The sequence below is a fragment of the Oryza sativa genome, chromosome 8 (assembly GCF_034140825.1).
Source record: "Oryza sativa Japonica Group chromosome 8, ASM3414082v1".
NCBI classification, from domain to species: Eukaryota; Viridiplantae; Streptophyta; class Magnoliopsida; order Poales; family Poaceae; genus Oryza; species Oryza sativa.
The window spans coordinates 2819024-2887199 of record NC_089042.1 but is presented as its reverse complement, the minus strand read 5'-3'; the positions used below and the strand labels follow the sequence as shown (position 1 = coordinate 2887199).

Sequence of the window (68176 nt, the reverse complement as noted above, 5' to 3'; positions counted from 1 at the left end):
ATTTTCTAGAATATTTGGAAATTGACTTATTAACGGAAAGGAATATTCCGTTGGAATATTCCGCTAACTTGGACGGCAAGGGTGGGGCCCACCTGTCAGCGACTTGATGGAGGGAGAGAGGCGCGGGCCCGGGCTGTCAGTGTTGAGATGGAGGAAAAAGGACGTGGGGCCGGCTTGTCAGTGGCTGGAGGGGGAAGTCTTCTTCCTCCTCTCGCTGCTTGCTCGGCTCGGCCTGGGACGGCGACGCTCCGCGGGACCGCGGTGGCTCAGCGTCTGGCGGCCGAGGGGAGCGGCGGCGGCACTTGAAGGCGAGGCGCGGTAACTCCAGGCGGCGGCACAGAGAGAAGAACGAGAGGGAGTGAGAGAGGAGAGAGATGGTGATGGTGTGGAGGACAACGGGAGAGTTCGAGCTCCTTTTATAGGCGGGCGACGCGGTGTCGAGCTGGCGGTCTAGACGCGGAGCTTTGGGGTAGCTGGCTAGCGACTAGGGCGGGATTCCGGGGTGGAGAGGATGGCGACGCGACGGAGTTGCGTCACGCACCGGTGGCCACTCGATGGCGAAACGACGGCGACGCGACACGAAGTGACGCGTGGAGAGCGGGATTGGCGGCGAGACGTGGGTGACGCGCAGCCGACGGCGGCTACGGCCGGGATTTGGGGCGGTAGGGCTGGAGAGGGATGATGCGAGCGACGCTGGCGACGCGACGCGAGAGAGAGGGAGGGATGCTGCTCGGCGGTTTCATGGAAGGAGGCGAGCGACAAGATGAAGCGAGAGAGAGGTGAGGCTTAGCGGCTAAGCTCCTTCCTCTCGAAGCAAGCGAACGGATAAGCAAAGGCGATCGGATAAGGGGATGACTCGGCCTAGGGTTAGGGGTGACGAAGGGTGAGGTGGCGGCCGTTATCCGTTGGTGTCGATGCGACGGGCGATGGGATGGTGACGGGACAATGGATGACGCGAGGCCGTGTCTCCCGGAGAGAAACCGGAGCGTGGGAGTGGGTTTTGCGGCTTGGCGCGACCCGGGCTTGACGCGGCACAGCCTCGGCTTGGTGCGGGGTGGCGCGACGTGGCCCTGGCACGATGCGGGGCGCACGGGAGGGTGGCTTGGTGCAATGCGGCTCAGACACGAGGCGAAAGTGGTGCGACGCTGGGTGAGACATTTCGTCGTAACATCTTGCGTGCGTGAGCTGGCTGGCCTGAGGAGGAACATGATGAATAGTGGCTGGGCTGGGTTGGGCTGGCCTGGTCGGGGAGGTGAAGAGAGGAGGGAGTGGAGGGGAGTTGGGCTGGGGAGAGAGAAGGGAAGGAGGCCCAAAATGAACAGTGAACTTTCACCTTTTTCCAGAGATTTGTAGAGTTGAATTTTGAAGATATTTTTGGAGGGATTTGAATTTGAATTTTGACCTAGGGTTTCATGGAATTTGAAATGAATTCTAGGAGAGGATTTGAGATCTCTATTGGCACAAAAACAAATAAGAACCAAATTAACTCCAATTTTTAAATGACAAACTTTTAAATAAATCCAAACAAAATTAAGTGTGCTACAAACTCCGTTACCAAATATCGTGTCTCGGTGTCGACATCATGTTTGGATCTCCTATGGCGTTTCTTCCCCGTTTACACTGGTGGAGAAACCCTTTGTAGTCCCGGTTCGTAACCCCCCTTTAGTCCCGGTTTCCAAACCGGGAGTACCAATCCGGGACTAAAGATCGCTATCTTTAGTCCCGGGTGAAATAACCGGGAGTAAAGATCGATCTTTAGTCCCGGTTGGTAACACCAACCGGGACTAAAGATGGCTCAGCCACGTGGCCGGCTGAGCCATCTTTAGTCCCGGTTGGTGTTACCAACCAGGACTAAAGATCGATCTGACCTTTTTTTTTTGCATGGCCCTGTTGCTGCATGGTTTATATATATATATATATAAACCATGCATATATATGTTTCAATACATATATATGCATACATATATATATATATATATGTATATATATATATATATATTATATTATATTATATGTATATACATGCATAATATATATGTATTTATACATATATGTTATGCAAATGCATATGTATATAGATATATATATGACCAAAATATATTTACATTATAGAAAATGTGTACACATGCATATAGAAACATATGTAGTCATGTATTAATTACAATCCATTATATGTCCTAGCTAGCTACGATTTCGACGTAGTAGTACTCGCTGCTAGCTCAGAAGCTAAGGACCGGTGAATTGTGTTTCCGTCGTAGTAGAATTCACCCTTGGGATCAAGGATTTCTTCGTTGATGAATCCCATGAGTTGTTCTTGAACCGCCGCGATAAATTCCTTGTGTGTGGTCAGGTTATCCCTCATGCGAATAAACTATATGAATGTATGAAATTGATTAGTAATTAAACAAGAAATCGCTACGTAATGAAATTTTGAATTTATTTGTACGTACATCGAGCTCTCTTGTGGTGATGATTTGGTCTGCAAGGCAGTGGCAATACTCGCACACGTAATAGCCGCACAAGTTAGTTCCCTGCTTTTGCTTTGCGCACTACAAATAAATGACAAACAACGAGAGATCTAATTAATATACACTTGTATGTATTTGAATCGGAGAAATATAAATGCAGAGGATGTGTACTCACAGGAAATTTGAACTTCCGCCTAAGTCTTTCTCTCCATTTGCCGCAGACCAAATGACGGAACCGATACCAAGCCCTACATGGAGTTTAAAGCTATGATTCGTAGTAGCAATTAACATAACAAGATTTTCTTAATTAACAAAGGAACTTATGACGGTACCTGTCTATAAGTTCGAAAACCTTGTCAAACATAGACTCTTTTTTATCCATTGAGTCATATACGTTGACGGTGCAGGCCTCCAGGTCGAAGAGTAAAAGCACCCAGTGGAATCTGCAATGTGCGTGGGATGCATTACATATGAAACACTTAGCAAGTTCGTACGGGAATGAAATTTGGTATGTAGGAAGACAGTAAAATTAAACTAACTCTGTGTTGTATGGCAACAGTATGAACGTCTTGTAATGCTGCGCCTTCAGGAGATGGACGAGATTGTCCTCTGTTTCTTGTGGATATTGGTCGAGCATTGCGACGTTTACTTTCCGAGGGTCGATGAATCCAGTATCGAAAACCCTCCGCCGTCGGGCCCTTTGAATCTCCATTCTACAACGATAAAAGGGAGTATATTATTTTCTATAGTCTACTTATATACAAGGACCTAATTAATTAAAGGAGACGTATAGTAAGAAATCTAACTGAACGATATACTTACAAAATCCAGCAACTCATAATAGAGACGTCGAGGGCGTCCAGCTGGTATAGTTCGTAGATTCCCCTGAAATTGATCCAGAGAATGTCATCTCCTTGCAAGAAGTCCGTGTCCCTGATCCTCGCTCCGATCATCTCTCTACCGGTGGCGCTCATCTCCATGTACAGCTGATGGAACTTGTACATTTGTGTGGGTAGGGACTGCAGCAGCTCAGGCTTGACAAGCGGTTTACCGAGTTCGTACATGTATTTCACTTCCACCTTTTCGATTGGTGCGACTCCTAGCAATTGATCCGTAGTTAGACCGGTGTCAGTAATAAATTGTTCTATCGTCATTTCTTTACCGGTCACCAACGGCTCGATCTCCTGGTTTGGTTGCTCTCCAAGCTGAGGGACTGGTTTGGACTTTCCAGAAGGCTTTCTTCAGCGTTCGCTCATAGTCCGATAGCTTGATGGCCTCCTTGACAGATGCAGACATACCCCTGAAGAAGTTCCTGACACTGGGGTCTATAGGAATCTTCTTTTCTGGACTTCGAGGCTTGAATTGTCTCTTGACTTCTGATGCAACGTAAGCGTCAAGCTCCTCTTGTGTGCAATCGTACCCCGGGTCCTTGTTCTTGGCGGCGTCAACTTTCGCCTTCTTCGTTGCCCTTGTGTGGGCAGGCGGTGGAGCTGGGGGGCCCTTGACTTTGAAGGTGCTGGAAGAGGAGCTTGCGGGGGAGTAGGTGTAGGAGCACGAGGAGGAGTCGGTGCAGGATCCTGAGGAGGAGTCGATGCTGGAGCCTGAGGTGGAGATGGTGCTGGCGGAGCATGAGGAGGAGACGGTGCAGGATCCTGAGGAGGAGATGGCGGAGCCGGAGGAGATGGTGCACGAGACGCCGCTTGTCGCCCAGGGAGGATGATGTACCGCCTGCGCCATAGAATAATGGCATGGCATGTGTCTCGTAGATGCGTCTCACCGTCTCCTCTAGGGTAATCCAGCTCGAGGTCCTCGTACGCGCCTTCGACCAACTCAACTTCGACCTTCGAGTATCCTGCTGGAATCGGCCTGCAGTGGTAAGTACCTGAAGGGTCCGTTGGGATGGCCATGCCCGACGCCACCTTCATGTTGTGAGAGATTATTTATTAGTAATCAACATATATAAGCAGGAACTAGCGGAATGGCTAAATCTTACCTTTATTGATAAGTTCTTGAAAGGAATATGCAGCTCACATGGTGTCCGCTGAGTGATGTCATCAACGGGACAGGTCGATTCGTCCTGTGTTTGCATGGCGTCCATGCTCTGTGATCCTACCTGCCCCGTTGAGGCGCAGCTGCTACGGTTTCCTGACGGGCTCACCATTGCAGGAGGAATGGTCGGCTGGGGATCATGGGACCGATGTGCGGCCATGCGTTCATCAACCTTCCTTGCCACCTCCTCTTGCATGTTGAGTTCGTAGCTCGATACCCGGAACTCTAGGTCTGCAATCTTCGCCTCGGTATCTCTCTTGCTCCTCATCCGACTCCTGTACGTGTGGATGTCCTCCTTGAAACCAATCTTCCAAGGAATCACCCCTTTCCCTCGTGTTCGTCCTGGATGCTCTGGAGTTTGCAGGGCGAGTGTCAGCTCGTCCCTATCTCTGTCTGGTCGGAACGTGCCCTGAGAGGAGGCTTCCACTGCATCTGTTAGTCGTCGCGCAGCCTCTCGTATCTGATCGCCGAAGACCAGTGAGCCATCAGCTGGGTTGAGCGTTCCACTGTGAGCATAGTACCAGAACTTCTATCGTTCCGGCCAATTGGCTGTTGCCGGTTCGATACCCCTCTCAATCAAGCTAGCCTCCATCTGCTCCCACTTCGGCATCGCGACGCTATAGCCTCCTGACCCCAAGTGGTGATGGTACTTCTTCTTGGCGGCATTTTCTTTGTTTCTTTCCATCATCGCCTGCCCTTGTTCACCTGTCTTATATGCAACGAACTCATCCCAGTGATCCCTTAGCTTTGGGAATGTGTCGAAGTTCGGTGTCTGCCCCTTCAGTATATACTTCTGGTACAGATCTCCCTTGAAGCTCTGAAACTGTTCTGCCATTTTCTTCAGAGTCCACCTTTTCACTTTGTCCTCTGTACCCGCAGGAAGGGTGAATGTCTCGAGCATTGTGGTCCACAGCATCTCTTTCTCCGAATCTGGGACAAAGCTCTCATGATCTCCGCGTGCCCTTGTTCTTCGCCAGTACACCGTACTGACAGGCACGTTATCCCGCACAACCCAACCGCTGTGACGTACATAGTTCTTGGCGGCTTCGGCCGGGGCACTAGGACGTCCATCTTCTTCCACTTCCGTTATGATGTGCCGACCCTCAAGCTTCTTCGCTGCACCTCGTTGCCCGCGTGCCCTCTTCTGTCCAACGGAGGGTTGACTACCACTAGCCTCCTCCTCCTGGTTCCCCTCCACATCCCTTTCCACGTGCCCCTGCTGGTTCCCCTCCGCATCCCTCTCCACGTTCCCTTCCTCGTTCAAGTACTGGTTTGGATCCTCGTTCCCCTCTTCTTCATTCCAGTACTGGCTGCTTCCCTCCGCGATTGTATCGTACAATATCTGTTCCTCATCGCGGTCAGCCATCTGTTGATACAAGAAACATCTGCTAAGTCACGAGACATTTATGTTTTAACAATCTAAGTCATGTATGCTAAGTGTAAATGTCATACATTAGAACCCTACACAACCTTACGTGCTAAGTCTAATTACAAATCGTGATATAAGCTAAGTCTAGGTGACGTATATTATACAACCCTAGCTAGTAAATAATTATATACTAAGTCTAATTACAAATAAAATAATCTTATATTAAAACTCAAATAATATTACATGCTAAGACTAAAATAGTCATGTATATGCTAAGTGTTTCGTGCGTATATGCTAAGTCTAATTAAGACTACAATAGTCAATTGCTACTTGTCGCACCAATTCCGTAGTCAATAATTACATACTAAGTCTAATTACAAATAAAGTAATCTTATATTAAAACTCAAATAATATTACATGCTAAGACTAAAATAGTCATGTATGCTAAGTGTTTCGTGCGTATATGCTAAGTCTAATTAAGACTACAATAGTCAATTGCTAGGAGTCGCACCAATTCCGTAGTCAATAATATCATACTAAGTCTAATTTGCAATAAAATAATCTTATATTAAAACTCAAATAATATTAGAACACTACACATTCTTATATGATAAGTCTAATTACAGGTCTAATAATCTTAATTAATTGCATTACAAATATAACAATCATTTATATTATTACGTCACTTGCCTGCTCCAATTCCTTCTAGGGCTAGCTCTTCCACTCAGGCTTGACGGACGACTCCGACAACATGTCTTTTCTGCAAGATACAAAAAGATGTATTAGGATAAATACGAAGTAACATATATATATATATATATATATATATATATATATATATATATATATATATATATATATATATATATATATATATATATATATATATATATATATATATATATATATATATATATATATATTGCATTTCACGTTCACGTTCGTTCGCTCGTTCTCATTCATGTTCGTTCGCTTGTTCTCATTCACGTTCGTTCCCTCGTTCTCGCTTGTCTTCGTTCGATCGTTCTCGTTCTCGCTCTCGTTCGTTCGATCGTTCTCGTTCTCGTTCACGTTCTCGCGGCAACGTACGTTGACGTGTTCGTTCTCGCTCTCGTTCGTTCGATCGTTCTCGTTCTCGTTCACGTTCTCGCGGCAACGTACGTTGACGTGTTCGTTCTCGCTCTCGTTCGTTCGATCGTTCTCGTTCTCGTTCGTTAACGGCGGTGTGGCGGCATCGGGGCGGCGGTTGGCGCGGCGGCGTGGCGGCGGCGGCGGCGGCGGCGGCGTGGCGACGGCGGCGGCGGCGTGGCGTTGCGGGGCCGTGGCGGTGGCGGCGTGGCGTGGCGGCGGCGGCATTGCGCGCGTGGCGGCGAAGGCGGCGGCGGCGTGGCGTTGGCATGCGGCGGCGGCGTTGCGCGGCGGTGAAGGCGGCGGCGTGGCGCGTCGTCGTCGTGGCGCGGCGTCTCGTGGCGGGCGGCGCAACGGAGAGAGATCGAGATCGGAGAGATTGAGATGCATGAAGGGAGATCTGGCGGCGGCGGCTCTCACCCCAGAGATGCGGCGGCAGCGGAGGAGGCGGAGGCGGCGGCGAGGACGACGAGCTCGAGACGACGGCGAGATACGGCGGCGTCGGCGCGGGGATTTGCCCTAGGCAGTGGCGGCGAAGGAGAGAGGCCGAGAGAGATCGATCGGCCGAAAATGTCTAAGTGTTGGTGAAGAAGACGAGGGCGCACCGGGAATATATATACCCCCGGATCTTTACTCCCGGTTGTTGAGAACAACCGGGGAGTAAAGAAAAGATCTTTACTCCCGGTTGTTGAGAACAACCGGGACTAAAGATATCTTTAGTCCCGGTTGTTCTCAACAACCGGGAGTAAATATCTTTTCCCGCTATTTCGAAATTCTTTTTAAACCCGGTTAGGGTTAAGAACCGGGACTAAAGATTATAGCACTGCATATGATTTTCGCTTACATATGTGTTTATAAAATAGAAGTTAATGCATTAACATTATTTAAAGTACAAAGATTAATGACAATTACTTCGAAAAATTATTTTTGTCTGTGATAAATTAAGTGGATAAATCGTAATAAGCAAATATAATTAATAAAAATTCCAATAATCATATATACTTAGCATATATATGAATGATATTATTATATTGGTAAAAACTCTAATTAAGATATGTATGTACATACTGCATGATTTAAAATTAATAAAAATTGTAATCATCATATGTACTTAGCGTAGGAATTATATTAAATTAAATGCTAAAAACTCTAATTAACATATGTAAATGCCACATGCATGATTTAAACCTTTTAAAAATTCGAATAGTCATATATAAGTAGCATATGAAAGATAGTAAATTAAATTGTGAAAAACTCTAATATATGAATGATAGTTTTAAAAATATATTAAATTTAATACTTTTAAAAATTCTCCAGTCAATTATAATTAGCATATGAATGATAGTAAATTAAATGTTAAAAACTCTAATTAACATATGAAATTGCCACTTGCGTGATTTAAAACTTTTAAAAATCCTCTAGTCAATTATAATTAGCATATGAATGCTAGTAAATTAAATGTTAAAAACTCTAATTAACATACATATGAAATTGCCACCTGTGTGATTTAAAACTTTTAAAAATTGTAAGTATCACATATAACTAGCATATACATGATTTAAACTTGTTGAAACCTCTAATAATCGTGCGTAATTAACATATGCCATACATCAATTGATTTATATGGATAATCAATACATCCAAAATAGTTTACATCGTGTACACAATAATTACGGCACGTACTTTCTCCTCACTATTGTTCCCTCCTTGTGATCGCTGCGTGAGTAAGGGGTGTCTTCATTTGATAGGAGGATGCTAGGGTCAATCGTCACCGTGAAAGGGGGTTGCCCATCCAACTGATCGTAATCCTCGTCAGTCTTGTCCTCAACTCCGACGATTTTTCTTTTGCCTGGGAGAACCACTTGACGCTTAGGCTCATCAGGCCCTCTGCCCTTCTTTCCTTTGCTAGACATGTCCTTCACGAAAAAGACTTGCGTTACATCATTGGCAAGGACAAAAAGTTCGTCCGAGTATCCAACCTTGTTAAGGTCAACAGTTGTCATCCCAATGTCATCAATCATTACCCCTTCACCAGTCAACCTAACCCATTGGCACCGGAACAGAGGAACCTTGAGAGGACCATAGTCAAGTTCCCATATGTCCTCGATGGCACCGTAATACGTGGCAGTTGTTCCATCGTGTCCCATGGCATCGACACGAACAACGCTGTTTTGGTTCGTGCTCTTCATGTCTTGGGCTCTCGTGTAGAATGTGTACCCATTGATCTCATATCCCTGGAATGTCGCGATCGACCCAGACGGTCCCCTCGCCAGGAAGGCAAGTTGTTGGTTGATCGACTCGTTACCCATGAGATGTTGTCGTAGCCACGCGGGGAAAGTATCAATGTGATGCCGTGTAATCCATGCATCGGACTTACCGATGTTCCTGGCGCGAACTAGAGCCAAGTGCTCCTCGATGTAAGGAGCTACCAATGAAGAGTGTTGCAGAACAGGGAAATGGGCTTTACGGAATAAATTGTTGTCTACCGTCGTTATTGCTTTCCTTCCGAGAGTTCCCTTTCCCCGTAGTCTCCCTTCATGGCGTGATTCAGGTACCCCGATTGGGCGAAGGTCTTCGATAAATTCTACGCAAAATTCGATGACCTCCTCTGTTCCATAACCCTTGGCGATGCTAGCCTCTGGACGAGCACGGTTACGAACATACTTCTTCAGAACGCCCATGTACCTCTCGAAAGGAAACATGTTGTGTAGGTACATAGGCCCGAGAATACGGATCTCTTTCACAAGGTGACAAAGCAGATGCGTCATTATATTGAAAAATGAAGGTGGAAATATCAACTCAAAACTAACGAGACATTGCACCACTTCATTCTGAAGGGCTTCTAATCTATCCGGATCGATGACCTTCTGCGAAATTGCGTTCATGAATGCACATAGCTTTGTTATTGTTGCCCGGACATTGTCTGGAAGGATACCCCTTATTACAACTGGTAGCAGTTGTGTCATCAACACGTGACAGTCATGAGACTTTAGGTTTGTGAACTTCTTCTCCTTTGTGCTTATTATTCGCTTGATATTCGTGGAGTATCCAGACGGTACCTTTATGCTCTCCAAGCATTCAAACATACTTTCCTTCTCTGCCTTGCTAAGAGTGTAGCTGGCTGGACTCAAGTAATAGCTTCCTTTCTCCTTTGGTTCCGGGTGAAGGTTGCCGCGTTGTTCCATATGCTTCAGATCATTACGTGCTTCCAGTGTATCTTTCGACTTTCCGTATACACCTAGGAAGCCAAGAAGGTTTACGCAAAGGTTCTTAGTGAGGTGCATCACGTCGATTGCGTGGCGTACGTCCAAGAATTCCCAATATGGTAACTCCCAAAATATAGAGTTCTTTTTCCACATCGCCGCGTGACCATCTTCGCTCTCTATATGCTGGCTTCCAGGCCCCTTTCCGAACACTACTTTAAGATCTTTAACCATAGCAAACACTGTTTTCCCGCTGCGATGTTTAGGCTTCGTACGGTGGTCGGCCTTATGTTCGAAGTGCTTGCCTTTCTTCCGTACCGGGTGGTTTGCTGCAAGGAATCGACGATGACCCATGTATACAACCTTCCTACAGTGCTTAAGATACGTACTTTCTGTTTCATCCATACAGTGAGTGCAAGCCTTGTACCCCTTGTTGGACTGTCCGGATAGGTTGCTAAGTGCAGGCCAATCGTTGATGGTTACGAACAGCAGCGCTCGTAGGTTAAACTCCTCCTGTTGGTCCTCGTCCCACACGGGGACACCTTCCTTCTTCCACAACTGTTTAAGATCTTCGACCAGTGGTCTTAGGTACACGTCAATGTCGTTACCAGGTTGCTTGGGGCCTTGAATAATAATCGGCATCATTATGTACTTCCTCTTCATGCATAGCCAGGGGGGAGGTTGTAGATACACATCGTAACGGGCCAAGTGCTATGGCCGCTGCTCATCTCTCCAAAAGGATTCATGCCATCCGTACTCAAACCAAACCGTATGTTTCGTGCGTCCTTTCCAAATTCTTTAAATTTTCTGTCGATGTTTCGCCACTGCGAACCATCGGCGGGGTGTCTCAGCATCCCGTCCTGTTGATGCTCTTCAGCGTGCCATCGCAACATTCTAGCATTCCCCTTGTTCCTGAACAAACGCCTTAGCCGTGGTATTATAGGGAAATACCATATCACCTTAGCAGGAATTCTCTTCTTTGTTAGCTGCCCGTCAACTTCTCCTGGATCGTCCCGTCTAATCTTGTATCGTAGTGCTTTGCAAACAGGGCATGCTTCTAGGTTCTCATACTCCTCACCGCGATATAGGATACAATCGTTCGGACATGCGTGAATCTTATGAACTTCCAGTCCTAACGGGCAGACTATCTTCTTAGCCTCGTACGTTGTCTCGGGCAATTTGTTTCCCCCCGGAAGAATGTTCTTGACGAGTTTCAATAAATCGCCAAATGCCTTGTCACTAACCCTATTTTTTGCCTTCCATTGCAACAACTCCAGAGTGGTATCCAACTTTTTATGCCCCTGCTCGCAACCTGGGTACAACGAAGTTCTGTGGTCCTCCAACATCTTGTCCAATTTATGGACCTCCTTTTCACTTTCGCAGTCCTCCCTGGCGTCCTGCAACATCTGACCAAGATCATCCGCAACGTCGTTACCATCAGCAGCTATTTCCTCCTCGCCCGTTTGATTTCCTTCAAATCCAACATACTGAGCAAAGTCCGGAATATTGTCGTCTTCCACTTCATCTTCTTCCATTTCAACACCTTGCTCTCTGTGGGATGTCCAACAATTATAGCTTGGCATGAACCCCGACTCAAACAAGTGGAAATGAATAGTCCTGGATGCAGAATACTCCTTCTGATTCTTACACTTATTGCATGGACAACAAATAAAACCCCTTTGCCTGTTAGCTTCGGCCACTCTCAAAAAATAGTGCACGCCGTCAATAAACTCTTTGGACCGCCGGTCAGCGTACATCCATTGCCGATCCATCTACATGAGTCAAAAAAACCGTACACAAATAATTATTCTTACAATAATGACAGTCATACAATAATTATAAGATATCTTTATTCATACAAAAATCATAAAATATTACACCAAATAATTCTTAAAAACTATTTGTAAAGTTTTAAACTAATTTTAATGTGTTTTACTTCTTTTAATTTTCATTTTAGTTTGTTTTCTATTATTTAAGATTAACTTTCACTAGAGTTTTCCTTCTCAACTATTTTATAAAACCTTGTTTAGCAAATGAACTAAATTTCTATATATTCTTTCTTCCCCACACACATTTTCTCTCTCATCAACTTACAACTAAATTTTGGAGACAAAAAAAGTGTGCAAAACATAGGTGCAAATGTAGTATGACAAAAAAAACATTGGAGGATGAAGTTGCAAACCTTTTAGGCACCTCCGATTTGTATGTAATCACCAAAATAAATTCAATAGAAATTTTGGCATGACCTCCCCTCTTTTTTGAAAAAATTTTGAAGCTTGCTCGGGCAGCTGGAGGAGGAAAAAGACATATATATATAGGGGTGGGACTTTAGTCCCGGTTGGTAGCACCAACCGGGGCTAAAGATCACCGGGATCTTTAGTCCCGGGACTAAAGATCCCGGTGATCTTTAGCCCCGGTTGGTGCTACCAACCGGGACTAAAGATCCCGGGGGGGCCTGACAGGCCCTGACAGCATTCGAACCGGGACTAAAGATGATCTTTAGTCCCGGTTGGTAACACAAACCGGGACTAAAGATCATCTTTAGCCCCGGTTTTTATTGCATCCGGGACTATTGTGGAAATCGGCCGACCGACGAAAGATGGTTTCTCCACCAGTGTTAGCTATCGATGTCTATTTCGGGGCTGGTTTTATAACAGATGTTGCTCACTTGCTTGTATGAAGCATCTGGTACTGTTGACATGTTTCTTGGATTGAGGCTATTAGTTACATGGTGTACGAATCCATGCACCTCCTGAATCCCAGCATGTTCTTGTTTTTGTCTCTTTTTTGTGTTTGCTCGGTCGAATTCATGAGCTAATCTATACACAATTTATCGAAACTTGGCAATATACCGAGTGAAAGGGTAACCAGTACACATTAGTGGTCGTTCTTGCATTCATACAAGCTGAAGGTTTTCACGATCCATTTTACATTCAGAAAGCTGAAGTGAAAGCAATGCTTTCTCTGAATCTTTCAGAGAGGCACTTTGTTTAGTTGGGCCCGAACTTGAATGCACAGTACTTGATGAATCCCATATGTAGCTCGGATGCAATAATGCATTATATTGCCATCTCAATGTTTATTTAGTATTTTTATAAAGTAGGTATATAACATCGTAAAATACTAAGATAATTAATTAATGGTAGTATGTATAGAACCCGATAATTTTTAATTCGGACCCTCCACAGTACTGTACATGTAGACATGTGAGCCTGAAGGTATGTGGGCCCATATACAGTAATGTAGAGGACCTCACTCGATAATTTTTGTTCGGGTTCGTGTGGATGCCGCGGCATCTATCCCCGTGGGAACCGGTAGAGGCGGTACAACCGTAGGTCGTCGTCGGGGCGAGTGGTCGCCGTCGTGCCGCCGGCGATGCGGAGCTCCTCCATAGCCCAGCCTTCGACGTCGCACCCGACGGACCAATCGTTGACGAAGGCCCATCTCCTACTCCGGCCGATCTTGGCGCCGTCCGCCGTGGCGATGATCGATTCCGGTTGATTGATCATCACTTTCCAGTAGCCTCCGGTGATGTTTCTCGGCCGTGGGATCTTGCGTCCCGGGCTGAACACGTACACGCTGCCGTCTTCCGCCGCATTGCTCTTCAAATTATCTAAAGAAAAAAAATCATACAAGCGATTCATCAGAGATCGATCGATCATGGATGCGTACGTCGTCGTCAGTGAAGAAGAAGAAGAGTTGGGGTTTCAAAAAAAAAAGAAGAAGAAGAAGAAGAAGAAGAGTTAGAATTAGAATGAATTAAGGTGCATGAGTGAGAGTATACAGTAGAGGTGGGAGGGGTGGTCGCCGGCGGTGAAGACGTTGGCGTCGTGGATGGTGAACGGCAGCGGCGGCAGTGGCTGCCCCTGCCGCTTCTGGTCGAGGGCCGCCACGAGCAGCTGCCGTATCGCGGCGTAGGCCATGGATTTGGGATGATGATGATGATGATGATGCAGGCAGAGGCGGAGATGAATCTGGGTCGGGCGCCCGATCAGGAGGAGGCAAAATCGGACGCTGATGTCAGCATGACGTAAACGTTCGATTTACGTGCAAAATTACTTTAAACTGATTTATCTCTTAAATTACTTATCCAAATCATGATCCGATTGCACCATTAAATTCATTGCAATTAAATCTTCAAAACAAGACCACACATGGATATATTCCGATGAAATTTATTTTTTAGCTTATTATTGAATTATTTTTAAATGTTGCACGATGTTCCACCAGATATATCGGAATTGTTTCGCTAAGTAGATCGAAAATGTTTCACTCGTTTAAATCGGGTGTTGTTTCATCTTATATAAAAACAATGTTTCAGCAAATAGTGAATGAATGTTTCAGTTCAGTGCAATATTATATCTATACATAGTGAAACATTGTGAGTACATTAAGTGAAACATTTTTGGTGGAACAAAAAATAAACCAAATTCCCTTAATAGAGAGTTTCCCAAATATGTGGGTTTTTTTTTGCAAAAGAGTATTTTTAATTCACTGAGATCTATAAATAGTGAAACATTATAAATACATTAGATGAAACATCTTTTGTGAAAAAAAGGGAGGAAGAAATAGGTGGGTCCAAATAGACACGTGGGGGGAGAGGGCGCGGGGGGAGCGCCCGATCTGCCTCCCCCCGCGCCGGGCGACCAGCCAACAGCATTATCGGGCAGAGGCAGACAGATTAATCGCCGATATATTGGTTCTTTGATTTTTGGTACGAGTGTTTGTAATATAATCATGTTTGAGATCGTGTTCTTGTACGCGTTCGTGCCGGTTCACTCTTGTACGTGTTCGTGTCAGAGTGAACCGAGAATTCTGTTCGGTTAAACTATCAGCGTCTCGGTTTTGGATCGGCACCCAAAATCAGCCTTATACACTTCGTTGCCAAAATCAACCTTATTAAATTATACCAAAATTTGACATGTTTTGATGTTTTCGAATTTTAGTGGTTTTGGTTACATTTGGTTTAAAGCCTTATCAATTTAGTTGAGTTTTTATGGGAGGAAATTTCCGAAATTACCAATCTTTAGTAGTCTAGTAACGGTAGGATTATGCTCAATTTGTTACCCTAACCAAATTTACTAATTCCAGATACTTGATAATAAGGTTGAAAGTGAGAAATAAAGTGGTCATGTCCTAGGGATTGTGAAGTTTCGTCCGAAAGAGCATGCATAGCCCATATTATTTGTCCTGGAACGGGAATATGGCATCCATGATGCCCATACAAGTTGGGCTGGAACTCCCGTGGGCTGTCTAAGTGACACGCGGGGAGCCACTGGCTGTACTTTTGACTTGTGCCACCTGCAACAACTCGGATGATTCCCTTGGTCGTTCTGAGATCCATCCATCTGTAATAGTATGTGATATATGCGGAAGAAAGAAGAGTGCAGCGCACACCTTGCTGTTACGTTCATCCATATCAACGTAAGTAATATCACAAATATTACTTTACTCGCTAATACAAATATTTGACAAGTGAAATGACATCAATAGATTTGTGTGAAAAATATTTTGATGTAGTTATACTTTCTACTTGTTTTTTATGAATACTTGATAGAAAATGAATGATAAAATATGCAGGACAGCAGATTGTGTCAATGACTCTAAATGGCAACTAAACAGAATGGTTGCATTTTTTTTCCAAAATGTTTTTCTCGAGAGCAGAAGTGCAAATTGAAAGGGGATTTTAGCTACACTGGTCACAAATAGAACTTATCAGAGCTAAATGAAATATCTCTGGTATTGTGAAACCTGAAAAATTGAGTGGGAGAAACTTTTGACTTTTGAAACATCACACGTTTACTAATACACGGACAATATGCATGATGAAATGGCACAACAACCTAAACGAATTCGATTCACTGACATTGTACTACAACAAAGGGAAAGGACATAATTAACATTAGCTAACTTTGCACCGGCATATTCAGACACTTACACACTTGTGCAATTAAACAATAGTGGAGCTACAACTAAAGTTGCTATTCGGTGGCCGGTGGGACAACTATATCACCTTGTGGAGCCGATGGAGCTACATGCTGGTCTTGTTTCTCCTTGCGAGACTCTGCCCCTTGGGAGGTGTCAGTTGGAGCAACACCATGTCCTCCTTCCTCCTTGAGATTGTGAGGATTTTTCGAGCCTTGCGAATCGGATGGACCGATGACACCATCTTCCCTTTCATCCTCAGGTTCCTCTGTTGGCAAGTGAAACAGTTGCCTCCTCTGGAGCATCTCTGGGAACGTCTCCATGCCGGCATGTGCCAGCAGGAGCCACACATGGGAGAGGTACTCAACACCTGATCCAAGGCTCTTGGCATGCAAGTATCCTCGGCATCTACCAGCGGAGAAGCATAGCATCTCTACCCACACATCTATTATGACATCCCACATCTTCTTGTAACCCCGAGCCAATAACAAATCTCGGGCAAGCCGGAAAGCATCATGAATGAAACAATTCCTTTTATGCTCCACCTTCTCAATTACTTTTAGCGTAAGTTTTTCTTCATCATCCACAGGTAGATTTTTCTCCTTGTGTAGAATGGAGTCAAGTTCGCGGTACGCAGTTGTGAAGAGATTACTTCTGCTGCCAGCCATCAGCATCTCAGGATTAGCGAACAACAGATGCATTATGTAGTTGGAGATTGCTCTTGACATCACTCTGAAAGAAGGGCCATTGGGTGGACCAAAAGATTCATGATACTTGTGAAAGCAGAAGTCCGTAGCCACATGCCATATAAGGACAATCTCATCGAATGGTTTCTCTAAGCTCCAGCCTAGAAGCCAGGTGCATTTTGCTCACTCAAGTGCCCACTGTCCCATGTTGTCATTGAAACTCCTGTAGCTCTCGGCGTTTCTATGTATTTTGTCCATCCATCTTTCACATAATTGTGAACCAAATTTGTAATATCGGTGGACATATCGCATAGATTCATGCACCAGTATTGGTCTAGCAAACCCTTGCATTGTAAGCATCCTGCGATGCTTATCAACCATGCGTGCCTTTTGTTTCGGGTGAAGAATCCTACGAGGCTTTGTTGTGCCATAGTGTTAGGCAAGACATCGAGATATTTCCATACTACAGCCATGGAAATGATCTCTAGTAAAAGGGTGCCATACGCCATTAGAAATGTCACAATGACATCATTATGGCTATAGGCTTGTTTATGGCTGCTGTGGAGGAGACCAACGGCTGGGATCACCAGTAGTATAGCTAGCATCCATGTTGATAACCAACAATAGCGGTTTGCGTCAGGTTGTTCGCTATCAATCTTATTTCTGGTGTATAGAATATCAAAGATGCTGGAGAGCCCACTATTTATTGTTTTACAAACTTGTGTGAGATCAAGGGTAAAGAAGTATTTTAGGTTATCAAGGCGATCGGAATATGGGTAGGCAAAATCCACAAACAACATGGTGGGCACATCGAACTCTGGGGATGAAATTTCTTCTCTAGTACCTTGCTGTGATGCTGGAGGAGAATGATCGCTGCGCTGAAGTAAAGCCTTTGCTTCATTGACGAAAGATTCCAGCATTTCTTCTCTGTTAACGACTATATCCAATTCAGCATCATAATTAGAGCTGACTAATTCATTAAAGCTTGCGGCCTTGAGAGACATGGGCTTCTCAAAGCATTTGACAATACCAACGATGAAAAGCAAAATTGCAGCTGCCAATAGCCTTCTGTCAGCCGACGACGACCACGACTGGCAAAAGACGTAGATGGCTACTGTGACCTGATCACGAATTCACGATTATGTGAAATTAACGAATAAATAGATGTCAAAAATATAAATATATAATTCGAAATTCCGAAATATGTCAAAAATTTCCCTTGTAATTTTGAAATCACATTTTATAATTACAGTCTGGCCTGATATTGAAATTTAATATTCAAAATTTAGATGCTCCTGCGCTTTATTATACATAATTCGAATTTCAACAGTAAACGTAAGGAAGCATAATTCTATTCCCAACTTGAACACAACAAATTGACATATAAAGAATTTCAGAATAAACATATCTGACAACTTAGGGTTTGCTCGCTTAATCTCTATGAAGAAAGGACTGTAGGGGATTGAAAGGGATTATTTCCACACCTCAATATATATGTGTAAAATTATTCCCCTTCAATTCCTCTCGATCTTTTTGTTGGTGGGATTAACCGAGAACAATCAATATTAACCCTTAGTCCTTGTTCAGTCCACAATAATTTGGCGAAACTTAAAATACAAATACAATTAATATATCCGAGCAAGAATTGCACGTTCTAGCTACTCCTTCCATGCTAAAATATAAGTAATTTTTAGCATATATAGTAACAAATCAAACATTTTTAACTTTGACTATTAATAACAAAATAGTAAAAAAAATCAATCATGTAAAACTGATGTTACTAAATTTATCATTAAACAAACTATCATAATATACAACTCTTTTTACTTAAAACATTTTTACTTTTATAGATATTATTGGTCAAAAAATAGTACCTCGTAGACCATGTCAGAGTCTAAAAATACTTATATGTTGGGACGGAGGAAAGTAGCTAGGGTTGAGCACCTGAGATAATGCGGTTAGGATGTGGCGCCTCCACAGCTCATTGTCTTCTATGTTGTAGGCGGTGATGAACATCTGGCCGCCGAGATGCATCAGCAGGATAGGAGCCCACACGACCTCTAGATCATGGCTACCATTGTTGTCGTGCTGCAGTTTCTTCTTGCGATTGAAGAGAGTGGCAAGTGCGTATACCGCCAACGCATCACTAGCAAGGTACGAGAGCCAGATGAAAAACCTGTACTAGGGTGGGAAACGGGGTGACTTGCGCCTGCCGCCAAAAATTGCAAGAAAGTACTGTACGCCGAGGCTGCCCAACACAAGCACGCGCAGCTGCCACTCCTCCCACCATTGCACGGCGCTTGACAAACCCATCTACTACCTGTTGAATCGATCGTGTGTTAGCTTTTGTATAACTATAGCTTTACTTCGCCTAATGACGATGCCTTTTAGGGCTTTATGCAGCTAGCTAGCACATCGTCAGTCACAGTAAATTTATGGAGTTTCTTTTCAAGACTTTCAACTGCTTCGGTGCTTACTTGGTCCTAGAGAAATATTGACGCACTTATCAATAACCTCGATCTCCATTAACAGTGGGATTGATCACCGAAACTTTAATTTTAAGTGTAGTACGAGTACTATTTATACGAGTCACCCATTTTACTTGTTATTAAATATGTTACGTGGATCTCGAGGTCAACTACGAATTGACTAATTTTATAAAATTGCAAGCCTTAATGCTACTATATGACTTGGGGCATTTCCATTAGATGGTTATTAATGAAGTTTGTACCAGTTCCTAATAAATAGGTAGATTCCATTTGTAGATTCTATTAGCTTGTTACTCATCTTCATTATATTTTTTTTGACCAAGCGAGCAAGAGCTACCATTTCACATATTAAGAGAAGGTTCGATAGGATTTGATGTGAATGATCGGTCTGGCATCATACATGCATGAGACTGTCATCTAGCTGGGCTGCGACTCCACTTATGGTTGGGCCGAAAAGAGGCAAGCCGAGCAAAAGGTAGGATGCAGCGAATTGGGTTAGGGTGAAAAGGAAATAAGAAATGAACTTAAGACCCAAAAACAAGGAAGATTTTTATTCAACTTTTTCAATTATAGTGTATAACGATCCAAAAGTTTCAATTTATAGTTGTATCAGTGAAAAAATATCTTTACCCGTTGCAACACAAATATATTTTTTTCTGGTATATAAGAGATGGCACATGATGCTGAGTTATCCGATGTATATGTGAATAACATCGTTTAAGTGTTATAGTGGTTTAACAAAGTCAATAGCTAATTCTTGAAAAAATGGTAAGAATATGTTTTCTTTGGTCTGAAATTGTACTATTTCAGCACATGGTACGTATTGAAAAAGTTACAGAACTTTTACAAACTATTGCAGTACAATATATTGGCAGTATATAAATGGGTAATTTAGAATTTTATAGAAAATTGGAATAAGTTTTCTAGTAATTTCGTGGTCGAGAGTTAATCCGGTCCAGTTGGGACTTCTTCACGTGTTAGGCCACCGACATCACTGCTGGATCATGTTTGTACGCCTGCGAGAGACGATGACGCGCATTGCGATGGCATGATTCTTGGTCAATTATGATCATCATTAAAAATTTGCATACTTGGTTACATGTGACCAATTACCAGTTAAATAATGCAAGTTATAACATAGCAGATGTGCGTGGAAGGCCTTACACGTTCTGAATCTTGCTAGCTAGGTTAACACATTCATACAATCCTAACAATGATACTAGTTTTTTTATCTAAATTAATTACTCCCTCAGTTTCATATTACGAGTCATTTGACTTTTTTTCTAGTCAAATTTCTTTAAGTTTGACTAAATTTATAAAAAATAGTAATACTTTCAACACAAAACAAACATATTATCAAAATATATTCAATGTTTGATTTAATGAAACTAATTTGATAATTTAGATATTGCTAAATTTTATATAAAGTTGGTCAGATTAACAAAATTTGACTCTTAAAAGGGTCAAACAACTTATAATTTGAAACGAAGGGAGTACTTTCTTTTTTAACAAAAATGACCCTCACAGAATAACAAAGAAATATGCATTTACCCTTGTAAATTTTACACTACCATCTATTTAAGCGAAAAATCAAATCAATCTACACCATTAAATCATTTATATCAGTATATTATACAGTAAAAGTTCTCAAAAGTTAACATTCTCATGAAGCCTACTACCATCTTTCTTCTATACCTACACAGGGTATATAACTGTCTCTTGCTTTATGAATAGGAGTAAATGTTGAAGAAAGGATGTGCCTGGCTAGGGGTGGCAATTTCCCCCGTGAGGGCAGGGACGGGTGCTGGTTTCAATCCGCGGGGAGTCGGGGTCGGGGCCCCGATAATGGGCGGGGGCGGGGGAGGACAGTCACCCGCTGGTGACCTGCGGAGCCCAAAGGATGTATATTCGACTATTAATCCTAGTATGTCATAAGCCCAAAAGGCCAATTAGCCTATCATATATAAATCCAAACCCTAATTTCCCCACCCCACCCTATCCCCAATTTCTCACCCACCTAGCGACATCTCCATCGGCGGGCGACGGCGCAAGCGACCAACTACTGGTTAAATAATGCAAGTTATAACATAGTAGATGTGCGTGGAAGGCCCTACACATTCTGAATCTTGCTAGTTAGGCTAACACATTCATACAACCCTAACAATAATACCAATTTTTATCTAAATTAATTACTCCCTTAGTTTCATATTACGAGTCATTTGACTTTTTTCCTACTCAAATTTCTTTAAGTTTGACTAAATTTATAAAAAAAATAGTAATACTTTCAACGCAAAACAAACATATTATCAAAATATATTCAATGTTTGATTTAATGAAACTAATTTGATAAATTAGATATTGCTAAATTTTCTATAAAATTGGTCAGACTTAACAAAATTTGACTCTTAAAAGAGTCTGTCGGAGGGTGCACGTCTCAAGCGAGGGACTGTGAGGCCCCCCCGTTTTAGTTCGGCCAGAGGCAGCAGGTGAGAATCGAGGATTCGGTGGAACGGTGTGATGTAGAGGGGGTCGGGCCCCTTGGAAACGATGAGACCAAAGGGGTTTATACAGGTTCGGACCGCTGAAAAGCGTAATACCCTACTCCTGTGCTTGGTTGATCGACTATGGAATACATGCACTTGAATTGGTGAGACCCAAGCATGAGTTAGCCAAAGAACCCATCTCTCCCTCTCACCAAGCCTGGACCTCCTTTTATATTTCAAGGGGCTGCCACATAAGCCTAGATTAAATGCATGTCTTGGTGCTTGACTTGGAAGCCACAAGCATAGGCACCACAACATGGGGCCCATCAAATCGAACCGGCTGACATGGGGGACACCCATACGTGTCATTCACCATTTAATGGGTGAAGACTTCTGGGTTCCCATCTGCACCGGGAAACAAGAAACCTGCTTTGACCAGAGCGGATGAACCGTCTCCGGCCGGGTTAGCCTCTCATCATCATGACGTGACAGGGCATGGCAGGCGGCATGCCGCCTGACGTATGACCAATGCGCAGGCGCACTACCTCGGTCCCATCAATCATTCGACCGGTCACAGACCGATCAGGCGCACAGCACGTCGCATTAAATGCGGCGTGGCGCGCCCGCTCAGGGGGCCTTAAATGCGGTTAGGTGGGTGTTGGGACCGTTCACCTAACTCCGCACACGTGGCGTCCTGCAAAGGGGGTCGGGGCAGCCCGACCCGCCGCGCTACCGTGGGCCCGACCCCCTTGGGGGAGTGCCATGTGGTACTGGGGACAGCCTCCTTCCTCTAGTCTCGATACCCTCAGGCCCATATCACCGATAGAGTCAAACGACTTATAATATGAAACAAAGGCAGTACTTTCTTTTTCAACAAAAATGACCCACGCAGAATAACAAAGAAAGATGCATTTACCCTTGAAATTTTACACTACCATCTATTTAAGCGAAAATAAAATCAATCTACATTAGATAGTTTATATCAATATATTATACAGTAAAAGTTCTCAAAAGTTAACATTCTCGTGAGAGCAATTTTACGGTCCTTGAGGAGGTACCATGAGGTACCAAAAATTTAGTGTAAAATTTGGTATCTTATAGTATCTAGGTACCAAATTTATAATAGAAAAAATGGTACCTCCTCACACTACTACAAAAATACCCATTAGTGCCGGTTCTTAAGGCCTAATAGGTGTCGGTTCCGGACCCGACACCTTTTAAAATTATAGGTGCCGGTTATACACCAAGAACCGACACCTATATTTATTATAGGTGCCGGTTGTAGACTAGAACCGACACCTATATTGATTATAGGTGCCGGTTGTACTCCTATAATAGGTGTCGGTTTTTTATAAGAACCAGCACCTATAATTCTAAAAGCCAAAAAAAATATATTGTGAAATACAGCATCCTGAAACACAGAAATCACAAAAATGACACAATATTATATTCGTAGATTCACATATGCATTCACACAAATATGGACATTCACATATATGCATTCGCAGATTCACATATGCATCCACACAAATCACAAAATATTACATTCACATATGCACATCCACATCCTCGACATCCACATCATCCACAAAAATACACTATGGAACAAAAATGACACAATAATATTCACATCGTCCACGAAAATCACGGAATATTACATTCACATCTTGCACATCCACATCATTCACATTTCCAAGAAGACTCATTTTAAAATCCCACAACAATTCATATCAGTAGGTATGTTATTGCTAAAAATTGAAAAGAGAAGGATAAACACGTGGCAAAAGTGAAGGATAAACACGTGACAATAGCAAAGTAAATGCAGAGTTAGAAACTGTAGCATTCAGTACCTAGTGTTGTACTAACTAGATAATACCCCGCGCGTTGCTGCGGGGAATAATAAATAAATTTCAAAGATGCACCAAGAGCATAGTAGCACATGAGGAGGAAAGAAAAAAAAATTAATCCTAAGTGATTGACTTCGTAAAGCCTTCATATTATGGAATGGAGGGAGTAAAAATTATGTGATGAGCTATCTCCACTTTGGTAGCCGTGGTTAAAAATGCAACAGAATTGCAGGTGAAATACATAGTTGCTGACCGGATAGATCTAGTATTGGAACAATAAAATTAAAGTCTATTACCTCGTTGCTGAAGAATGAAAAATATACACCATCAATAGAATTATGCAGAACTATATGTTTAATGTCCATATGAACCTTTCTAAAGAAAATCTATACGAACTGAGACTGGAAGGAAAATATATAGGTGGTGTACTGGAACTGATATCCTCATTGACTTGGTAGCCTTGTATTCTGCATAAAGTATTTCGTAGTACAGCTCTCCCTCACTGATCCATTTAGCTCGGTTTTAGTACCTCAGTAGTTAATCTTGCAATAGAATGCTAATAAGTTCTTGAATAAGTTGCTGAAATATCATATTTTTATTGCGGTAAGAAATGTACATTTAGCCACAAGTAAAAATTATTATTTATATGTTGTCATATGATACGCCACCAGGAATGTGCAGTTGAGGCATGTAGCAAATCTGGTCGATCCATGACTACCATACAATTACAAAATTGATAACCATCACTAAAAAGACTCTCATTTTATATTTAAACATCTACATACATAGTCCAATTATCACGGTTAGCTGGGGAATCATAACTAAACTGTTAAACGATCATAGAGAATAGTAGAACAAATTCCTGCTTAGCTATCGGAGTTGGGAAAAGGATTACCTCTAAAATATATAATTAAGTTCTCATCCTTCGTTAACTCCTTTCTGTGTTCGTAGCTTTCAGAAAACTTCCGAAATACCAATATTACTAAGCTGATTCAGAGTCACAAAAAGAGTCTATATCCAGATCAGTTGCATCAGCACCTTATATATACCGAGATATAGCTTCACCAGCTAAAGATCATAATTGAATACCAATTAAAAAAAACTTCATCGGCTTAGCATGCCCATACATTCTTAGATCTGATTGGGTGACAAATCAACCAATGGATGTATATGATATTGTTTTCCATACCCTTCAACCGCTTAAGAGACAAATCAAGAGTAAAAATCAACTAAGTCAGTAATCATGGGCCTAAAACCTGGGAAACAAAAGAGGATGGGAAACTACAGCAACAAAAAAAATGTGTTAGACAGTCAAACTGGGTAAATAATGCTACTATATCCTAAATATGAACCATAGTACAAAATTGAATTAAATATTGATAGGAGCAATCGAAATGGTGTGCATGTAAAAGTGAGGTTCTATTTTGATGAACAAAATCCGATTGAGCAAACAAAAGGAAAGGGGAAATTGGTGTGTGATCACCTGTGTTAGATCATTGGAGTGATTGGAGAGATAATAGTGTGAGATGCATATGAATCAAGCCAGCAAAAATCCAGGAACAGGAGCAGACTGCCAGCTCCAATTGCTTGGTAGATCGATGGATACGCAAGAGGGATAAATTTGATATAGTGGCAGAACTAAAAGAGGGATAGGAGGAGAAGAAAAGGCAAGCCATTAATTGATGGATGTACTTGATGGCAGTCGTCGGCAGTTTCAGTTCCTCGCGGCACCACGACTAGGGGTGAAATCGGGTCGGGTTCGGTCGGATCTCACTCTTCCCATATCCTAACCCACATTTTATAATCGGAATCGGCTTGGATACGGATAGTATCGAATACGGATACAAGCACGGATAATATCAGGCACAAATATGAGACGAATACGTACCTAGACGGATACGACCACTATCGGTTATGAATATCTTTTCGGATATCACGTCAAAGCAACGATCATCTATACTATATAGACAATAGCTATATATTCAACCATCCCCGTATATCCATAATGTGACTATATTATTAGGGTTTAAGATATACGAGCAATACGTCAAGGAACAATCGATTTTTAACTGGAAAAATTGAAAGTTTGGTTGAAATTAAAACGATGCGATGGAAAAGTTAGAAGTTTGTGTATGTAGTAAAGTTTTATACGATAGAAAAATTGGAAGTTTAAAGAAAAAGTTTGGAACTAAACTCGGCCTGACTTGTGATGAGCTGCTGACTTCCTGTTCCTGACACTACGCCAGATCCTCACACCTCTGACGGGATACCTGTGACGGGCAAACGAATTGGTCAGTAGTGACCATTACCTTTGACGGGTTATACGGGATGCCGTCACCGGTGAGGCATCTGGCCGCGGCCCGTCACAGGTATCCCCTCACCTGTGACGGGCCGAAAGGAAAACCCGTCAGAGGTATACCAGTGACGAGTTTTTCTTCCAACCCGTCACTGGTATCCCCTCACCTGTGACGGGCCGATACATTAGAAGCCGTCAGAGGTGATGGGCCGCCACCTGTGACGGCTTTCATTTCTGGCCCGTCACAGGTGAGAGGATACCAGTGACGGGCCGTTGAATAGAAGCCCGTCAAAGGTATGAGCAATACCTTTGACGGGCTTTTTTTATCTAACCCGTTTGAGGTGTGTTGGGTCTATAAATACCCCCAAACTGCCAACTGCTTTCCATCCCGACCATTGTACTGTTCACAAATCGGTTGGGAGGGCAAGGGGGCGATTTTTTGCTAAAATTCAAGGTAAAAAACACATTATTCTCCATTCATTCTCAACATATCGATCATCATTTATTTTTCTTCGTATGTTGTTGATTTCAGATGGATCGTAGATGGATGTACTATGCGCATCGTTCGTCTACCGAGTATAGAGAGGGGGTCACTGAATTTGTCACATTTGCGGATAATGACAGAAAAAGTAGGATGAGCATGCACATGTTGTGCCCATGTAGGGACTGTAAGAATGAACAGATGATCGAAGACAAGGATGAAGTGCATGCTCATTTGATAATGAATGGATTCATGAAGAAATATACCTGCTGGACCAAGCATGGAGAGCAAGAGGCGCCTGATGTCGCAGCTGAAGAAGTGTTGGATCAGGATGTAGAGAACACCGCCGCAGCTCGAGAAGGCATGTTCGTACCTTCTCCTTTAGGTGGAGAGACCATAGATTTGGACACTCAATGTCTATCTACAATGTTGCATGACATTGAAGACGCAGAGGACAACGACAGAGATTATGAGAAGTTTAGTAAGTTGGTGGAAGATTGCCAGATGCCGTTGTATGATGGATGCAAGTCGAAGCACAGCAAGTTGTCATGCGTGTTGGAACTCATGAAGCTTAAGGCTAGTAATGGCTGGTCGGACAAGAGTTTTACAGAACTCCTTGAGCTGTTAAAGGATCTGTTGCCAGAGGGGAACAATTTACCTCAGACGACATATGAAGCGAAGCAAGTATTATGTCCGTTGGGCCTGGAGGTCAGAAGAATTCATGCATGTCCGAACGACTGCATTTTGTATTACAAGGAATACGCTGACTTGGATGTCTGCCCTATCTGTGGGGCATCAAGATACAAACGAGCAAAGAGTGAAGGTGAAGGAAGTAAGTCAAAGAGGGGAGGCCCAGCAAAGGTGGTGTGGTATCTCCCAATTGCGGAGCGCATGAAGAGAATGTTTGCGAACAAGGAACAAGCTAAGCTTGTGCGCTGGCATGCCGAAGAACGGAAAGTCGATACTATGCTGAGGCACCCAGCAGATTCAGTACAGTGGAGGACAATCGATAGGATTTACCAGGAATTCTCAAATGACCCAAGAAACATGCGTTTCGCAATGTGTACGGACGGCATTAATCCTTTTGGTGATTTGAGCAGTCGTCACAGTACATGGCCAGTTCTGCTTGTTAACTATAACCTTCCTCCCTGGTTGTGTTTCAAAAGAAAGTACATTATGCTTGCCATGCTCATTCAAGGACCGAGACAACCTGGCAACGATATCGATGTGTTCCTTGAACCGATAATCGATGACTTCGAAAGGCTATGGAATGAGGGCACACGAACATGGGACGCATATGCACAAGAGTATTTCAACCTCCATGCGATGCTGTTTTGTACCATCAACGATTATCCGGCCCTTGGCAACCTTTCTGGCCAAACTGTGAAAGGGAAATGGGCGTGTTCGAAGTGTATGGAGGAAACAAGAAGCAAATGGTTGAAGCATTCACACAAGACGGTCTACATGGGTCACAGGAGATTTCTCCCAAGGTATCACCCGTATAGGAATATGAGAAAGAATCTGTAGGGCCGTCACAGGTGACCTCACCTGTGACGGCCCAGAGTGCTGGGCCCGTCACAGGTGGTCTTACCTGTGACGGCTCCACGGTTGGCGCCCGTCACAGGTGACCTCACCTGTGACGGCCACATAGTTGGAGCCCGTCACAGGTGAGTTTGACTAGGGTTGACCTAGGGTTGGACATCTTCTAGATCGATCCAGATCCGGCGCCCACTCTCACTCACTCACTCTCTCGACCGCCGCCTCGCCTCTCTCGACCTCTCTGCCGCCCTCTACGCCCTCCTCTCCACCGCCGCCTCGACCTCTCCACCGACGCCGGCCTGCACCACCGCCGCCGCACTCACTCTCTCGACCGCCGCCATCCATCTCCACCGCCATCTCCACCGTCGCCGTCTCGACCTCTCCGCCGCCATCTCCGCCGCCATCCAGACCCTCCTCGCCGCCGCCCTCTCTGCCGACATCTCCACCGTCGCCGCCTCAACCTCTCCTCTGCCCTCTCCGCCGCCATCTCCGCTGCCCTCTCTGCCGCCATCTCTGCCGTCCTCTCCACCGCCCTCTCCGCCGCCGCCTCCACCGCCGCCCTCGCCGCCGGTCGTCCTCTCCGCCGTCCGTCCATCGACTTCCCCGACCTCCCCGACCCTGACCTCCCCGACGCCGGGATCCCCGACCACCGCCGACCGCCTCGACCTCTTCGCCACTGCCTCTCCGCCGCCGCCACCAGGATCCAGGACGACTACGGCCTGCGCCGCCGTCTCCAAGTACGCCGCTTCTCCAAGTATGCCGCCACCCTCCCCCATTCCTCCTTTTTTCCGATGGATGAATTGCATTGTTTAGATGAATGAAATGTGATTTGTTGTTTCGATTATTGGTGCTGCTGTATAGATGAATTAAATGTGATTTGTTGTCTGTGGATGTTTTGGATGAATGTAGGGGCTAGATTTTATATACATGATTTTGGTGCAGTGAATCTTAGCATCAATAGAGGATCTTAGCATGAATTTTTAATGCATTTTGTTTTCTATAATTCTTTGATAATTAAGGACCTTTATTAGGTGTAGGGTTTGAAATCTAGTTACAAGGGAAGAATTGATAGATTGGCCGCAGATTTAATGTAGTTCCGAGGTTATCAAACCATCACAGAATACAAAGTGCATGGGGAATTTTGGTGGATAGGCCAGTGTAGTCCATGGACGGAACCGACCTAGACACCAAAATTCTCCATGCATTTTGTTTTCTGTCATAATTTGATGATTAAGGAGGCTTTGCAGATTATCTAAACTTGTTGATTTATATACCCTTTTTGTCTATGAATAGGTCAATTGTATGAATTGTTGTTTATATACATGATTTATATACCCTTGCTGCTGCTGCCACAATATTGTGGGCTGTTTTATTATGTAGACTTGCTTGAATTGAATGGATGAATTGCTGTTTACATGAAGTTAGTAGTACTGTCTCCTTTTTTATCTACACCCCTGCTACTGCCCCTACACTTGTTCACTTGTTCCTTATTAAATGGCCAGTGTAGAGTAGTTATATACCTCTACACTTGTTCTTTTTTTATGCATAAGAACAGATTTTGTGCACTTGCTCTTTTTTTATGCATAAGAACAGATTTTCTGCACTTGCTCTTTTCTTCTGGATTGATAAATGGCCAGTGATGAATTGCTCAATAAGAACAGATTATCTACACTTGATCATTTTTTTATCTATTCTTCTTTTTGCCCCTGTTGTGGCTCAATAAGTAATGAATTGCTCAATAAGAATAGTTTATCTGTACCCTTATTGTGGGCTGTTTTTTAAATTTGCATGATTGACTCAGTGGTTATATACCTCTACACTTGTTCTTTATGGATAAGAACAGAGTATCTACACTTGTTCTTTTTTTATGCATAAGAACAGATTTGCTCTTTTGATGTTATGATTTCCTCTTTTTATCCCTTCATGGAAATGAATATAATTGATGCATATTTCTGAGCAAAACTGAGGCCATATCTTTCATAGTATACCCCGTATTACATGATTTTGGTGCAGTGAATCTCTCTTTTTTTATGCATAAGAACAGATTTTCTGCACTTGTTCATTTTTTTATCTACAATAATATATGCATGATTTATATACCACTGCTGTTGTTGCCCCTGTACTTCTTGTTAAATGGCCAAGGATGAATTGCTTAATAACATTCTATCTATACCTGTTCTTTTCTTTATGGATAAGAACAGATTATCTACACTTGTTGATTTATATACCCTTGCTGTCTATGTGAATTTCCCTCTGCTGTTGCTGTTTATGTGAATTTCCACCCTGCTGTTGCTGTTTATGTGAATTTCCACCCTGCTGTTGCTGTTTCCTACTCTAATTTCCTGCACTTGCTCTTTTCCTTATGGATAAGAAAAGATGAACTACACTTGTTCTATTTTATTGATAAGAACAGATGAACTACACTTGTTCTATTTTATTTTCTATTTCCTCTTTTTTCTGCACTTGCTCTTTTCTTCTGGATTGATAAGAGGAGTATATCTAGACATGTTGTTTTAGTTAATTTGCCCCTGCTGTTGCTACCCCTGTGGCATATATACTCCTCCTGCTGCTGTTTTATGTCAATCATGCAAATTATGTACCCTTGCTGCTGCTGTTTTTTAAATTTGCATGATTGATTCAGTGGTTATATACCTCTACACTTGTTCTTTTTTTATGCATAAGAACAGATTTCCTGCACTTGCTCTTTTCCTTATGATTTTCTCTTTTTATCCCTTCATGCAAATGATTGTAATTGATGCATATTTCTCAGCAAAACTGAGGCCATATCTTTCATAGTATACCCCGTATTACATTGGATCTAATGCTATTTAGTCTAATGGTAGGAAATTTATAATCTTTTTCGCGAAAGTTAAACCATGTCAACGCCCGGCGCAAACCCGCCCTCCCCAACACCTGCGAGGATCCAGGAAGAAGCAAACCCAGCCACAGAGGCAGTTGCCGAAGGTCATCCCGCGACAACGGCGGTCCAACAACCCGAAATTCATGGTAATTTATAGGATAAATTTTCACCACATGACCACATAAATTTTAGCTAGCACCCCTTAGCAAATATTGCCTTCTGTTTGTGCTGCAGAATTGCCGCAGGAACAACATACGTCGATGTCGGGCGAGACAAGTGCAAGTAGGTCTAGTAGAAATCCGCGGTCACAAAATATATGGCCGACCACAGTGCAAGTTATAAGAGAGGTTGACGCTAGTGGTAGGCCCACGGCGCCCAGGACTGTCATTGGAAGATGGTCTAACTGCTGCGGGATAGCGGCACGTGAGAACTTCGGGATCCTCCATAAAGATATCGGGAAGGTCACAGAAGCCGAGAAAGAGCGAGCTTGGACGGCAATGGAGAAATGGTTCACATTTCCAGCCGAAGCAAAGGATAGGCTCAAGCGGAAGGCATTACAAAAGATGGGCAAAGCTTGGAAGAATTGGAAGTCGAAGCTCTTCACCGAGTATGTCAACCCGCCCGGCAATCATACGCCGTTCGATGAATACCCTCAAATAACCGAAGCGGTGTGGGAGGAATTCTGCTCTCTCAAGACCACCCAAGAGTTTAGGGAATCCAGCGAGGCACATCGCGTACTGCAACAGCGGAATGAGCACCCGCATCGGCTGGGCACCGCAGGGTACATCGGCAAGGAGGCAATATGGGCCCAAGAAGATGCAGCCGCTGCAGCAGCGAATGTACCTGCCCCGTTTTCAGACATCCCTGAACAAAGAGCTCGCAACTGGGCGCGGGCAAGGGGTAAGGTCAACCCGGACGGCTCTGTCACATTTGAGAACAAAAGTGATGCCGTCGTCTATCAGGAACTGGTGAGTTCACTACTTAACCTAACTAATTTCCGTTCGTATAAAGTACAAGTTCGTATAAACGACTATCTTCTTTTCTAGTTGGGCTTGGTTGCTGAACAAGCTTCACAAAGCGAGGTTGAGTCCGCGCCGAAGAGGCGCGAAGATGACATCCTCACAAAGGCGCTCGGAACCAAAGAACATCCTGGCCGAACTCGGGGAATTGGTAGCGATGTGCCCTGGAAGCATGGACTCCCTCAGTACAGCTCCCAATACAGGAAACGGAAAGTCTCCAAGGAAGAGAGGGACGCTCGTTTGAAGGCCGAACTTAAGGTTGAGGTCATTCAAGAACTAGAAGCTAGCATGAATGCAAGGGTGGAAGAAAGGGTTAACAAGGTGCTCGCCGACATGAATATACCCCGAGTCACAACACCTGCTGTGCAACCAACTCCTCGTATACAACACGACGCGAGTCCGTCACAGCATAGGAGTAGTTGTGCATCCACAGAGGTGCCGGCCCCTGGTCTCCCGATCGCACCACTAGCTGCAGTGGACCACATCGAGGTAATTATTGTTATCCGATCCATATCTAATAAAAGACATTTACACATTCCAATATTAAATTCAAACTTTCACCTTATGCAGGGCGCAGCACAGTGTGTCCTACTAGCGAGAGTCCACCCAACTTTCGCTCCTGAAGTCGCTGAGGGCATGGCTTTCAAGCCCTCGGTTACAGACAAGGTCCACGGCGCAGACCTGCTAGCTGGGTATGCCAAGGTGTCCATCGATACAGTAAAGGACACCTGGTCAGGCTATCCGCTGCCCGTGCCCCCAAATGATGAAATCATGACTTTGGGCGATGCGCGCAAGACATTCATACAATGGCCCAAAGAAGACATAGTTGTGAAGATGACTCCTCGTCCAAGTCGACCGACGGAGCTTACACCTCCCAAGTCTAAGCTATCAATTGAGGCTCCCCGTGGACCGGCATTGTCAGTACCTCATTCTCCCGGTGGAGCTGATATGGACTTGGCAGATATAGCTCAAAGCTTGGCTCCAATAAAGACCACAAGAAAGGCCGATAGCTCCCCACCACTTGTCAAGGGCCAGAAGCGTGAACGAGGCAAGGGGAAGGTCGGGGAGTTGGCGCCGGAGCCAAAAAGGGGCAAGGCTGCGACGTCGATGCCGGTAAGCAAATCGGGGAAGGTCGTGAGGGCGCCAGCCCAATTTGAGCTAGGCATGCCATTGGTGGAGGACAATGTGTTAGCTGTGATGGGTATTGCTTGCCGGGAGCTACATAAGCAATACATGGAGCTAAGCAATGCCAAGCGGAAAATGAGGGAGTCATCCATAGTTGGACATCACGACCACCAGCCGTTCCTATCGTCGCCTGCCTATATAACTATAGGCTTTGATGACCTCTTCGACCTTTTCAGGATCCGGAAGTTGGACACTGGTCTTCTAAAATGCTACTCCTTGTAAGTGCATACCTTCTATACTTGTGATATGACTGGACTATATCTCCTAATTAAATTAGTTCTAATACGTAAATATTTTAAGGTTGTGTTGGATCGAGAGTCGTCGCCATGGTAATCAGGTTGGGTTCCTTGATCCATCCATGGTGAATGAGGTTAATTTACAACAGAGCTCCACTGAGGTGGTTGACTATGTCAACCGGTGTTTATGGGCCCATCAAGACAAGGAGTACATCATGTGCGCACACAACCAAGAGTAAGAGGACAATACCCTTCGTGTATATTGTTTTTGAAGTTAAGGTTCTTAGTACTAACGCTACATAACCACTGCGCAGGCGACATTGGATTCTCCTAGTCATCGTACCTAAGTGGAGTAGGGTTACCTACCTTAACTCCAATAAGTCCAAAGATTATGATTTCAGTGAAATCACCAAGGCCTTAAATATGGCTTGGGGTCCATATGTGGAAAAGGGTGGTAGGCACAAGGAGGGCAAGAATGAACTTTATCATGACACCAAGTTTGCATGCGCACAACAGATCGGAGACCAATGTGGTTTCCACGTGTGCCACAACATGTCAACACTTCTAAGAGAGGTGAAAGATTTCGACCCTGAGGTTGTTGCTAATGGCGAATAAGCTCATTTCAATATCTACATTGCTATTCAAAACGTGCTAATTAACCTCTTATTTATTAAACAGAAAGGTAGAGCTGGCTTCAAGATCTCACCCATCAACCCCCCCCGCTATCAGAGGCGAATTGTGCGCCTTTATTCTTGCAGAAATAATGAACAAGAAAGGACGTTTTCATGCCAAATAGACTCATGAACTTGGCTAGATAATTTATTGTGATGTAAAAAAGATGTTTTTATAATTTCTGGCGATGTAAAAAATTATGTTTTTATAGAGTGCAATGTAATTTACTTTCATATGTGCAATATTTATGGTACTTTACTAAATTGTCATCACATTTGATCAACTACGATTTATGTTGTACTATTCATCTGTTTTCTCCTTTTTTTTTCCCTTATTGACAGGTTGTGGAGGTTCACAACGAACAGAATACAAGAAATTTTGGTAATCATTTGAGGACTTTCATGGGGTATGAATTGTGTGCTATAATAAATTAAATTGTTGCATATGTGATGTTGTAAATTGTTGCTTTGTGATGGATCTGTGATATGTGATGCATCTGTGATGTTGGGCAGTTGGGGAATATGTGATATGGAGGGGGGGTGACTGGCACCTGTGATGTTTCTGTGTTTCAGAGGGCATGGCTAGCAATTCCTGAGGCTAGCCAATATTTAGCATTTATTTTTTTTCTGGAATTAACTCATCAGTGACGGTTCGGAAGAAACATCCGTCACAGGTAACTTCACCTGTGACGGACTCGCAAACGTCGGACCGTCACAGGTGACCCACCTGTGACGGGCTTTTACTTTCGGGCCCGTCACAGGTGGGTCACCCTGTGACGGCTACTATATACCGGGGATCATCACCTCTGACGGGCCTTTATTTAGGGGCTCGTCAGAGATGAGACACCTGTGACGGGTCCTAACAAGCCCTAGTCTAGCTTAGACCAACACCTCTGACGGCCTTCTATTAACTTGCCCGTCAGAGGTGGATGTCACCACTGACGGCCGGCCACCCGTCAAAGGTGACTGGACTTACCAGTGACCACTGATCACTGACCAAGCCCAAAACCGTCAAAGGTGAGGGTTTGGGCCCGTCACAGGTGACCTTGACCAGTGTAGTGTGAAGAGATGAGGATCGGCTGGCAGAAAAGGCATGTAGCGGCGGTGGCCACGGCTCAACGGATGCAGCAGGTGGCGGTGCTACGGGTGCTGCACCGCAGCACCGGTGGCGCTCGTAGTCTCGGCGTCATTGCTTAGTGGGATTAGTGAACACTGAACAGTAATTAGTATTTTTAGTTGTTGGGTTGTTAAGCATGGTTTACTGGTTGATGGTGGTCATTGTACTAGTAGGCCTTTTGGCCACTAGTGCTTTATTGGGCTAGGCATGTTATCCGGGTATTATCCGGATATTTAACCGGGTAATACCCGTATTTTTACCGGATAATCCGTATCCGTCGGATACCGTCCTCCCGAACCCGATCTCATATCCGATAGAAAATACCCGTATTCGAACCCGCTACCCGTAAAAACTTCCGGGTACCCGAAATTTTTACCCGAAATTGTCCCGAAATAATACGGCTGGGCGGGCGGGCGGGAAATACCCGCCCCGTTTTCACCCCTACTCAGCAGCACAACGTGCCGTCCACCCACACCGCATCCTCTCCCTCTCCTGCTGCCCGCACCGTCCTCCTCCGCCCCCCGTCGCATCGCATCCCAGCGAGCGTGCTTACGCCTGCGCCCCGTGGCCTCCCGCGCCGGGCGATCCCACTTGCAGTGCCGCAGGTGCCCTCCTGCCCCCTGGTCGCCATCGCGTGCCTCCTCTGCTTCCAGTGGAACTTTCTCTCCCGCGTCGCTTCTTCTCCCGTGCCTGCTTGCCTCTTCGAGTCTGCTGAGGGGACAGGGATGCGATGCAGTGCAGATGGTTGATCGTTCGATTCAAATCCAACGGCCATGAGAAAATGAGGTGACGTGACAGCATCAGGAAGCAGAGAATTCCTAGTAGTGGGGATGATTTGTATAGGTATATAGGATTACATAGGCTAAATGTAGAGTAGAACTAAATTTTTGTTGTTAATTAATAGGTTAAGGTTAAGGTGCCCTCAGGCCTCATGGACACACCAGAGGACCAATAACATGGTGACCAATAACACTTCAGGACACAAACATGATACAGGACACTTCAGCTCAGATTCTATTAACAAGAAAGTCACCAACAATTCTTCCATTATGAGGACAACAATTCCAGCAACTAACCAACCCAAGACACACATACCCAAGATTTCCTCTAACCACTGTGTAACTGTCCCTAGATCTCTGCAACCTTGATTAGAGTGTGTCTCCATGATAATTATAGTGTGATTTTATAGTTTTCTCAGGTCGAACTGCATGCACTTGATTAATTAGGTGCTTATGGCTTGTTTTTTTGAAAAGTCTACATGAAAAATATCATAACTAATGTACAGTACTTAGCTGAAACATTTACACTATTTAGCCAATTTTTTTGTGATTGAACTTATTTAGTAGTACAAAATTAGTCACAGGTAGAAGAGACTAATGTGATCCAAAATTAGTGACAGTTGCGGTCTAAAACACTATCAACCAAGATAATTACAGTAAAGAGGAGAGGGGAACCTCTTGGCGTCGATCCACGGCGGCGGCGGTGGAGGAGAGCCGAGGGGGAGCCGAGGGAGCGGCGGCGGTGGAGGAGAACCGAGGGAGCGGCGGCGGTGGAGGAGAGCCGAGGGAGCGGCGGTGCAGATCCACGGCGGTGGGCGGAGGGAGCGGCGGCGGTAGGCGACGGCGCAGATCCACGGCGGTGGCGGTGGGCGGTGGCGGCGGTGGGCGGTGGCGGTGGCGGCGGTGGGCGGTGGCGGTGGCGGCGGCGGTGGGGGCGGTAGGGGGAGGTAGGGTGGCGGGCGGTGGGGGCGGAGAGCAGAGGGAGCAGTGGCGGTGGAGGAGATCCGAGGGAGCGGCGGCGGTGGGCGGTGGTGGTGGCGGTGGGCGGTGGCGGCGGTGGGCGGACGGCGGCGGCAAGTGGCGACGACGGCGATGGACGATGATGGCGACGACCACGATTGTGAGGAGCGGGCGGGCGGATAAGGCTGGGGGCGTAGTGAAATACGGAGTATATACTAGCCACATAGGTGTCGGTTTGTGTGGTAGAACCGATACCTACAGAGATAAAAGGTGCCGGCTTTTTATTAGAAAACCGGCACCTATTCCCCTCGCCGGCCTATATGATGCAAACACATAGGTGTCGGTTCGTTTAAATAACCGCCACCTTTCGTATAGGTGCCGGTTTTTGTCCACGGCCGCCACCTATGCAATTTTTGGACCGTTGGCGGGAGTATTTTTAGTGCCGGTTTTTGATAAAAACCGGTACCAATGACCTTCCCAACAAAAACCGACACCTATTAATTGTTATAAGTGCCGGTTTTTTGCTACATTGACAGGAAATGACTTATAGGTGTCGGTTTTTGGCTAACCGGCACCTTTGTGACCGACACTTATGGGTGTTTTTTTAGTAGTGTCAAGGACCATAAATTTACTCTTCTCGTGAAGCCTAGCTACCATCTTTCTCTGTACCTACACAGGGTATATAACTGTCTCTTGCTTTCTGCTTTCTGAATAGGAGCAAATGTTGAAGAGAGGATGTGCCTGCCACTGCACTGCCTATAATCAACGCCCGGAGCTGGCTTAGGTAAGTAGTATATTTGAGGCCATACAATTACACCGACAGACAACGATCATTTGACTGAAAGACAGCCTGAACATTCATGTCATGTATGCTAAGTGAAAACCTTTGGGTTTTTTTTTTCAAAAAAAGAAAAATCTGTCAGTAGAGAAACAGGCGCAGTAGTCTGGGCGGAAGGGCTTGTGGGCTTCGTCGAGACCACGGAATGGAGGAGGGGACAAGCGCAATGGTACAGCATGAACAGGAACTAACCATGAACACCAGGTGATTGATTTATTAGTAATACTAGCTTGTATAGTGTGTACATTAACACTAGTGTATACTCCCTCCGTCCTAAAATAAATAAAATAATTTGTCTCTTAAATACCCTTCACCTATCCATTCACCAATACAACTTTTGTATTAATCAGGGGCAATTTGGTCCTTTAACTTCCTCCTTAACTTTACATTGGGAAGCTAGGGTAAGAGGGAGTAAGGCACAGGGGTTGTCAAGGAACAAGGTCTCATTGATTGGGTGCAGTGTATGTGTTCTAGCTAGCTAGTTAACTGCATAGGGTGATTTGTTTGTTGTAATTGTATTCGAGAATTGTATTGTTGTAAAACTGAAATCTGGCTGAGCATGTCCTAGTGAATTCAATGTTGTTCAGGAACTTAATGAAACTAAATATATATTGTAATTTTATAGAATTAATCGATCGTAGTTGACCTCGAGATCTACGTAACATGTTTTACAAGTAAAACTGATTCTTATACTCTACACTTAAAAGCTCCAGGATCGATCAATCACACAGTTAATAATGGAGATCGAGATTATTGATTAGTGCGTGAATATTTCTCTAGGACCATGCAAGTAAGGAAGCATCGAAGCAGTAGTTGACGCGAAGTTTTGAAAATTACTCCTCCATAAGTCCCATTAGATATATATGTGTGTGCCTGACTGACTATGTAAAGGCAACATCACGTAGATGAAAAGGGGACAGAGCTAGAGAGACGGGAGCTAGCCCACTGTAATTCGATCGTAGACGATGGATTTGTCAAGCGGCGTGAAATGGTGGGAGGAGTGGCAGCTGCGCATTCTTGTATTGGGCAGCCTCGGCGTACAGTACTTTCTTGTAATTTTTGGCGGCATGCGCAAGTTCTCCCGTATTCCGCACTGCTATAGGTTTTTCATCTGGCTCTCGTACCTCGCTAGCGACGCCTTGGCCATATATGCGCTTGCCACTCTCTTCAACCGCAGAAACAAACTGCAGCCTGACAACAACGACAATAGCAGCCGCGACCTAGAGGTGGTGTGGGCACCTATTCTTCTGATGCATCTTGGAGGCCAAGTGTTCATCACCGCCTACAATATCGAAGACAATGAGTTGTGGAGGCGCCACATCCTAACCGCACTATCTCAGGTATGTGTGCTCAATGCTACTTTTATATATATATATATATATATATATATATATATATATATATATATATATATATATATATATATATATATATATATATATATATATATATATACGAGGACATATCCGGTGAAAATAAGCTAAGTGTTGAAAACTCGTGAAAATCATACCTAAAAGTTTCGTAAATTCATGAAAAAAAATACTAGAGATAGATGTAGATATGAAATACATTCTCACCAAATCTCAACTACAAACCCAAGTTCGTTTATGAGAAACAAAAAAGACAAATTTCAAGTGAATAGTGTCCTGTTACTATTTACCTGAAATTTTTCTTTTTTGTTACTCCTAAACGAAGTTGAGTTTGAACTTGAGATTTGGTGAGAATATATTTCATATCTACATCTATCTCTAGTTTTTTTTTCATGAATTTACAAATCTTTTAGGTATGATTTTCATGAGTTTTCAACACTTAGCTCATTTTCACCGGATATGTCCCATATATATATATATATATATATATATATATATATATATATATATATATATATATATATATATATATATATATATATATATATATATATATATATATATATATATATATATATATATATATATATATATATATATATTCCCCTATGTATATACACACACACACGCGCATCATCTAATTCTTTCTTGATTGGATTATGTATAATGCTGAAATCTTGAATTATTATGTGCTAGCCATACCTCTGTCTTAAAATACGCATGTAAGTATTTTCATATGTATATGTATGTAAGTATTTCCATCGTACGTAATAACTATTTTCATGCGTATACGTATGTAAATATTTCCGGTAAATGGATTCTGTTGGACACAGAAAGCATATGCTTTTTAAATAGATCTAATCTGACGGTGTAAAATAATGGTTCTACCAATTTAAATGAAAATCGATGGTGGGATTGTAGTATGCCACATGGCGGCCTAGGAACGCTCGTAGAAACGCCACGTGGCGGTTTCGGAGCGTTTGTACGAAGTTTAATAGACTTTTAGTATATAATAACTAGGAAGGTATCCCGCGCATTCGCGCTGGCATGTGTCCTATGCTAAGTTTGAGATATTTGTAAGAGCGAAATGTTACATCTACCACAATTTCTCCATAAATTGTTTTCATCGGCATTAATTGCTTTTATAATTTTCTAACCTATTAGTTTTATATTGTATCATATTTAAATAATATCTATAAGTAATTTTTTATAATCTTCTATATCATTTGAAATTAAGGTAGACTTATTTTTTAAAAACATGTCAACGAATTGAAAGTAAAAATAAGTAAAATAAGGCATTTTTGAAATTGCATATCTATTATCATAGTTCATTAAAGGATTAATTAGGTGGAACATGAAGATCTACTAAATGTTTAGGTTTATATAGTCTAATATGATTGATGTAGTTTGAGAGGCAATCATATATGAACATTTCATGTACATTTCATGTAGGGTGGGTGAGAGGTTCCATGCAGCCTAACATGAATACGATAACGACGAAATATAATTGCGCAGTAATATTTTGAAAATATCATGTACCATGAATACATTCTTTTTTATGTAAGATAGATCTAACGATTATAACTAATAGTTTACCAGTTTAAAAGGCATAGGAGTATTGCAGAAATGTAGCTTAAAAATTATGGTTGTTTTAATATCCAATGTTATTGCGAAGTAAGCGCAGCTCAACTGGATTGTTTTAATATCCAATGTTATTGCGAAGTAAGCGCAACTCAACTGGTTAGGTTTCTCGTGGTAGAGCTTGCCCATCTGGGTTCAAGTTCTAGATTTGACATGGGTGTTGGTATTTACGACTAATTATTCTTTTAGTGGTAGGTGACGTACCCATCGACAGCGAAGCACCGTGGTAACTTCTTCAATCTCAAAATGTACCGGCTCTGTATTTTAAGATGCTAAAGGGGTAGGGTGCGTGCACGCTGTGTTTCTAAAAGATTTCCAATATTATTGATTGTTTCTGTTTTAGTTTTATAGCTAAGAGAGAGGGAAGGGACACTAAAATCTATTTGATTTTTTCTTAAAAATGTATGGATTAGTGAACAGTAGCTAGTCCGTATAATATATATGATCCAAAGTAATAATTTTTTAATAATATAGTTAACTTGGTTCTTTAATTTTAAATTTTATAGTAAATAATCTAATTTATCTCCTAATTAGGGTACACTCGATCTCATTGATTGAGCTTATGTAGGGCATACAAAACGATATAGGCCATTAACGTATGATTAATTAAGTATTAAATATTACAAACATGAAAATAGTTTTTTTAAAAAAATGTATAGAATATATTTGCACAACACGCACAATTTAGTAGTTTGGAGAACATGCTCAAGATAAATGAGGGAGCCAATCTGATAAACACTTTACAACTCAACCTTAAATTTGTTACTTATGTACTTAAAAAATACGTATAAATCAAAAGTGTAGATCGAGTCATTAACGGCTAAAATTCAAACCGTGTTTAGCGAGAAAAACATGCAACTTATTTTTAGACAATACATTTTTTATTTGTGTTTTTGACAATATGTCCTGAATATTTTAATTACTCATTATTTCATCTTGAACTATCAATATATAGGCCCACAATAATAGTGTGAAATGATACGTTTATTTGATATTTTATATTATATTATAGATCTAGTTTTGGCTGTGCATGTTTGTTAAGTGATATATATTTTTTATACTACCACCTTCACTAAATATATGACATTGGTCATCAATATATAAAAAACAATAAAAAAAATACAAAGGAAGTATAATAGAAAATCCAGATTAAAGAGCGTTGTTTTCTTTCGGTAGTTTCACTAAATATTTAACGTTGGCTGTCATAAAAAAATACAAAGGAAGTGAAAATCCAAGTTTAAAAAAAGCGATGTTTTTTTTAAAAAATTTTTTCCAGTAGTACGTACGTATACAGTATTTTTTTTTTTTGCTGTATATCATTTCTTCTTTTCTCGGTTGTGGTTGTTAATTCGTACGTACCAATGCCTTCTCAGCCTTTTCTAGTCAATTTTTTTATGGAAAGTATTACTCGGTAAATTTGAAGGGATAGATTACTATTTATAACATATCTAATCCAATTGTGTAAACTAATGGGTCCACCAACTTTTTAAGAATTTGGAGGGATAGATTTTTTTTTCTTTTTTCTCAGAAATTTTAAGTTTTTTTCTATTTTATTATAGCGCCTTGTGGTAGCTTGAGAGCTTTTTAGAGCACCATGTGGCGGCATGAGAGCGTTTGTAGGAAATTTAATGGACTTTTAGTATATAATAGAATAGATAATAGATAGATAGATTGATGGTAAGAAAGCGGAGCAATGGATAGCGTGAGGCGCCGCCGTGGCATGGGGCGTGGCTTCTTCACGGCCTCGTAGGAGTGTTTGGTACATATGCACAGTTTGAAAAAAAAACTTAGAGGAGGAAGGAAAGAGAATATAGGTAGTTGTGTTGTAAAATACAGAATATAGGTAGGTTTCCATTAAATGATTATGTTATATATACAACTAATCTAAATCCGGTAATTAAACATTTAATATATATCTATCATTTATTCGAAATAATTAGATGTGTCGATATATCATTCTAATACTCTTCTCAACTATCCAACTGATCAAACGTATACTAATCATGCTGAACTGCTGGTAGACAATAGGCGACTCAATTAGCACGGGGTGCTAGACTTAATCTGTGTTTTGGTGGTTGTATTTTGTTCACAGGAGATAATTCCGATCCGACTTGTTGGTTCGTGACAGTCTCGCCGCCGTATATTACCCATTAACAAATGAATAACGGACTTTTTCTTTCCTTTTTTTTCACATCTGTTGCGCATAGGAAGGACATTAGCCGGTTTTAAGGAGAGAGAGAGAGATTTTAACAAATCTAATCCATATGTTTGCGCATAAATCAATGGCTAGATATTTCTTATATTTTCTCTAATTTATTAGAGTGCCATATGGCATTATGAGAGCATTTGTAGAATGACATGTGGCGGCTTGAGAGCGTTTGTATGAAGTTTAATGGATTTTTAGTATATAATAGATAGATAGATTTTTTGTGTTTAAAAGTGCCAGTGCAATTGTGCAAGTTACGTCATGCTGATGTCCGTTCTAATATTTGTTGTACACCATGTGTGGACCGTCAAGTTCATACTGTAATCGTGTCATTTTAACGTATTATCGCTTCTTTGCGGTACACTCTACACTACGCTACCCTATACTAGTTATTTAGACCTAGTTCTTTTTCTCAACTCTAAACTCTTCAACTTTCTCATTTTCTGTTAGCACGTTTTTCAAACGATTAAATGGTGTATTTTTTTTAAAAAAATATATAGAAGTTGTTTAAAAATCAAATAAATAAATTTTTCAATTTTATAATAATTAATATTTAATTAATCATGTTCTAATGAGGTTTCTCGTTTTACGTACGCTGCAAGTGGTCACAGGGGTATTTCCAGTATTTTTGCAAGACTTGACCAACTACTTCCTTTGTCTTACAAATATTATTATTAACGCAAGATGCTCATCCATCTAATGGGAAAAATTAAGCTTTTTAATTATTACTTACCTAGATCTCGAGGTTGAGAACATGATATGAGAAATCTACTCCCAAGTTGTCGGTCAGTTGTACACTGCACTGTTTTGTATATTAGAGACAGGTGCCCTAATTATGCTCTCCAAGAATTGACCAACAATTTCCTTAACTGGTCTTATTTATTACACAGTAAAGTTTAATTATTTTATTGTCAACTCCGGACCCCTTTTTTCTAAGACTAAACTCCAGACTTTTTTTTTTTACTAATTCACCGGGGGAAGAGCTTCCGCATCCGAATTTTCATTGCAACAAAGGGGAGGAAAACTGTCCATTACAATAAGTTTAGAGTTTGAAGGTGGGAAGAGTAAATTTGTTTCCAAACAGAAATTACATGTCGATCTTCAATCTTCAGATTTTCTGCCCTGAGGGCCACCTCGCTAACACACCTTTGAAGGCAGGAAACAATGGAAGGCGAACAACCCCTGAAAACTACGTCATGACGATGATTTCAAAGCGCCCAGAAACAAAGTAGTTAGAAGACCTGAAAATGTTTTACCGGCAGATTGTGCGGGTTTTAGTTGGTGTAGCATTTGCACTTGCTGAATGGGTGGATGAATTGCAATTGCCCGCCAGAAGCTTATTGCAAAAGGGCAAGTAAAACACAAGTGATTCGCCGTCTCAGCCCCATGATTACAGATGATGCATGCCGCCGATTGAACAATTTTTTTCTTTAGCAGATTTTGTTTTGTGGACAGTCTATTCCTGACAAGCAGCCATGCAAACAGCTTTACCTTTAGAGGCGCCCTGCATTCCCATATCCAGAAAACTCCAAACTTAAACAACACCTAAATGTCAGATCGGTGCAAAGTTAACTATACCCCTGTTGAGGTGCAAAGTCCCGTTTTTTTGACAAATTGACCCTTTTGGAAAACTTATTTCGAAACTAACCCCTGCCAAAAACTTCAACCAAAAATAGGCCGTCGCCTCAGCGCCAAACACATTGGCGCTGACGTTGGCCGTGTCACCGCCAACGGGACTGGCGCTGACATTGTGCCACCGTGGCGGCCGGGCCGATCCCCTAGCTGACGTGGCAGCTACCTCAGCGCCAACCGCTTCGGCGCGGAGGTGCCCAACATCAGCGCCAACCGGACTGGCGCTGAGGTGGGACTTGGCCGCAACCCCCAGGCCCAGACCAGCAAGCCTTCTGGATGGCTTGCGGGCTGGGACGTCAGCGCCAGCCAAAATGGCGCTGACCGTGGGAAACTCAGCGCCAGTCCACCTGGCGCTGAGGTGGGACTTGGCCGTTTCGGCCTTGGCCCAGCCCAGCAAGCCTTCTGGATGGCTTGCGGGCTGGGACGTCAGCGCCAGCCAAAATGGCGCTGACCGTGGGAAACTCAGCGCCAGTCCACCTGGCGCTGAGGTGGCACTTGGCCGTTTCGGCCTTGGCCCAGCCCAGCAAGCCTTCTGGATGGCTTGCGGGCTGGGACGTCAGCGCCAGCCAAAATGGCGCTGACCGTGGGAAACTCAGCGCCAGTCCACCTGGCGCTGAGGTGGGACTTGGCCGTTTCGGCCTTGGCCCAGCCCAGCAAGCCTTCTGGATGGCTTGCGGGCTGGGACGTCAGCGCCAGCCAAAATGGCGCTGACCGTGGGAAACTCAGCGCCAGTCCACCTGGCGCTGAGGTGGGACTTGGCCGTTTCGGCCTTGGCCCAGCCCAGCAAGCCTTCTGGATGGCTTGCGGCCAACCTGGCGCTGAGGTGGGACTTGGCCGTTTCGGCCGTGGCCCAGCCCAGCAAGCCTTCTGGATGGCTGGGCTGGGACCTCAGCGCCAGGTGCACTGGCGCTGAGTTTGGACATGTCAGCGCCATTTAGAATGGCGCTGACGTCCCAGCCCTGCTAAACTTCAGCAAAACTTTGCACACAACACAGGCAAACATCAAATGACAGAAATTTACAGGCAGTAATATATCCAGAGAACCATACAAAACATACATCCATCCATCAATCCCAACATCATTCCATACATCCATAGAATCCATCAATACATCCATATATGAAGTCCATACATATAAGAAATAAAAACATCCCATCGATCCTCGTCTATACATCCAGTCGAGTCCATACATCCAGTCCATACATCCATCGAACCATGCATCAAGTCCATCCATCTATCCATCCATCCAGTGAACCATGCACTCACCTCCTCCTACCTCTAGTGCGAGGACGAGGCACGTCGGGGGTGTACCTCCAGTCCTGCGAAGGAGCCCGCCGGCGTCGTGGTCGAGACGGGCCGGGCTGCGAGATATCCGGCTGTGACGACTCTGGTGCGTCCTCTAGCTGCGAGGGACCGAGCTCATCCGCCTCCTCTTCTCTGTCCTCATCCCCTTCTTCCTCCTCATCTCCTTCCTCCGCCTCTTTGTCTTGCTCGCCCTCCTCGTCACCCACCTCCCCTTCTTCATCCCCCTCTTGGTGGGCATGAGCATGTTCGACCACATCAGTCGACCTGCAGCCGAGCCTTGCTGCCAACTTCCGACATCGCTGCCGTAGTCTCTGCATAAAAAATAAGCCATGTTAAGTTATCGCTTTTGGAAGAAAACACCGTAGTTTCATCTCTTTCCAACGATTACCTGTAGGGCGTTGCGGAGGGTGCCGCCCTCTCCTTCGGAGCCAGGAGCCGTGCCTAGCGCCACTCCCGCGTCGTTGACGGTCCGCAAGAGCTCTCGAGCCTGTAGGATTGAAATGAAGTAAGTCACAACATATATGGCATTGAAATTGAAATAATATACAACATTAATGCTAGAAACGAACCACTCTGTCGCAAACAGGTCCCGTCTCGACCGTGGTACCTAGACGGGTACGAGTATCGTACTCGTTATGCTCCTCAACATCCTCGGGGTCATCCGCTATGTCGGCTAGTGTCCAAGCCGGACGTAGGACAAGACGGTAGGTCCTGTGGAGCCAGGCCAAGTACAAGTCGAACTCCGTCCCGTTGTGCTGACCCTGGTCTGGTACTCCATTCTCCTCGAACTTCTCCCATTGCGTGATATGATCCTGATGGTAGTAAGCCCAATCAGTCACCTTCTTGTTCTTCCGACGGTCCACCCTGCACGTATGCGAAATGTCCAACTCAAATATGTAGTAAATGTTGAAGTGACTGATTGGTCAAGCAAAATAAATTGTTAAGTGAAATTACTAACTTGTGTAGGTCGATACTCGTGGAGAAACGGTGCGGGATTGTTTGAAGCCTCCCGAATTGCCGCATCACGCGGTGGCACATCTGGAACTCCACTGCATAGAAGCAGATCAGTGGGCACCGTAGGGTCTTCAACGCATCCTCTATATGGCACATGGGATTCAGTTCTAGCTCGAGCACTTCCTGTGCCTGATATGGCATCCACACCACCTGCAGCAACAAAAATAAAACACATTGAAGCACAGTTAGTACTATATAGTAAGAAACCATCGTCATGTGTCATAGAACCCCGAATAGCTTACATGTTCTGGCTGTAGGTAGTCCATCTCGTTTGTGTAGTGGTAGTACGCCAAATTCCTGCGGCCTACTACTGGAGATGGGACCGATTCCCACAGGTGAGCTACAGTGGGACGTCGGTCTGCATCCTGGTGCGGCCAAGCCTGATGGGTCCTCCACATGGGCCGACCAACTGGAAGCCTCATCCACATCCAAACCTGCGTCACATACGTTAGCTTCCAACATGTTAGCAAGAAATTGAAATGTTATGAAACATAACATGCGTGAACTTACCTGTAGCAACCAAACACAGCCTGCTAGGTTCGCGTCCCCGCCTTGCCTTCGGCAAGCATCACAGAGTTGCCGGTACAACCAAGCTAGGGCAGCCGACCCCCAGCTGAAGGTACCCGCCTCGTCCCAGTCCGCGAGCAACGGCAGCCACATCCAAGAAGCCATGTCTCCACCAGAGTCAGGGAACAGAATACTGCCGAAGATGTACAGCACGTACGCCCTGCAGTATCGCTGTACTGTAGCCTCGTCTGCCTCAGCGGGACACTGACCGAAGTTGGCTCGCAACCAACTCAAAGGAACCCCTGACGCTGTGTCACCTGTACTCCTCGACCCTCTCCCTCCAGTTCCCCGACGCTGTGTCACCTGTAACCGGAAATTAAATGGAATCATTAGTAATTGCAAAAAAATTAACAAATGAATACGAAGACTCGTTAGTAATTCCCTGACGCTGTGTCACCTGTGACTGCCTGACCCCGGATAGGAAGACCCAGGATCATGGCGACGTCCTCCAGAGTGACCGTCAGCTCCCCGCACGGTAGGTGGAAGGTGTGTGTCTCTGGACGCCACCGGTCCACTAGGGCCGTCAGAGCAGCGGCGTTGTACAGAGGCACCGGTCGCTGCGCCATGGTCACGAACGCCAAGAGCTTCGCCCGCCGTAGGTACGGGACGTACCGGTCGTCGAACAGTATGTGCGCCGTGTGACCTCTGACTCGAAGGGTCTTCAAGCGCTGCATGAATAGACAAACATAATAACATGTTAGTCTTGTTATATTTATCTGAGCTAAATTACGATATTTGTATGATTTTCATTCGATGAAACAGTATGTTAGTTTAAACGATAGTTACTTTTTACGAGCAGTGAAATAAAAATGAAAGAGCGAACAGAGTAATCAAGAATAATATAAAATCATAAAGATTGAAAACAATCCTTGGAGCAATGGCAGCCTCTGCCTCTACCTGCATGCCGGCCTTTGCCTCTCTGTTCGTTTCTTCATTTCTTGGCCAGTAAAAAAAACGCAGGGAAGAAACAAAACAAAAAAACAAACCAACGTGCTTGCATTGTGTGCCTTTCTCATCAGTAGGAGTATACTAGTACAGCTACTGTATGAATACATGAAAGCTACAACCCCTGACCAAAAGTAGGAACAGTTATTAGACTTGATCTGTAACCAGAAAAAGAAGAAGAAAACTGAAACTAGAATAGTTTCTGAAGAATTAAGGCAGTCTACTTGTAAGAAAGACAAGAATTCAGTAAACATGGTGAATTTGAGGTTTAGTTTAGTACTCCTACAAGAAGATCATGTCTAACTGGTGATGAAGAAAAACAAAAGTCGGGTCATTTTTGTAGCTGACGACTGAACTGGACCTCAAAGAAAGCTGGAGCACACAACAAACTGTTTATCTTTTCACAAACCAAAGAAATTGGCATTCAATAACTCAATTTACAATTATTCATTGTGGAACTGTGCAAGTGGTAGCTATCTAACTACTTATGTTGACATTTATCTAACTACATTATACTTTTGACATGATTCGATCATAAAAATAATGGAATATTGTTGATGCTAACCTCTCCGCTGGCAATCTGTGGGGCCCGGTGCTTCTCCTCGTAGAAATCCTCCAACCCCGGAAAGTGCTCCATCCTGCAAATGAAAATGGAATCATTAGTAATTGAAAAAATATTAAATGGAAAAATCACAATGAGAACGGAAAGGAGGACAACAGAAAGTAAACATTGAAGCAACAATACCAACTTAGCAAATGAATGTCATCCAATCCCACCTGTGTGCTACCCTCACCACCTCCCCCCGTCCTACGGCGCTTTTTCGGTCGATCCTTAGACTTGTCTCGCTTCGGGCACCTAGTTTTCTTATGGCCTAGTTCGTGGCATAGCGAGCATCTATTTTGCATGACCGGCTCTGAATTTGTATTGTTCGGCTTTTGTGACCGTCGGTTGGCTGAGCTTTTGTATGCTTTGTCCATATCGTTCTTGAACCTTCTTGTCCTTCTTCTTCCTCGTGTGTTGTTCTTTAACGACAAGTCGGGCACGAATAACTCTCCATCATAACTTGGCCACTGCGATGGATCTAGGTAAGGTTCAAACCTAGGGGAGTACGAGTCCTGCACAGCCTTATTGGAAGCTTCATAACACATTCGGGGGGCCACCTCCACATCCAAACCTCGCAACTTACAAACGGTTATCATGTGGGAGCATGGCAAGTGATGGAGCTGAGGGAACTGACAACTACATGTGTTATCTCTCGCAACCACGACGTAGTGACGTCCACCCCATTGAACCCCAGCCGCCGTGACTCCGCCTTGCTCGCTGACCTCATACTTCATCGAAGGGAAATCAAAACATGCTGCTCTTTGCCCCAAGGTTCGTCTTTGCTGCTCCTCCAACATGTCCTTAACTTTTGTGGGCCACTTCTTTCCACACAGGATATCTACAGTTGCCTCTTTGTGTCTATCGACAAACCAACTATTGCACTTCGAAAATGTGTATGCCACAATAGCTGTAACCGGCAGTTTCCGAATGCCTCTCAATACATTATTGAAACTCTCGGCCATATTACTAGTCATGATGCTATGACGACGCCCGTTGGTATCAAATGCTCTTGCCCATTTGACCTTAAGTGGCATATGGTCTTCTAGCCACTTCTTTGGCCTCTCTCCGACCACACCCATGAGGCGTTTTATCTCATCTAGGAACAATGCTTTCTCATTTATTTGACATATGCGCTCAAGATCTTTCATCTGATCAGTCGTAGCTCCAGCTGTGTAGAAGTTAGCACAGAAGTGCCTCATGCACCACCTGTGGTGAATGGTTAGGTGATGAGGCATGATGTGGATGATGGAGTTCAAAATGCCAGGGTGTCTATCAGAAATTATACACACTTCTCTATTAGGACCGATCAACTTGTTTCTCAACATGTTGATGAACCACTCCCAGTTGGATGTATTCTCCTTCTCTACCAGAGCAAAAGCCAAGGGAACAAGATGTAACCCGGCGTCGACCCCTATTGCCGTGAGCAATGTACCTTGGTATTTACCGGTTAAGAAAGTGCCATCAATTGCTAGCACCGGCCTCAAGTGCTTGAATGCTTCTATGGACTGGCCAAATATCCAATATGCACGTCCAAATACTCGCCTCTGTACTCCATCCACCATCCTGGACTTCTCGGGATGAGCCTCAACACGGAAATGCATGGTAGGGTTCTTTGCTTTGATGGCACGCATCAGTGTAGGCAAGCGAACATACGCCTCGTCCCAATCTCCCCAAATGACCTTCATAGCAACTTGCTTAGCACGCCATGCTTTGCCATACGTAGGCCGATAGTGCCATATTTGCTCAACTGCCTCGACAATCGCTGCTGGAGATAAAGTTGGTTCAGCTCGCACAAATGCCTGTAACCTGTTTCCAATAAACCTTGAAGTAAGTTGCAAATGCTTGCCGGTTACTTCCGCACTACAGCATGTGTGGTCTTCGCCCACCCTAGTCACCCGCCACCTATCTCCTCCACTTTTCCTTGCATTAATCTGCCATTTGCAATGGCGATCGAGACAAGCCACAGTATACTTTACTGACGCGTTAGATTCCTTCACATGGTACGGCCGGTGGACACGGATAGAATAACTCTGTAGCCATATTTTCAGATCATCCATCGATCGAAACTCCAACCCCTTCCTTGGTTCATCACACATTGGTTCGAAGGCACCGTCATATTGTGGATCCCCATCAGCAATTGCTAGCCCAGATCTGGTAAGATCCTCGAATTGAGTTATTTCCGGGTTTCTACCCACCAGTTTCGCAAACACAGTCCTTTCATGCTCTGACATCTTACGCACTGGACGATCATCATCGGAGTCGGAAGCGGACTCATCCAATTCATCCTCTGTATCATACTCCAACCAGCCTGGGTTCAATCCACTGCGTATCATACCCTCCTCACACTCCTCTCGGGTATAGAATTTCAGCCTAGCCAACTCCCTTAGGCCCATACTTACATTCTTAGCATTCGCTTCTTCCTTAGGCAACTCCACATCATCTCCTACCTCCCGACCATCCTCAACATCTCCTTCCTCTCTTACCGGCACATTCTCCTCCACATTGACTTCCTCCCTTAACGGCACATTGTCCTCTGCATGTACTTCTTCCCTTAACGGCACATTCTCCTCTGCATGTACTTCCTCCCTTACCGGGTCATTCTCTTCCCTGACCTCCACATCCGCCATATCATTTACTCCCTCGCCCCCCTCCACGTCTTCCTCAATCAATTCTTCCTTCCTACTACACCTCTCCGACAGTTCGTGACAGCTAATGGGTGATTCTATGAGTGGACTTTCATTAGGGTCTATAAGTTCTTTCTTCCCTATCCTACCATCTTTCTTCCATGCAAACACCTCAAGAGATTTGAAATGTGACCCCAATACTATATCTATATATGTTTGCCATTCGATCTCTCCATTCAAGTCTAACATAAATTTATGTGACATGACACCGCCGCCCACATCGTATCTCCCTTGCATACCAACCGACTCATCATTCCAATCCAATTCATGCTTGATGCGAGACATTAACTCCTCAAAGGTAGGCTTCGCAAAAAACACTAATTGTCTAACTGTCATTCCCTCAAATTGGCTTCCATGTGTACTTTCATCTACCACACAACCACCATAATGAAGCCGGACCAATCTATCCATCTACAATTTTTAACCCATCCATAAACATTAATTACTTGAAAATAATATGTAATTACCATTGCAATACCAATACTTCAAAAGCTAACAACATGTCTAATTTTTCCAATAAATAAGTACATTACTCAAATACTACACATTATTGATAAAAAAAACTCTACTCCTACAAATTACCTACCCTTCACCACACATCAACCCCTTTCAAACCCTCTCAATCACCACAAATCCATCCCACATCCTAGGCCATCACCACACATCCATCTCCCATCAAACCCTAGTGCATCACCAAACATCCATCCCAAATATATTTTGTCAAATGTATCAATAACAACCAAATGGATAAAGATATGCCACCTCCACACTTCATCCCCACCCATATTATCCATCTAATAATCCATCCTTAGCCAACTATTATCAAACCACGTCTACAACCAAAACAATGCAAAATATCCAATAAAACTTTGGGTAACTTAGGGTTTATAGAGGGGTTTACCTTCTCTTCCGATCCCAAACTCAATGCCGCACAAATCACCTTCGATTAGAGAGGTTTTTGGGGGAGATTGGGCGAGGAGAACTCGGTGGCGACCGAACCCTAGGCGGCGGCTGGGGAAAAAACGGAGGAAGAACTGGCTGGGGCGGCCTCGGCCGGGCTCTAAGTAGCCAAGGTCAGCGCCAACTTACTTGGCGCTAAGGTTGGGCACCTCCGCGCCGAAGCGGTTGGCGCTGAGGTAGCTGCCACGTCAGCTAGGGGATCGGCCCGGCCGCCACGGTGGCACAATGTCAGCGCCAGTCCCGTTGGCGCTGACACGGCCAACCTCAGCGCCAATGCGCTTGGCGCTGAGCCGACAGCCTAGTTTTGGTTGAAGTTTTTGGCAGGGGTTAGTTTCGAAATAAGTTTTTGAAAAGGGTCAATTTGTCAAAAAAACGGTGCAAAGTCAGCACCTACTTTTTGAAACACAGAATAAAGCTCGGGAAACTGAATAATATACCGCCAATCCGTGTAACCTGAACAACTCCTGCTTTGCCTCTCTATTCAAGTAAGTACGTCGATCAAGTTCATCAACCAATATGTTACATTAAGTTCATCACAATTTAACCAACATGTTACATGCATCTGGTGCCTCTGCTGTTGTTGCGTACTCCGTTTGTGTTACTACAGGAGTAAACATGTTGCGCCCAACCCAACCTATAAAGTGGTATATTGTCCATTTTCTCATCTCTACAGCCTGAACATTTCCACAGACCTTTTTTTTTCTTTTGTAGCCGCGTAACACATGCTTTCTCTGAATCTTGGGTTTTCTTTCAGACTAGATATAGCTGAGTAAACATGTTACGCCGAGACGCGAATTAACGTTGGAGGCGGCGTAGAGGTATGTGTTCGCAGCCGCGCGCGTTTTGTCGAGTCATCGCCGGAGCTGGGGCCGAATCATCCATGGGGAGGCGGCCCGAGTCCGAGATAGACCTCATCGGAGCACGTGAAAGAAGATAAATCCATTCTTACTACTATAAAGTTATAGTATGATCCACTAACTACAATTAAGATACTAAATCTCAAACATTAATGTTCCACATTATCATCAATTTTTAGCCGTTGGATCATTGGATTAGATTGCTTCTTAGGTGTTGGATGAATAAAACGCAGTCACCACATGTGGCCCATTGATCCTAGGCCAATTTAATAGTGAAGGAATTACGGTTTCTTCTTAATTGATCGGTGAGGTCTTCTCCTATAGTAACAATGCTGGTGGTGTATGGTTTTCTCCATCGATGGCAGTCGATGCCCTTGTGAAAAATCTAATATGTTGTATTATGATATTTTCTGATATATTATATCGACCCTCTCATGAGGTATATATAGGAGTACATAGGAGATAGAGACTTGGAGTACAATACATGTAAGAGTAGATTTATCTCTAGGATTCTATCTCTAGAACTCTATTCTTATCCCTAGGATTCTATCTCTAGAATATATCTTATCTCTATAATTTATTTTTGACTCTTATCTCTAACTAACATATTATACTTCTAACAACCCTAACAGGCTAGCACGGCCTACGTGTGGTACGGTGCTGGCCTGGCCAAAAAACAACATGCAGTACTTTATTGCCAACAGACGTTAGCCATTCATCTCGACGCTGAGTTTCGGACACCACCACCTTCAAGGACTTCTTTTCCCCATAATTTATAGTGCTGATGTATGCTTCTTTTTTAAACTGACCGATTAATTAAACGTAATAAATTAAAAAGAGAAGCATGTGCTTCCAATAGCTACATATTTGATGAGAACGGCGTGTAGATTGGATGAAATATAGCTAAAGACCATACAAGTTAGATACTCCCTTCGTTTCAGGTTATAAAACTTTGACTATGTCAAACTGTTTTAAGTTTGACTAAGTTTATAGAAAAATATAGTAATATTTATAATACTAAATTAGTTTCATCATATCAATAATTGAATATATTTTCATAATAAATTTATCTTGGATTGAAATTGTAACTATTTTTTTCTACAAACTTGATCAAACTTAAAACAGTTTGACTTTGATCAAAGTCAAAACGTCTTATAGCCAGCCTGAAACAGAGGGAGTATGTTGTATTACAAAACATTCTCTGACCTTCACTTGCTTGAATTTTGTTGTCTTTTCTCATCTGAAGGTGATACCAAAATATATTATTGAAGCATACAGTTTCCTGCCTTGCACATATACAAAGGTATTTTATTATACCTGCCGCAACGCGCTGGATATCAACTAGTTTTACAGTTGTTGAGAGGTATCAATATCTATGGTACTTACCGATAACCTCCCTAAGGGTGTGTTCGGCACCCCTTTTCCCAACCCTTCTCGCTTGTTTTTTTCCGTGCACATTTTTCAAACTGCTAAATTGTGCGTTTTTTACAAAAAGTTACTATACGAAAGTTGCTTAAAAAAATCAAATTAATCTATTTTTTTAAAAAATAGCTAATACTTAATTAATCACGTACTAATGAACCGCTCCGTTTTCCGTGCACACTATTTGTGTTGGGATATGGGATGCCAGCCTAAGGACCGGAAGAACTGCAGGGCTGGGCTAGATAGGATAACGTGCAGCCCGTTTTATGTTGGGCTAGTCCGCTACTGTGACATACGTGCGGTCCAATTAATTGGTCCGAAACAAATGTGATCCACATACGGCCCATACTAATTAGGCTGTAAAGGGAGTGTGGTAGTTGGGCCGGAACACACCTTTGCTCACGCGCACGGCCCACCGAAGCGCCATACTAGTGAACCAATAATGCCTTGATCTGAGCCACACAGCGCACAAGATCGGACGGCTCGCAGGGACCCACGTCGGGTGGTGTCGCATTTCTGGCCTCTCCTCTCCGGCCGGCGGCGACACCCGGCGGCCGCAGAACGCCGGCGAGCGGAGGCAAGCAGCCGCGATCAAGACCTGAACCGCACGCGCGCCTCCGTCGTTCTTGGTGAGAAGTTCTCCTACCTGATTTTCTCCGAGTAGTTCATTCTTCCGCCTCTATTCGTCGTCTAGGGTTTTCCATCGCCCCTGCTCCGCCTTAGCTTCTTCGCGGCCTCTGCTAGGAACCCTGAATCAGGAAATATAGGGTTTTCCCGTAGTTGTTTTTGACGGAGATTCTTGCATTTGAGCCAAATCGTCAGTTGGTTGCAGATGCTCTCCACGGCAATGGCTATTTTCTTTGCTGCAACTGTGGTTGGTAGGCTCCTGGGACTGGAACACTGGGGGAAGGGGTTGCTCCGAGGAAAAAGAAAAATAATAATGTGATTTAGTCATGTTTGATTTCTATGACGATTGCCGCAACGAATATCTAGATTCATTCTCCTCTCACGGATAAAAAGGCTAAAAGCCATGGCAAGATTGTGTGGGTGTTGGTGTTTCTGTTCTTGAATTGCCACCGAAATTGTTGTTAATTTTTTTCATGTTTCAATCTCCTTTTCCATTTTCTGCTTACGACAATGAATTCATGACTGCATATTTACTAGTGCAGTGTAGTTTTCTGTCTTACTTATTATCTTCCTTTGCTCAGGATTGTTTAATTTTGTAGAGACACCAGTTTGCTCCACACCTGCTCGATTGAATGCCCCTGATACAACAACTTCTTCCAGATACAGGGATGTCCATCTCTCACTGTGAGGATAATGATTCTGACAGGATCAGCAACCTACCTGACAAGCTGCTGCACCATGTCATGTCCTATCTAACAGCACAAGAGGCAGTGCGGACATGCGTGCTGTCACGGAGGTGGCAGAACGTCTGGTCATCTATGATGTTTCTGCATGCTAACGCAGCCAAGTCCAGCAGCATCACAAGTTTCAAGAAATTTCTCGATAATGTGCTCCTGTACCGCAATCCTGTTCCACTGAAGGGACTTTGGGTTTCTGCCGCCTGCGACAACTCTGATGATTCCCTTGATTATTCCGACATCCATCGATGGGTTCATCATGTTCTTAGGAGCAATGCACGCGAAGTTGGCATATTCGTTCGTTGTGGTTCCAAGCTTCTTTCTATAGATGGTTATCCCTTTGCTTTCAACTCGGTGCACTTGTCTAAGTTGGTGCTTTTCAAGTTTACAGTAAATGACTGTTTTGCCAAGAAGTTTTCTTCTGGTTGCCCGGTTTTGAAGGATCTTGTGTTGATAAGCTGTGGCATCGATGTCACCATGTTTTCCTCAACCACATTGAAGAGTTTCGTCATTCACAATGCAGAAGACATTGAACATCTGCCCAAACAAATTGAGTATCTTGTCATAGAAATGCCAAACTTAGTTACCCTGCATATAGAGGAGATTCCAAGAAGAAATATTCACCTTGTGGACTTGTCGTCAGTGAAAGAGGCCACAATTTACTTTTTTGAACACTCTTTTCGAAATTCCGCTGTTGACTGCAATATTCTCAGTGCTCTTTCAAATGCCACAAGCTTGAAGCTGATATGTGATTCTGTCTATGATGAAGTATGCTACCTCCTTTGAACATTTTCTCCTATCGGTTTTTATGTGTTTTTCTGATACACCTTTGGACTTGTCGGCAGGTGTCAAAGGTATTAATGCGTGATCTTCCAAGGTGTAAGGCATTTGACAACCTGAAAAGGTTGAAGCTTGGTGAGTGGTTTCTGAGAAATGGATGCTATCCGCTACTCTTCTTGCTTCGGTACTCACCTCACATAGAAAAACTTCGCCTGCAACTTACCAAGGCAAGATATAACACCTCCCCCCTTCCACATTGCTGTTTTTGGTCACGGCTTGAGTTTAATGGTTTCCTTTTTTATTCTTGTTATCAGCTTGGAGCTGAGGAGTATGAGAAGTTTCCAACTGCTGCAGCAGCAATAGATCCTCCATGCAAAGAAGCAGCAAGAACGTTTCATTGTGAAAAACTTACAGAGATTGAAATCGTCTACCCTCAGGGCGATAAAAGGGTGCACATCATTGTGAGGATATTGATTGCGAACATTAGCCCTCTCCCTGAAATTAAAATCAAGCCCTTTCCGAAATCCGGATTATCATGGTATGTTTCTTAAAATTGCCCATTCATGCTTATTGAATTAGTGGCTTATGTTTGGAGGCATTTGACACACATCATTTAAACTATTCTATTAGGTGATCTGTGGATTTTGGTGACTGAGGTGTCTATCTGGCTGGATTAGATATTCTGATACCAAGGATGATGTTTTTGGAAGACTTGTTCAGCTATCCTTTATGTTCATAGTGCATGTCTGCAGGAACCAATTATCAGAACAGCGAGCTCATCATCATCAGACGAACCAATTATGTTCTTAGTTTCTGAACAGCCAAGTGTTCTGAAGCTTCTCATTCCTGTTTACAATCCGGCTGTTTTTCTGTTTCCTGTATGACGGTACTTTCTCACTTGTCCATTTCAAGATTGCGATTTGCAAACTTCTTATGTGCGACCAACACTTGTGCTTGCTTCTGCTGTTGTTGCTTGTTTATTTCATTTCAATTTTATCTTCGATTTTGGAGATGGAGTTCGAATTATCGTTCGGCTACTTCTTGTCAGCCGCTGTCTCGCAGCGACAACCCATCTGATAATTTCGGAGCAGCGAAAGTTGGGCCGGAACGTGAATGTCCATATTTGTTGGGCCGGAACTCTCCTTAGGCCAGCCAACCCACAAGGCGTTTGGTCACTGACATGTGGGCCAGCCAGACTCATCCGCCTCGTTACACGCCTAGCGATCCAAAAATCCAGGGGCTCATGTCGTAATTACGAATCAACCAGAGGGACCAGTTTGAAAAAATCTCCTGCTCTACTGCATCTGAGCCGCACGATACGATCGTACGGCTCAGGGAGACCACAGCCAGGGGGGGGCAGCTGACATGTGGGGCCGGCCGACCTCTGCGTTGGTGTCGCATTTCACTTCCACGCTTCTCTCCGGCCACCGGCGGCGACACCCGGAGGCCCCCGCCGGCGGCGGAACGCCGGCGAGCCGCGACCAAGGCTGGGCCTGCATGCGCGACTACACGGGCTATTTGGTGCGTGCTGCTCCTACCTGTTCTTCTTAGTCCATTCTTTCGGTTCTACTAGGGTTTTCTTGTCATCCCCACTGCTCCTCTAGTTTCTACTCTGTTAGGGTGTTAGAGATCAATGTCGTGTTGTTTCTTACAGTATGGTGGGTTTTGTTGCACTTGAGCCTAGTGTCTCAGATTTGCTGCTACTGTACAAGTGTTATTCGCACGCTCCTTGGTCTGGAACCAGGGGATTATTCTGAGAAGAATAAGAAAAACGAACCTTCGACTGAGATTAGTAATATTTGATTTCTACCTAGATTCTCCTCGCGCTCGCTTCGATCCCAGTGGTTCTGGAGTCGGAGGGCCAGATGTGGTCTTTAGCCGGCATTGCTGTTTTTGGCGATTTCTTGGGAGTGTAGCGTGGCTCTGTCCCCTTCCGCTGTTTGGAGTTGTGTTTTAACTGTCGTAGTAGTCCGTAGCTTCAGGTTTTCTATCCCCCCCCCCCCCCTCATAAGCTAGTCTGGCTGATTGCGTTGTGTAACAAAAACTCTTTTCCTGCTAATATATTGACGTGCAATCCTTTTGCGCGTTCGCGAAAAAATACCTAGATTCTCGTCTAGTGGATAAAACCCAAGGTAAGGTTATGCGGGTGCTACTGATTATTTTCTTAAATTGCCACTGAAATTGTACTTTACCTCATGCTTGAATCTCGTTCCATTTTCTGCTTATAATATTGAATTCATGATGACATTTTACTAGTGTGGTGTAGTCTTTTATAGCTTACTCTTCTACCCTTGCTTGGGATCATTTAATTTTGTAGAGACAACACCTTGCACGGAAGCTGCTCGATTCAATGTCCCTGATAGAGCAAGTTCTTCCAGCGACAGGGATGACCACCTCTATCAATGAGGAGAATGCGCCTGACAGGATTAGCAGACTACCAGACGGGCTGCTACGCTTTGTCATGCTCTATTTAACCGCGCAAGAGGCAGTGCAGACATGCGTGCTATCGCGGAGGTGGCAGAATGTCTGGTCATCTACAAAGTGGCTCAAAGCTGATGCAGCAAAGTTCAGCAGCATGAAAAGTTTCAAGAAGTTTGTTGACAATTTGCTCCCGTACCGCAGACCTGTGCCACTGGATGCACTTTTTATTCTTGCCACCTGCAACCACTCTGATGATTCCCTTGATTATTCTGACATCCATCCATGGATTCGTCATGCCCTTAGGAGCAATGCCTGGGCTCTTGGCATTATGGAGCATTGTGGCACCAATCTTCTTTCAATTGATGGTTATCCCTTTCCGTTCACCTCGGTCTACTTGTCTATCTTGCACCTTTGCCATTTCATTATAGATGACAGTTTTGTCAAGAAGCTCTCTTCTTGTTGCCCGGTCTTAGAGGATCTGGAGTTGAAAAACTGTGCCATCATTGTCACCATGTTTTCCTCCACCACATTGAAGAATTTGCTCATTAACTCTACAGAGACCACAGAGCATTTCCCCCCCAAAATTTGAGCATCTTATGATAGATATGCCAAACCTAGTTACCCTGCATCTAGATGAGATTCCAAACAGAAATATTCAGCTCGTGGACGTGTCATCAGTGAAAAGGGCCACATTTTACTTTTTTGAACTCTCTTTCCAAAATTCTGCTGTTGACTGCAATATTATCCCTGCTCTTTCCAATGTCACAAGCTTGGAATTGGTTTCTCCAACTGCCTATGAAGATGTATGTGACCTCCTTTTAACAGTTTCTTATATGTGTTTTTTTATATGGTTTTCCTAAAACATGGTCGGACTTGTTGGCAGGTGGTGCCAAATGTGTTAATCCGTAGTTTTCCAAGGTGTAAGACATTCAGCAACCTGAAATATTTGAAGCTAGGTGAGTGGTTTTTGAGAGATGGTTGCTATCCTCTACTTTTCTTGCTTCGGCGCTCACCTAACATAGAAAAACTTCACCTGCAACTTAACAAGGTAAGATATAATACCTCAGCCCCTTCCATATTGCTATTTGTGCTCATGGCTTGAGTTTGATGGTGTCTTTCATTCTTGTTATCAGTATGGATCTGATGACTATGAGGATTACCCAGATGCTGCTGCAGCAATTGATCCTACTTGCAGAGAAATAGAAGAAATGTTCAATTGTGTAAAACTCAGGAAGATCACAATATTCTACCCACAGGGTGATGAAAGAGTGCACATCATTGTGAGGATCTTGATTGCGAATATTAGCCCTCTCCCTGCAATTAAAATCAAGCCCACCCCGGTTTAGCATGGTATGTTTGTTAAAATTCTCCATGCATGCTTATTGAATCAGTGGTTTATGTTTCAAGCCATTTGACAGACATCATTTAAGCTGTTTTGTTAGGTGGTCTGGATTTTGGTGGCTGAGGCCTGAGGTGTCTATCTGGCTGGGTTAGAGATTCCAGTGCCTGGATGTTGTTGGAAGATTTGTTCAACTGTTCTTTCTCCTTTTGGTGACGATACTTGTGACTTGTCTATTGCAACTGCGTACTTGATCTGTAAAAGTTCGATTTAATTCAGCGTTTGGCGAATTTGGATGCACTTGTGCGTCTTGATTAATTCCTGGCAAGGTTTGGGAGGTTTTATTAGGGGTGCTGTATGAGAAGCCCCCAAAACAATGGAATCATCTGGCCATGAAGGCCATGGCCCTGTTGTTTCATTGGAGCTTCACATGGTTGTTTTTTTCTCTTTATCAGTTTTCTTGACACAATTCATGCATTAGCGAACTGGAACATCGTTTAGAATGTGAAACCCAAATATTGAATTGGAAAAAAAAACTAAACTTGATTTCTGAGGATGAGACGAGTTTCCTTTTATTTAATACATGGACAAGATGAAATGGCACAATTATATGAATTTGATTCACTGACATGGTATACAACAAATGGAACGGACATTAACATTACACTGGCATATTAAGACAATTACACACTAAACGCAATTACGCAAACAATGATGAAGCTGCATGTTGCTATGGTGAGACAACAATCTCCTTGAGCTCATGGGAATTACTGCCTTCACCTAGGGGGATGAGCTGATACATCAACTAAATTTAGTTTAACAAGAGTTAGTGTGCACAATAGTTAGCTATTACAAGACTCTGTGCCTTGGGAAGTTCCAGATGGAGTAGCTGCATCTTCTTCATCGATATTGAGAGCAAGGATAATAATAGAGCTCACTATCTACTGGAGTATTAGCCTATCTTAAAGCTAACACATATAATAGATTAGCTATAAGGTTTAGCTATAATTTTCTTCTCCTATCTCTATCTCTCACTTATACATTTATTGTTTTTGTCTTGGAGTTTGTGTTAAGTTAGCTCTTGCATGAGAGCCAACACCTTTGATTTTTTGTTACCTCTCTCCTCCACATAAGCTTATAGCAAGCTTATAGCTCACTATTATACTTGCTCTGAGAGGCTTGAAATCTCGGGAATTTGAAGGACTAGTGCCACCATCTTGTCTGTTCTCCCGAGGCTTCCTTTTCAGCAAGCGGCACTATTGTCTCCTCTGAAGCCTCTCAGGGAATGCCTCCATTCCTGCATGTGCCAACAGGAGCCACAATATCAACGCCTGATCCAAGGCTCTTGGCATGCAAGTATCCTCGACATCTACCAGCGGAGAAGAAGAGCATCTCCACCCACACTTCTTCTATAAGACTCCACATTTTGTCCTCGTCATCTAGGCCCATCAACCTTTGTGCAATCAACCATACTGGGCAAAGCCATAATTAAGCTTCACAGCCAAAGTAATATTGTGCTTATTGATGAAGCAACAACCTAAGCCGGAGTATGTGCTGAACTGCAAGATTTTGAACTCCATCAATAGGGTTATGTGGAATACTATGGGACTATCAATTTTGTTTGGTGTCATATCCTGTAACTTAGGTTTGTTTTTTTTGTTTTACCTCAAAAAATTCTATCAAGCTTACATTGCATTTGTGTTTATTGCTCATCTTGTAAATTACTAAATCTCACCATTGCAGAATATTCATATAAAATATTAGCACAACCATTTAGGCAATGAGGTTACATCGCTGATAACATGACTTGATAAATTATCCTAAAAGAAGTATATTACATATCCTTTGGTCAGTCATATAACTCTAGGCGACTTCAATCTTACAGCATCTCTAAGACTTCAATCTTATAGCACCTGTCATATACACCATCAGTCAACCTACATTTAGAAACATTTGTCAATTAAGCACATAATTTTACCATCCCAAAAAATAAATGTCCTCGCAATATCCAAATCAAATGCTGATTGAGTCATCTAGTTAATTATGCCAAAAATAAATGTATTCAAATTGAATGGTTAATCACCCTCGGGTTAGCTATGACAGTATTAAATTCTGAATTATAATTCTAGATGCATGGGCTGATAATAAAGCTAACACATGTTCCAAACTATAGGAAGCCATAGTACAGAACTTGCCAAACATAATTTGCATTGTGAGGATTTTTTTTAAAATGAAAAGTGAGGATGAATTTTGGGGAAAACAAATAGCAAAGTGAGGCTTTACTACAATTCAAGTAGTTACCCGCTTAGAAGCATCAGAGAACGGTACAGGGAAAGTAATGCTTTCCTTATATGAGTCGGCGAGATTATGAACTTCAACCTGCATAGAGAAAAACAAAATGGGTGTTCAGTTTTTTTTTTCTTTTACCTTCCAGTACTGAACAAAAAGTAATTTTTTTTTTCACATGTAGCTTTTAACGTACCTTGAGATCTACTGTAAAGCTTAAGCCCTGCAGGTATCCCCAACCAAGAGAAAGGAGGTAATCTTCTAACTGTTCACAAGATGTAATTAGATATAAACCATATTATGTTTATAGTAAATTAATTAACAAAGAGCAACAGTTCTTATCACCTGAGGTAAAGTAGAACAACGGTTATCCTTAAAAACAATCACGTCCCCTCGTCTAATACCGATTCTCTCAGCAGTAGAATCAACTTTTACCTTAATTTGAGACCAAAAAGGGTCAAATACTATGGGTCAAATCCTGTGAGAAAAATATCTGGATGGAACAGTATTATACCAGATTCACAATGAAACCGCCGGTGATATTGTACTCAAGACAAAGTTCCTCCCGCATAGAGACATCCAGTAGTTCCACAGCCTTCAATTGCATGCCAAGCATGGGACGAGCAACACGGCTAAAAATGAGTCGGATTTAGAGCGTCAGCTCCAAAAGTTAAACTATAAAATGTTTTTTTGGCTAATCCAGAACAAGTACTATAAAGTTTCTTTCTTTCTTTTTTAATTTTTTGCCAATCCAAGTAGAATATAGATCACAATAGTTAGGGGGAAAAAAAAGGAAACAGACCTAAACTGATGCCACATCTCAATGCAAGTTCTGATTGTAGTGATAGAGATAACAACCGGACCCGGGTTTCTATCAAATGCAATTCCAATGATATTACCATCATGGTCAACCACCGGCCCTCCTGAACCACCCTACATTAAACAGATAGTATGAAATTAATTACATAAGAATATAAGAATGCATTAAAATGCGAACATAATATTGCATCAATACCTCGGGAATATCACAACTCAGAAACATATAGGGATTGGTCAATAACCCAGGATAATCCAGCCATGAAATTGTTCCATGCCTAACCATTAAGGACATGTTTTCATCCCTAGCCAATGCAAATACATCCTGGCCATAGTTTATGCCCAAGCCAAAAGAAGGGACCTGCAACTGGAAGTCTCCCTTGACCTCCAAAAGAGCGATACCATAGTGTACATTGAAGAATAACAACCGTCCTTCTGTAATTGTCCTATTTGGCATACGAACGGATAGCTGAAAAGTTTGAAATTTGATCAAATATAGTTAACTAGTATAAAAAGGACTAAATATCATAAGAAATTGCATAGATAAGTACCTTCAAGAAAAACTCTAGGTGGGTAAAGATAATTGAAAAATGGGCGAAAGGATAGAAAAAGAATCAACATCGTGGAGTATAACAAGAGGCATGCAAGGCATAGATATTCGGTAACAGTAACACTTCTCTAAAGAAAGGCAAAACCAAGCGCATAATATGATTTTAAAACAGTGCGTTTAGATTGTACTAAGAGAGTGCCAAGAACATTCAAACAATAGATGAAATAACAAAAGTAACTGTGAAGGGACCCACACCAAGACATGGAAAAAACATGTATCAAAACCACCATGTAGACAAATGCCTCAACACAATAGAATATCCAATGCAGCGTGCTAGGTGCAGGTAGCTAAGCCGTAGTGAGACAAACATATGCAGTGGTGTTTAATGTGTTGCTTGACATTACATAATTTGGTTTATAGAGTAAAAGCAAAGGGTTAGAATTCTTGTGTCACTTTTACATTAAGCGGAGAGAGGCCTTTGGAATGCCAAGTGGGCAATATAACCAGATTTATTTGACCTCAATTTCAATAATGTCAGTAAAACATGGATGACAAACAAAGAGAATTAGACAACAGCAGTTGCTACGTGAACTCAAATAATTAAAGCACCTGCAGGCAGGCATGATCAACTACACTGATAAGATGCAGCATTTAACATAGAAGACCATACGCACGGCATATATAATTTGAAGAAGCGAATTATGTACCTTGAATAAATTCACCGTCGAAGTCGCACACCGTAGAACAAGAGGTCAGGATCTTGGCGCACTTGTTGGCCCCATCCCAACCAATCACGATGCCGGTGCACTGGGAAATCAGTTCCCCATCTGCAAGCTGTCCATTGTCACATTCATAATTTCATATAGCTAGGATCATCATATGAAAATATTAAAGGTCGATCGGATGATTTGTTTTACCAGGCTTTGAGGATGAAACACTGACAACGGAACGAGCCACACGCAGCACCATGGCCTTGTCTTGTGAGCTGACCACGGCATCAGGAGTGAGGGGATCCCGGGGGTTATCTCTGAGAGTGGGGATATCTTCAGGACGAGCTAACGAGATCGAAGAAGTGAGATCAGTGGTCATGACTCATGAATCAGGCAGGGTTTAATTTGAAGGATTAGGCAAGGTAAGAGAGGAAAATTAATTAACCTTGTTTCTCGAGCTTGCTGATCCTGCTGCACTCCTCCATCCATTCTTGAACAGCACTCATGTGTTTCTTGCTAAGAGCATGTTGCCCTGGCCGTAAACTGGGGTAATCCGGGTAGCGACCAGGGACCGGCCGGGAGGCCAGCCTTGTACTGCCGGCGGCGGCGGCCACCGCCGTTGTCGTCTTCTTCCTCTTCTTCGGCGGTTGATCAGAAGAGCCCGACACTACCCTAGGGTGGTCGGTAGAATCCGAATCCAACCCTAGGTGACTCCTCGCTGATCTAGATCGAGTCCACCTTCCACTGCCCGCCGCCGCCGCCGCTGGAGCAGGACTCGTTTCCGATGATTTGGGAGCTTCTTCTCCACTCGCGGCGTGGGATAGTGCCGCCCCCGTCGACCTCCTCCGCAATTTCGGTGGCATCGATCGATCGATCGCCGCCGGTCACGATTTGCGGAGTCGCGGGCGCTAGGGATTTGTCGGCTTGGGTCCCTCTCACTCCGTCGGGTTGTACAAGGCCTCACTACTCCCTATTTGTTGGCTTGTTGGGCTGGTTCTTTTTCAAAACGGAATCGACCTTATTAAAAGTGCCCGTGCCACGGAGTGTGTACGTTGACCTTTTTGGTTTAGGCAACTAATCTGCTCAAAAAAATTATTTATTTTTAGATAAATAATCTGCTATATATCCGTGGAATACATAGGATGTTTAGTTTGGATTTAGCATGGGAGAAAATGGATAGACGAATAATGCAATTGTCTTTGCCTAGAAGGCGATGGATGAAAGTTTGTATGACGAAAAATATATTTATATTTTTTTACGTAGGTAAGTCTAATAAAATATGAGTGAATTTTTTTACTCAATGTACTTTGAATTGCGGAATATATTTTTTTCGAAACACATAGTACAAACGCGCTCACAACGCGAGCATTAAGATTGACGAAGTCACCACGAACGCTTCGAACATCTATGTCAAATCAAAGATTTGAACCCAGAATGACTGGTTCTACCACAAGAAATAGTCAGTTGACCTATGCTCACTTTGCAATTGTGGAAATATACTTATGCATTGTTACCTAAAGAAAATATGTGGAGTTTATCAAATCGTAAAATCAATCTTATTATTTTTGTGAGAGTGAGTATTGTTTTTTATTTATAAATTGTATTTGAGTCAAATATTAATAAGTAGACATGAAAAAGAAAGAAGATTAGACATATAAAAAATGAAAAATAGTAGACAGTGAGGGAAAAATATAAAAAATAAAAAAAAAGAGCGGACAGAGACAAAGAAAAAAGCATAGTGGACAGGTCGACAGGTTGAGGCCTGTCTGGATCTTGCATTATCACTCTCTCGTTTCGTCCGCATGGTGTTTAGATTAGTCATATATAGTTTTGACGTGTCATATTTGGTACTGTACATGGTGTTGTATAGGATGTTCGGAAACTAATAAAAAATAATTATAGAATCTGTCAGTAAACCACATAATAAATTTGTTAAGCCTAATTAATCCAGCATTAGTAAATGTTTACTGTAACACCACATTATCAAATCATTTAGCATTAGGCTTAAAAAATTTATCTCACAAATTAGTTATAATCTGTGCAATTAGTTATTTTTTAAGCCTCAGATTTCTTCCTCTCCGTCGACGTTGCTGCCCAATCCACCAAATCGTCTTCTCTTCCCCTCGCAATTGTCAGCCCGATCCACGACGTCATCACCAGCCTTCTTTTTCTCTCGGCATGTGCTCGCGGTTAGTGAGCTTAGTGCCGCCGGATGATGTCAGATCTGGTGTCTTCCTCCTCATTACTGCTGTTGGATCCGGTGGGTTTTTCTTTCCTAGTGATCTCCTCCATGGGATTTAGCCTCCGCTTAGTTCCACACATAAATTTTACACCATATCACGTCAAGCGTTTGAACATCTGCATAAAGTATTAAATATAGGCTAAAAAATAACTAATTGTACAAATTGTAACTAATTTACGAGACGAATCTTGTAAACCTGATTGCTCCATGATTTGATAATATATTGCTACAGTAAACATTTGCTAATGACGGATTAATTAGGCTTAATAAATTTGTCTCGTTATTTATTGACGGATAATGTAATTAGTTTTGTTAGTTAGTGCCCAAACACATTATACGACACCCTATATAATACTCAATATTACACGCCAAAACTTTGCATCCCTTGATCTAAACACCCCCTTAGTCTGATTGGGGCGCTTTTTTTTTAAGGATGTCTCAGGATTTGGTGCAGTGGAGGAATCCACCTTACAAGGTTTAGTTCTTCTTCTTCCTTTCTCTGCCGCTGCGTTGGTAGCGCTGGAGGGGTTTTGTAACCACCTTGTAATTTTCCTTTGCAGATGTGATTAACCACCTTGATATGGTGCTCGGCAAGGGCATGGCTGTTATGTACAGATTTGCAGGACCTTGGATAGGGCTTAGGTAAAGGAACTTCCATGATGACATTTGTTTGTAAACTTTGGATAGGTAACTGTATGGCTAAGTTGGTTTGTGCCCAAAAAATTCCTTGTGTGAAGGCTAGTTCTGTATATTGATCTGGAAAATAGGAGATAGCCTTCACTACCTACTTTGTTGTCACTATATTCATGATTTTGCATTTTTTAAGCATGTTG

The 68176-nt window shown here is 43.3% G+C and overlaps 3 protein-coding genes, 2 long non-coding RNA genes and 3 pseudogenes across 8 annotated transcripts; 3 read left to right on the top strand and 5 right to left on the bottom strand.

Moving 5' to 3' along the window:
* Positions 1–2093: 2093 nt before the first annotated feature.
* Positions 2094–2713, bottom strand: LOC136351353 (uncharacterized). The gene is made up of 3 exons (XR_010734376.1): positions 2644–2713; positions 2451–2549; positions 2094–2371 (listed from the first exon to the last, which is right to left on the bottom strand). It is a non-coding gene; the product is annotated as an uncharacterized lncRNA (long non-coding RNA).
* Positions 2714–13272: 10559 nt separating this feature from the next.
* On the bottom strand, positions 13273–14196 carry LOC112936224 (uncharacterized). The gene is made up of 2 exons (XM_026020043.2): positions 14002–14196; positions 13273–13830 (listed from the first exon to the last, which is right to left on the bottom strand). The coding sequence occupies exons 1-2, from the start codon at positions 14138–14140 to the stop codon at positions 13514–13516; spliced, it is 456 nt and encodes a 151-aa protein (XP_025875828.1). The 5' UTR covers positions 14141–14196; the 3' UTR covers positions 13273–13513.
* A 19223-nt stretch (positions 14197–33419) lies between these two features.
* LOC136351497 (uncharacterized) lies at positions 33420–34177 on the top strand. Its single transcript, XR_010734702.1, has 3 exons — positions 33420–33498; positions 33578–33857; positions 33942–34177. It is a non-coding gene; the product is annotated as an uncharacterized lncRNA (long non-coding RNA).
* A 9699-nt stretch (positions 34178–43876) lies between these two features.
* LOC136351411 (uncharacterized) lies at positions 43877–44594 on the bottom strand (annotated as a pseudogene).
* An 86-nt stretch (positions 44595–44680) lies between these two features.
* On the bottom strand, positions 44681–52007 carry LOC107281891 (uncharacterized; annotated as a pseudogene).
* Positions 52008–55315: 3308 nt separating this feature from the next.
* Positions 55316–57924, top strand: LOC4344658 (F-box/LRR-repeat protein At4g14103). 3 transcript variants are annotated; one of them, XM_015793298.3, is made up of 5 exons: positions 55316–55464; positions 56123–56967; positions 57045–57206; positions 57294–57517; positions 57610–57924. In XM_015793298.3, the coding sequence occupies exons 2-5, from the start codon at positions 56131–56133 to the stop codon at positions 57611–57613; spliced, it is 1227 nt and encodes a 408-aa protein (XP_015648784.1). In that variant the 5' UTR covers positions 55316–55464; positions 56123–56130; the 3' UTR covers positions 57614–57924. The 3 variants fall into 3 exon arrangements, with proteins under 3 accessions (XP_015648784.1, XP_015648782.1, XP_015648783.1); XM_015793296.3 differs by having other exon boundaries at positions 56062–56967; XM_015793297.3 differs by having other exon boundaries at positions 56044–56967.
* Positions 57925–58232: 308 nt separating this feature from the next.
* LOC9271857 (F-box/LRR-repeat protein At4g14103-like) lies at positions 58233–61162 on the top strand (annotated as a pseudogene).
* A 1267-nt stretch (positions 61163–62429) lies between these two features.
* On the bottom strand, positions 62430–66046 carry LOC4344657 (putative protease Do-like 14). Of its 2 annotated transcripts, none has more exons than XM_066303653.1 (10): positions 65547–66046; positions 65309–65446; positions 65099–65225; positions 64041–64310; positions 63828–63958; positions 63540–63657; positions 63371–63460; positions 63222–63290; positions 63041–63118; positions 62430–62676 (listed from the first exon to the last, which is right to left on the bottom strand). In XM_066303653.1, the coding sequence occupies exons 4-10, from the start codon at positions 64296–64298 to the stop codon at positions 62668–62670; spliced, it is 753 nt and encodes a 250-aa protein (XP_066159750.1). In that variant the 5' UTR covers positions 64299–64310; positions 65099–65225; positions 65309–65446; positions 65547–66046; the 3' UTR covers positions 62430–62667. The 2 variants fall into 2 exon arrangements, with proteins under 2 accessions (XP_066159750.1, XP_066159751.1); XM_066303654.1 differs by having other exon boundaries at positions 65099–65218.
* Between the last annotated feature and the right edge of the window lie 2130 nt (positions 66047–68176).

Excerpts from the sequence above, each read along its gene's own strand:
- LOC112936224 (XM_026020043.2), bottom strand. The coding sequence starts at position 14,140 with ATGGCCTACGCCGCGATACGGCAGCTGCTCGTGGCGGCCCTCGACCAG. Across the intron at positions 13,831-14,001 it reads CCACCCCTCCCACCTCTACT|ATAATTTGAAGAGCAATGCG; the intron begins GTATACTCTCAC and ends TTTTTTCTTTAG.
- LOC4344657 (XM_066303653.1), bottom strand. The coding sequence starts at position 64,298 with ATGCCAAATAGGACAATTACAGAAGGACGGTTGTTATTCTTCAATGTA. Across the intron at positions 63,461-63,539 it reads GCGGTTTCATTGTGAATCTG|GTAAAAGTTGATTCTACTGC; the intron begins GTATAATACTGT and ends TCTCAAATTAAG. Across the intron at positions 63,291-63,370 it reads GTTGTTCTACTTTACCTCAG|TTAGAAGATTACCTCCTTTC; the intron begins GTGATAAGAACT and ends TCTTGTGAACAG.
- LOC4344658 (XM_015793296.3), top strand. The coding sequence starts at position 56,095 with ATGCCCCTGATACAACAACTTCTTCCAGATACAGGGATGTCCATCTCT. Across the intron at positions 56,968-57,044 it reads GTGATTCTGTCTATGATGAA|GTGTCAAAGGTATTAATGCG; the intron begins GTATGCTACCTC and ends ACTTGTCGGCAG. Across the intron at positions 57,207-57,293 it reads TTCGCCTGCAACTTACCAAG|CTTGGAGCTGAGGAGTATGA; the intron begins GCAAGATATAAC and ends TCTTGTTATCAG.